Here is a 72,089-nt window from a genome sequence, read left to right on the forward strand (position 1 = left end):
ATGCTATGATGACGTCACACCTGACGTTCCAGGATGTCCTGAACTGGTGGTCACAAGACAGATAGTGGCGCCAGTTGGAGTGACGCTTTGCAACTAGGTATCGTCATCTGTCTCTGTATCCATCGATCCAACGATGCTCAGCGGCCGTTCCTGACCGCTTTCTTCAAGATGGCGTCATTGATCTTCAACTTGACTGCCTGTCTCCACTGTATTTCTACCTATTTTTTATGACGGGCAACATGAAGAGCACACTGGACACGTGTTAGATGTTCCCAATTAGTGTGATGACTCACTTGATGATCCTAATTACTGTGGGGGTCCTAATCAGTTCTAACTGCTAATTGCTGGCGTACAAAGTGCTCTGTTTGTTGCGCGCAAGTCGTGGTCAATGCGTACTACTGTCACCTTTTTTCGCTTACGTAGTTGTCACCACGAACCGTTCGCAAGAACCACTTGGCCGAATATGTCGACCCAGCTTTGCAGCCCGGCTTATACGCGCGTACAAGGCTTGAGAACGTACCATATGCCAGCTGACATTATCACGGAGAAATGTTAACGCATGTAAAAAAATTTCTTCAATAGTAAGATTCGTGATATGTCTTCCATAATGTGTGATAACAAGAATGATGATTTAAACATGTATATGTTAGTATGGTGTGCTGCTGTTGAACGATGTTGTTCACTTCGAAGAAACTGTTTCACCTCGAATGTGTATTGAGTGTTGTCAATGTACGGTATTATATATATATATACAAGCAATATTCCAAGTATCTTAAATGCAAATAAACTATCCCTGTTTTTCTTACTTGCCGTACCTTCGTAGAGTGTGTTTCATTTTTAATTTCAGCTACATACATTCGCGGTCGTCCGAGCCCCTTTCACCTATACTATATATATGTTTGTAAGTCAAACGTCGCCATGCCAGTACTGGACAGCTGTTTCGTATTGCCAACTGTAGGACGGGACAAGCGTAAGCTTGCCCACATCACGGTTCAAAAATAGTACTGCCCTCGCCCTAAAAACGAAGAGCAGGCATGCACTACAAGCCAGTTAAGTGTATAAGGGAAAAAAATAGCAGGAGCTCTTTGGCTGCACGTATAGCATATGTTTGTAAGTCAAACGCCGCCATGCCAGTACTGGACAGCTGTTTCGGCCTTCTTGGGCCTCATCAGCAGTACGCAGGCAGGCAACGTTTGAGCGGATAGCGTCAGAAGGTCACGTGGTACGTGATGCCTCCCGTCAGGGTGTCATAAGACACCTCTGAAAGCCCTGTGCAAAGCCAGTTAAGTGTATAAGGGGAAAAAAAATTAGTAGGAGCTATTTGGCTGCACATATAGCATATGTTTGTGAGTCAAACGTCGCCATGCAAGTACTGAATAGCTGTTTCGACCTTCTTGGGCCTCATCAGCAGTACGCAGGCAGGCAACGTTTGAGCGGATAGCGTCAGAAGGTCACGTGGCACGTGATGCCTCCCGTCAGGGTGTCATAAGACACCTCTGAAAGCCCTGTGCAAAGCCAGTTAAGTGTATAAGGGGAAAAAAAATTAGTAGGAGCTCTTTGGCTGCACATATAGCATATGTTTGTGAGTCAAACGTCGCCATGCAAGTACTGGACAGCTGTTTCGACCTTCTTGGGCCTCATCAGCAGTACGCAGGCAGGCAACGTTTGAGCGGATGGCGTCAGAAGGTCACGTGGAACGTGATGCCTCCCGTCAGGGTGTCATAAGACACACCTGAAAGCCCAGTGCAATCTGCAAAGCCAGTTAAGTGTATAAGGGGGAATAATTAGCAGGAGCTCTTCGGCTGCACGTATAGCATATGTTTGTAAGTCAAACGTCGCCAGAGTGTGTGTCTCCCTCTTGTCCGTGTGTGTTGCGCCTTAAGATGCGTCGCCATGCCAGTACTGGACAGCTGTTTTGGCCTTCTTGGGCCTCATCAGCAGTACACAGGCAGGCAGCCTTTGAGCGGCTCCGGGTCACTGGGGATTCTCCACTGAACTAGCGTCTACGCCCAACGAAAGGTCTGGTGTAATGTGAAGTATTCTGTGAAAACCAAACAGTGTTTAAAAATATAGTACTGAAGTTTCCAGGTAATAATCAGCGCAATTATGAGACGGAAATCGTGCTCCGAGATCTCGTCGCGCGTCAAGTTCCTTTCATTTTATCTTGTTCATTTATACATGAAGATGGAGTTCAAGGAGTTATTCCGAAATCTTAAGCTGTCTGGAGAAGGCGTTTGATCGAAGACCGCTTGGTCGCTCGCAAGCCGTTCGATCGAAAGCCGGATGATCGACGCTGTTTGTTCGAAAGACGTTTTTTCGAAGGGAGTTCGAAGCTAGCAGCGTGTCCTTAGCACCTCTCTTTCTGTAACTTTTGCCTCGAACATATGGAGCATGAGGCAATCAGTGTCCTCTCCTTTTTTGTTTGTTTGTTTCTTGCTTTTTTTTCAGCTAAAGAGGGGAGGCCACTGGTTATTTGCAGACCTTTGTCATTCACGAACAGCACAGCCTTCTGGCATTTTACTCTCTTCCATCCGAAAGGAAATAAAATTGAATAAAACTAAATTGAATTGAATAGAACAATGCGGAAGTATCCCGCGTAGCAGTAGGAGGACACTTACCGAAGAAAATGTCCTCCAGTTGGGAACAGCCAATAGCCTGTGCTTCTTCTGTGCACCCTTCTCATTGCTGGGATCCGAAATGGTATAGTGATACGTGCACGAAAGGCACTCGAAGTCTGAATGCTAAGAAAGAAATTACGCCATAGTATAAAATACAGATATTGCATTAACAGCCATATAAAACTTTAGTTCAATCTTGTTTAGAGTATGGATGTGCTCCAAACGAAGCAATAAAGAAGTCAATTAAACGACCACTGCCGTTTCGATCAAACGGTGTTCGATCAAATGGCTTTCGACCAAATGTCTCGCGTTCGATCAAACGGCTTTCGTTCTCGCGGAGACGATTTCTCCGGGGGACTTTTTTTCCTGGGGACGGTTCTTCCTGGGGAAATTTTTTTTCGGGGAGGAAAATCCGGCATCTCGGGCGAGCTTTGATTATATGAAACGACTTCTCCGTGATCATTCCTTCAGTTGGCAACTAGCGCTCATATTCATCTCTGGAAACCCCAATTTTGTAATTGCATCTGTGTTGCCCTTCAAGAATAGTGATTTTCCTAAAATACGCATAAATTTGGCTCACATGGTGTCCAGTTCTTCAGCTTTTCCACGACCGAATTTCACGTTTTCAAGTTTGGATTGAATTAACTGAGACCTCAGCATCCAACGCAACGAAATCTGGAGTAAAAATTTACGCTTCAGAAGTTCTTCTAAAAAAAGAAAAGAAGGTCCTGTCCCACATAATAAGGAGGCCGAACTGCACTTTTTTGCAACACTCAAACAAGAACCCGTTATGTTGTCTGGTGACCATAGTTATTATTTTTCTGCAATGTGTCCTTTTATTTTTTGTCGAATCGTTCCTCTTGGCGTTTAGGAAAAAAAAAAAAAAGACTGTGTAGGGAATATCGCGACTCCTGCTGCGAGGCCTTGCCGCTCGACCTTCCCATATCTTTTTTGGTTGGTTTCCGTGTGTCGACCCGAAGCCTTTACCGCCCTTCACCTCCTTTGTACGGTTTTGCAACCTGGTACACCAGAAGAAAAGGAGTCCCCTGTCCCTGGGGTTGTCGACTGACATAATTTTTCTGAGCGGGTGTAATGTGAAAGAAAAAGAAGGGAGAACATGGGGGGAAATGGGCCTTTCAAATATGTTACTGAAGTTTCCGGGTAATAAAAAGTCTGTTCTACGACGGAAATTTTGAAAAGTCTGTTGCACCAACGCCTTGTAAATGAATTCAGATATTTGATAATGCTTACTTACCAGAAATATACACATCAAAATGTCATTTTTGCATGAATAATAGAGTTATTGTCAAGGTAAACTACATGTAAGCGAGTGCAGAAAAAAAAGGAATACCGTTTCGAGCACTAGATTTTCCAGACTGGCATTGTAAGCGCTTTGTGTAGGGAATGTTTATAGCCTAATTTACAGCCGCTGGTAGATCCAGTTGAGAGCCTCCGAGATACCGGCATCCGTACTATCCGATCACACTTGTACGTCGGCATACAGTAAGTATGCACTAGTAAAACAATACGAAGAGCAACTAAAAATTCCATAATCAGTGAGTACAGGCGCCAGTAACTTGTGAAAACAATAATTGTAGAATAAATACATGACAACAAAATAAAAATAAAGGACTCATATAGCAATAGGAGACAAGCAAAAAGACGTGAATGTCTCGAATCGAACTGCGGACCTTTCGTGGCAAAGTCCGACACTTTACCTCTCGACAAACAGCGCTGAGGGCGCGGGCCGGCTTAAACTCGCGAGGTCAACCATGCACAATGGGGATTATTTCGGTAGTCGGAGGCGAACGGCGTGATAAGGACAGCGAGTGTGGCGCCATCTAGAATCTGGAAAATCGTGAATCGGAGTTCTCTTGTAGGTTGAATATGTGCTAGATTGAAGGGCTAACGAGCTTGCAACTTCACAGCGGATTTCTGTTGCGTTCAGAATAACTCTCGTATCTGGATACTGTTCCTCGAAGGCTCCAGGCATAGTGCTATCAACTACAGTGCGAGGCTGCCACAGTGGCAGCTTCGCTAACTTCACATACATGAAGTTAAACCAGGATATGCAAATACGGGACACTGTCGACTGAGAGACACCAAAGCGGTCTGCAAGGTCTTGCTCGAACAACCCCAAGCGCAGCCTGACCAGAACAAGGAATAACTCACTCCTTGTTGAAAGCTTTCGCATCCTGCCACACGCTGCATGAGTCTTTCCTTGCTTCTTCTGCGTTGCAATATTACAGCCATTCTCACCTGGGTCGAGGTAGTCATGAAGGGCATCAAATGTTTCTAGGTTCGGCAAGCCAGTGTAAAAATGTACATAGGGAATCCACATCCATGGCTTTGATGCCAGCTGCTGTGTTCTTTTTCAACCTCCATAAGTTGACGCTCAACCTCCTGCTTCTCTCGAAGTACCTGCTTAACTCTTTCATTTGCTTGGAGCAGTTGGCACTGCAAATTTTGTATTTCGAGGTCCTTCTTTGGCAGCTGCCTCGATAGAGCGTCTAGAGAGTCTTCGTTGGAGTTGCAGTTTTCACTTTGGTGTTCCAGCGTCTCCATGGCCTCTGGTCCTCTGCACACGTGTGTGGAAGCCTCATCGAAATCTGGTGCACTGTTGCCGCTGACTTGTGCTGCAACTGCTTGTTGGGCAGGCATGGCTTGGGCGGTAAGGCACGGCACGGCACCTTCTTTGAGGCAACAATATCCATTTGCGACGCTCGAAATAAAGTCTGATGGCAAGAAGTGCTTGGAGCAGACGAATGTTGATTTCTTAACTTGAGATGGCACATCTGCGTAGCATAGTTTCACTGCCTTGAGCCACACATTTCTACGGTTTTCGTCGTGTGGGAGCCGATAGTACGAGACCTATGAAGCAACAGACGTACGATGTCACATTTACCGCAACACTCCCCTCGCGTTTGAAACCTACCTTCTTCCCTGTCGCATCTCGGTAACCTCGTTGTCTGCAGCCAGCGACGCAACACTGCGAAGGCATTTCAGCAGGAGGGACTCCACGTACAAACAATGCGGTTCTCCGGACCGTACGTATAATGGCGGATAGAAGGAGCTCCGCACCAGGTGGCGCTTTCATTTTGCATAGGGTCTATTGCTGACCAATGTCATGGTATAGGCAGGGGAAGTAAAATGACTCAAACCTGGAATGTAGCGCGGTGCCACAAAAATGTAGTTACACTGATGTTTCGCGGGGGGGAGGGGGGGGGGGGGAGGGGGTCCAGCGTGACGATCGCAACAGCTCTTGCACTTACCGATGTCTATCTGAGCAGCCAGCATGCATGAATATTGTGAGACGTTATAAATCGCGTGAGGCGGCCTCACCGCTCCAGACACCGCATACGATACTTCATCTCGCTTTATGCACAAGTATGAGTGTGTGAGCGTCCCGAGGATACCAGCTGCGTGGAGGGGGGGGGGGGGGGGGGGGGGTAACGAGCCCCCCTCCCGCCCCCAACCTTGAAGTTTTGGCTACGCCACTGGCAGGAACGTACTGGAACCGCGGGGCAAGAAATGGTATTTGAGGTGCAGCACAATGGCTTCTTTATTTTCATACGAGACATATTTGCAAGAATTAATTTGGATACACATTTGCATACAGGTCCTCAGCTTCTTGCTCAATCGTCTGTTTTATATTGACTGTGGAAACCACACCATCCAGGCAAAGCTCTTCATCTTCCTCGAGAACTACGTCTACGCGTCGTCTGCAGCGCAGCCGTCATCTCAGCGGAGACCGGAACACGTCTACTAAACCAGCAAGTGCTGCCCCTAACAGCGCCCTCTGCACCTGCTGCCAGCTCTGTTTCATTAGACGCATAAGTGGGGAAGTTACTTCTATTTTGTAGTGCACTACCGTTACTCACTACTTTTTCGAAAAGTAACGCGTTACGTTACTGTTGCGGTAGTAGGTAACGCGTTACTAACGCCGTTACTTCTGATAAGTAATGCCGTTACTTTTGCATTACTTCACCAGTTGTCCTTATAATATGTACACTCTAAATATTTTCACACCTTTAAAGGTGTAAAATTGGTGTATTCTCATGTATTACACCTATTTTACACCCTAGTACCTCGGCTTGAAAATTTTCGAGGGTGTAACTATGGTGAATTACACCCTTTTATGAGACATTGTCAGGAGGGTGTGATGAGGGCGCAACAGAGGGTGTATTTGGAGGTGGGACAGGCTCCATTACACAGGCTAAATGTATTCCTGTTCCTGTGCAGTGTTGGAGTGCTTGTGGTACTCAGAACTTAAGCTTGTGATACAAGTTGTGATATAAAGACCAAATGCACAGTTACTCAACATTTGGTACACTGTCATCTAACCCCTCAAGGTTAGATGACTGGAGAATATAAAATTACTACTATGTGATAAAGCCGTATTAAGTGATACGTTTGAATACCTTCATGCCTACGTAATGTAGGATATGTATGCTGCATGGCATAATGTCAACCTAATAAAAGCATAACTACTCAGTTCCTGTGATTGTGTCATATATGTATGATGCCCGCATATACCCACATCAATCACCTATAACATGTGTGTGCTGTGCAACATATGTCTGCAATGTCCTATTTTTGACTTCACACAGGGTACAGCTGAGTAGTATACCTGGGAAGTATTACAAGTTCAGTGTGAGAAAAGTGTATTCTTGGCGTTTTAAATAATATTTTGCATGGCTGTGATCGAAGAGTGATGCCAAGATAGCCACAATGACACTCCAAAGTATGCGCCTTTTGTAAAAACTAGAAACAGTATACTTTCGCAATGAAGCTGTAATTTCAACTTTCCTTTCTTTTTTTCTTAATAAACATATTCCCCCCTGTGGTAATTTCCAGCTGCCTCTTCTATGGTTTGCAGGTTAGCCCCCCCCCCCCCATTACACCCTTCCACACAATTACACCCTTGATATCTTGAGGGTGTTCCGTTACACCTTAAAAGGTGCGCGCCATGCACATGTTCTTTTACACCCTTTAAGGTGTAAAATTATTTAGAGTGTACCATTTTTGGTTGAGTCACATAAGTGCATTCCGCAAATGAATGCAAGCAATGTTGGGCACAAACAAGGGTCACGCATGAACACAACTTATATGTACGGTTTATTGCAACGCAGAAGTAGTTGATGTTCAAAATGAGCTTCGCCCGTTGGGCTGAGAGGACGCCTAATGACCAGTGAGTGCTCCTTGTCAAGGTTGATAGAGACGGTGACCTTTTATCTCATACAGTACAAATCCAAACAGCCAATTCCTTGGTACTTTGTTACTTGTTCAGAGGGTAGAGGCTATTTTTCTGCCGCTTTTGCCCCATTCGTCCGAAAAATACCAGAGGGAGTGAAAAACAGAGGTGGTAAACAAAGGTGACACCTCAACCAGGGTAGGTCAACAACCCTTCTTTTGTGTTCTTCGTGGGTGTCGATGTGACCTTCTTGTCATTGTTGAAGATGAATAGAAAAAATCGGGGATTTTCCCGGATTCTGCAGGCACGGTCCTCGCTCAAGCTTTCAAGTTCCCAAACACGCAGTAACGCATAACGCCGTTACGCGTTAGTTGTTAAAAATGTAATGACGTTACGTTACTCATTACTTTTCTCCCAAATGTAATGCGTTACCATATTTCACTACCCGAATGTAACGCGTTACCGGTAACGCACTACTTTGTAACGCGTTACTCCCCACCTATGATTAGACGCAACCTAGATCCAGTCTGGAAGTTCCCCCGCGCGCCATATCGCGCACTGGGCAGCCCATATAGCGATGTGGGCGGACCCGTCGCTTAAAAGAACGCCCGCCGGATGTACGCTAGGGACTGTGGACATTCGGATCTATCATGTACATCCGATGCACGTTCGGTGTTGTTGGGTCTGACCTTTATCGTAAGCCCACAGATTCCCGGCATTCTGTCATTCAACAGTTGCCACCCAAGATACACAAACTTGGCTATCGCCTACAGCCAGGTTCTACGATACAGGAAAATCTGCTCAAGCGACGATGACCGGGAGAGGAATCTTAACCAATTAAAACGAACATTTGTAGACCGTAAATTTCCAGCCAACCTAGTCCAAGGCGCCCGAACGAGGCTCGGAAAGTCAATCACGAAAGCTTATTCTGCAAACAAAAAGACAACTCAAAATGATACAATAAACTTAACCGTAACATTCGCTGACAACATCCCAAATGTTAACCATATACTGATCATAGCATCCTACTCCAGTCCGCACGCACTAAGGAAATTTTCCTTTACCCACCAGGTGTCACCTACAGACGTACACGCAACTTACAAGATAGTTTAGTTCGCTCTAAAGTAACCGAACCAGAGAATTCACCAACTGGTTGCCATTCATGCAACAGCCGTATATGTCAGATCTGCAAACTAATGCAAACGGCTCAATTAGTTAAGAGCACAAACTCCAACTTTTTTGTCAAAATCAACGCAGATCTAGATTGCAACGCCTCCAACGTTGTATACTTAAAGGTTGTGGGCTTCCCCCCCTCGATCCCACTTGGGGTAGAACCCAACCGGTCTCCTACCGAAACCACCGCACCGAGAGACACAGACACAAATTAATCAATACTTCGTTTATTGTCCCACAGGACGTTCACTTACGCCATAGTGGTGCAATCTTCCTTCTCGGTCGTTCGCTCACACTCCGTCTGTCTTCCGGCCGCTGAGCATTGCCTTATCAAGGCTCTCCTCCAACATGCGCGCCCTCTCTGGGCGTGTAACTTAGTCCCGACAACATGTGCGCCCTCTCTGGGCCCCGGCCGTGGAGCGCGACTCCACAAGGTACTGTAAAGCAGTAGACAAGCATGATATGCCGGTGATGTGACTAGCGACTTTGTTGCTTCTAAGTACCATATGCGGAACCATACGACCGACAACGCGCTATAAATATTTTTAATTTGCCACGAAAAATGTGGCGTTGTGGAGCGGTGCCACGCCTGGTGTCAAACAACCCCCTGTACAGCGGGCAACACTGAAAATTGGTATTACACACTATTACATCGGAACTTCGTTATTCTAGTAACCATATTATTAGTTTTCCTGTTTACCTATGCATTCTGAAACCCCTGTTAACAGTGTTTTTTGCGAAGTAACCCAGCGCTGGCTGCTATTCGATGGAGGCTCTCCCTACTTCTCTACTGCGCCTGCGCGCTCCTTCTGTTCGCGGCCTCTTTCGAACGCGCTGACGCTGCCTTGCTATCGTTCTTTTGGTACTGCGAACTACACACTTTCGGTTCTTTTGCCTGTTCGATAAAAAGGCACTCGTTGCATCAAGATGCCTGGTACGCAATGTTGTGTTTGGCTCTGCTCAAGCAACCACATGAGGACAATCAGTATGGTGTTTCATCCAGTTTCTCTCTTTTTCTGCTTTCGGTTTGTTACTGCATTACTGAATGCTCCGCAAAATAAACTTCTTGCGCTTCTTTATTACCCTGAATTTTGTGTACACATGTTCAAGCCCCAAACTGCTATATTTGCTACATACTGCACCCTCTCCACCTAGCTGTCGCTAAAAGGAAGTAACGCACCACCTCCATAAGATAAACCACAACGTGGTTGAACTGAAGCGATTTGAGTACGAGGAAGGCAGCGATTTTCAACACGTACACATTCACGTTCGGGACTATGATGTGAACGTCACGTATGCAGTTTAGTCGCTATTTATAGTCAAGTAGTTCACGCTGCTCACACACAGTTCTGCATGACTTCGCCATACAGTTCAGACAGAATGCCGGCAATGCGAGCTTACGGGCTGCTTCACGACGATTTCTGGAAACGCTCACCAGCACGGACACTTGAAATTTGTTTCTATTCCTTGTTATTTACTTTACCGCGCCCAAGTCATATCCTGTTGCAAAGCAGATCTAGTTTCCCAAAAAAGAACCTCCGTCAGGACACGTAGCCCATAACAACAAGCATTCCAGTGTTCCAAGTTGCGGGAAATCATACTGAATGACATGACGCAAAATAATGGTTGTGGGCATGAAACACACAGTGAACAAACAAGTCCCGACGCTGTCTGGCTTCTTGAACGTCTGACACTTTTTTTTTTTTTCAACGGTTCAGCATTTCATTTCAGTTCGCTTATCCGTTATCCTCAGATGTGGATCGTTGTGTGGATTGCAGGGGCGGATTTTATGGTGGATTGTGGTGGATTGTTTTGTCGTGCCCAGTGTTATACGCATGCAATGTGGTTGCCGCTGTATATGGCAGGAGTACGGATACATTGGATGGACTGTAGTGGCACCCCTGGTGGGCCTCTTTGCAACCAGGGTCCAGCACTGAAGTGTGCGGACATGCTGGTGAGGTAAAATTGCTACGTTGTGTCTACTAATGTCCAACTATTTCCTTCAGGTTTCAGATTTCTTAATCGTCCAGGTTCAGGTTCAGGTTCAGTCTCGCCGAATCCTTTTGCTCCAGTCCAGTGTTTTCCAGATTGTGGTGGCGCTGCTATCACCGCGCTAAATCCAAGCCAAGCGAAGACGCCTGTATCGGCTCGGCTCTTGTCTGCTGTTCGCTCTCTTCGTGCGAGCTCCCCGATCTCGTCGTTTGTTCCACGCATGCTGGTTTCGAGTTTTCTTCCCTTTGTTTTGGTGTCCGCAGCAGTTGTCTTTCTGCTGCAGTCATTTCGAATACCTAGTACAGTGTTGCCCGTAACCTGTAATTGGAATTTTCTAATTAATTACACACCGTCGATTGGAATGAAGCTTGCGCAGTTTTTGTCCTGGTGGCTTGAAGTATCGAATAGCCACACTAAATGACATTTGATCGGTCCTGCTTTACAGTACCTTTAATTCAGTGTAACGCCTGCCAAGCACAGTACGTAGGCCAGACGAAAACGACTTTTAGAATTAGGTTCAATAACCACCGATCAGATGCGGCGAAGAAACCAAACCTTCCAGTTTTGCGCAATTTCAGCCAAACGGGGCCATTCAATTAACGAAGTTTCAATTTTATCGATCGATCACGAGAACAACGGGAATCTTACCTTATCTACAAATTCCAGTCCACCATTAACGAAGACCATGCGATATTGTTACATGAAGACGAGTGGGTGCTTTTGCTCAGCGCACCCTAACATTTGTTCGGCTCGCTCTCCGGCTGCGCAGTCGAGACAATATTGTCAACAATAAGAACCTTAACTGCTTATATAGTGTACTGCCTCCTTTCCTTTTTCTTTTCAGCCGGACTCGTGACACCTTTCCGACCCAAAGGACGATGACTTCACGCCTGGTCTTGACATAAACAACATTCCCGAATCTGACCCACTGACGACCACCAGGGGCCACCAAGCCCGACTATGACGTCATGCTACACAGGTACAAAAGCTTCAAGACACCCTTTTAATCTCTTAGTCCTGGCGAAGGCGGAGCTTCCGCCGCAAACGCTGACCATACCCCTAGATACATTTCTAATAGTTTAAATTGTAATAAATCACCCTTTTTTTGCTTCCCCTACCCTTCGTTGTCTGCCTTTCCTTCATAACTGTATATTTATATATATAGATATGCGTCCGAATTCTTTGATATGACTTCCGCACCTCGTTCGATTGTCCATTATACTCTTCCATTTCTGACACGCACTTTGTCGAAACACTCGTTACTTAAAGTAACCATATGTTTGGAGACTTCCTACTTAGTGAATAATTTAACTGCCTCGAAAACAAGTTGTTCAAAAACTCGTAAAAACACGCTCGCCACACACTCTCTCTATATTTAAAAAATAGGCCAAAGCTTTCATGCAATTTACGACGCCAGCTTGCGCTTTTTACTACTCAGCATATTTAATGGCTTAAAATGAGCACGACCTATTCTGAACAAGGAGACAACCGTTCCGCAAATAGCATTCAAGACTAGACGTCCCAAACACAAGTCCACTATAGGGGCGAGTACATTGTGCAATTTAAATTACGTGCAGCCATGGAGTCCCGCGTGCTACGACTGTTTTTCCTTTTGATTTGCAACCTGAACCTTGAACTCAACGGAGCTTCTGCTACCGGTAAGTGACTGTTTTGTGAGGATGGAACTGCTTGCCGTAGTCCGCAACGCTTAGGCGGACACTATCACGACTATCGCATATGAGGGGGAAGGGGCGTGTCCGACCTGTGCCGACTTCACGGGGAACTATGCCGACATTTGCCTTAAAGGGGCGCTAAACAGCTCAAAGAATATTCTCCAGTTATTATGCTCTATGAAAGAACGTGGCTAACGATATCCAATTATGAAATTCATTTACTTCTAGCGAGCGCCTTTACCACGAAACAATGCCATTCAAAGAGCATAATCCGCGTGAGTCTCTCCTTCCTACTCGGAGAGCACCTACGTCACACGTCTTGCACGTGTAGCAAAACTGCATTCCAGTCACTGGAGATGGGGGAGATTTCGGACTCCTAGCCAATGACGGGCTTGTGAGAACACCGCTGTGACCTCGCGGAGCAATACAGCGCTGAAAACATAGTGCGCACATGAAATGGAATATTGTGGGCTTTTGGTACCTTTTGACCTGGCTACCTTGGGTTTGACAAGTGTAAATATGTTTAGAATTGACCTCACTACCCGATATTAAAACAAAATCAGTGTACAGGCGCACCGCATGTTGAATGGTTGATGGTGCGCGACGTCAAAATGACGTGTGGCTATTGTCGCCAGGGCATCGCAGGGCGGGGCATGAGCGCGAGAGAGTGCAGTGAATATTTGGTTGTTTTGGAGCCATTATTTACTTTTTTGCGACAAAAATTTTTGCTAAACGTCACTGTAGGAAACGAATCACACTGCATTACAAAAAAGTGCACATTGCATACCTGTTTATTGCTCCCTTTAAAGTGGAACTCCGCAACAAAGTCACCACAACGATTGTGACATAGCAGTAACCCTTAAAGGGACTATCGCATCCGTCCCGGTCGATTCCGAAACTGTAATGCCGTTTTACTCCGCGTTCATCACTGATAATAACGCCGAAACCCCGACGCGAATTGATGGCATTGTTCCTGTGCAGTTTGATATAACATTTGGCAAGAGCAGACGACGCATTCCGTGTTTCCCTCTCTGGAAACATCACACGGACGAGGCGAAATCACTGCGCGCCCTTTGACGCGGAGGAGACCAATTATGGAGCGGCCGGAGGGATCTTGGTAGCCTTGGCGACCGACAGACAAGCGGGCGAGCGAGACGGAATGCTATGGGATGACGTCTTCTCTGTGATCGGCTCGCGGAATGTTGTTCCTGGTTAGCCTCGAACGTGTTCGTACTTCCAGTACCGTAACACCGTGTTTCACGCAACATGGTTACGTCAGTACTCACACTGGTAAGCGACATATTTATCGATGACTTTTCACTTAGCACAATGCTATGAGAACGCCAAGCAGACGACCTCGGAGACAATCGCCTCCGCTGCGCTCCCATTCGTGTGCCTGCCTTACGTCATCATCGCGATGTAAGCTGTTTCCGGAAGAGAAATTTGGCCAAATTAACTCGGAAGCGGTGACGAACATTACCCTATCGGTATCATAGGTGCGTTCCCGGATGCGATAGTTCCTTTAAGTGTCAGGAACATGCATACGAAATATCGCGTTCCCAAAGTGCGCACATTTTATTCGAGACGAATTGTTACGAAGTGAACGCTTCGCCCCTGCGAAGCAAGAGGGCCCTGAAATCAACACTGCCGACGTCATCCTGCATGGAAGAATGCGAGCAGACGAGAATGCCGGGTGACGTCACAGTATCTTCCTCCGGGCGAACCGCCTTACACGTTGGTTTCGGTTTGGTATTGTCATCACTTACGAATTAATTACTCGCACAAAATGAATGCGAATGTTGTATTCGGTATCAAGGGAGCAGTCCGTGTTCGGTATGATGCTCACCTAATTTTTTCGAATCCTTCCCAAGTCTCCCTTTAAAGGAGCAGTGAACGAATATAAAAGGTGCACATTTAAAGTACATTGTGATACGTTGGTGACGATGAACACTCTTCAAAAATACTTGTCGCAAAATGGTAAATTATGGCTGCAAACCGACCGAATATTCGCTCATAACTAGGGTTCCGAGTTTTCGGAGTTTTCATTTTGGAAAATTCAGAGGCTGTTTATCGGAGTTTTCAACTTTTCCGAAATTCGGAATTTCTCGGAGGATTAAAAAGTCTGAAAAATGAACGGCGCCGATTTCGGAGTATTGCGGAGCAATCGTCGCAGAGACAATGCAAGGAAAGATCGATGTGCAAAAGTGACTGGGACCACACGATGTAACGCACGTACGTTTTTATACCCGTAACTATTGAAGTACAAACAAGCGTATTTGCACAAGTTGTGAATGGTACCCAGACTCATAATGAGAAGCAGCTGTGACGAACACATAACTGTTCTGTGCCAAACTAGCCTAGTACCCGTGGTCAAGTAGAGTCACTAGGGTCGAGGTACATACAACAGATGGGACAAGTGTGTGTTAGTATCCTCCTTTTGGGCTATTCATGCGCCCAGTGACCCTGATGAAGGCTACCACTTCTCACCTTTTCTTTTTAGTTGTGACTCAGTTTGAAGTCGAAAACTAGGTGTGGAAGAAGGAGGTCAAAGGAAGAAGGAAACGGGAAAAAACTTTAAGGCCGCCCCGTACGCGTTGGAAAAACCGGAGTTTATCGGATAAATCCGGTGTTTTGCAACAAACATCGGAGTGAGTTTATCGACGTCTATCGGATAAATCCGAAAAGTCGGAAGCCTACTCATAACGTTGAGATACCTGCCAAAGGACACGAACAGAGATTATCTGTCTCGTACACTCCTTTCAGAATGCGATAGTCCCTTTAAATACGAAATATAAAACGAGAGAAGGCTAGTTTCATCTCAAATCGAACAAGCCGGTGCATTTGATGTCTCAAAGGAACGGGGTAAAAATAGATGTTGAAGCCATCGGTGAGTTAGGATAAATAAACACTTTAGAGGAGATGATGAAATATGAAAAATGAGATGAGATAAAATAGGAGAGGATGAAAAAACTGCCTCTCGGAAGACGATGTTGTCGCGCGCAGATTTGAACGTCCCCTGCTAGACCATTCCGTGTCGCATTGCTGTGATTTCTCGCTCTGCCTTTCGACCACTTAGGGCTCAAGATGTTCCCGCGTTGGCAGTGCTGTGTCGGTTTTTGCTTGTCTGAGAAAGAGGAAAGGAGATCAAAGTTAACTCAAAGCGCCAAAAAGCACCATATTCACTCCAACTTATATGTTACAAATTTAATTACCTTAAAAATTAGTTTGGGTGCAGCTTTACATAAACATGACAAACCAGCCATACCTAAACACGGTACATAAACGTCGGCTGCTAAACTGAGCATACAAGAAACGGGAAAAAAATCCGTTGATGCGTTTGGTGAGAGCGAAACCAAAACCAAAATCAAGGTGGCTTTCGCCACCTAAAACTAAAACCTAAACATGGCTAAAACACACGATAATTTGAAGATCTGTTGTTCAGCAACAACACTGATGGACTTCTCAACTTGCAGTTCTTTGCAAAGCATTTATTACAAGGTCAAGGAAGTACAAAAACGTCAGAAAAGACTCAAACAGCCGGTAGAATAGATAATGTAAAAAACTGCGTGCACTCCGGCTTCACGCAATAACTAAAAAAATAAAACGTAGACGCTTCACCACCAATGCAGGCGGCAATGATGATATATTGTTTTAAGTTATTGCGTAAAGCCGGAGTAAACCAAGTTTTTTTATACAAAAACATTAGTGCACCTTCTGCTTTTTAGTCGCCATTTGAGTGGTACTGGTTTTCCAAGAAAAGAAGAAAAAGGGGGGTATATAAAAACTTTCCAGTGCTCGTTATCTGTATAGGGAATACTAGAAGGAAGAATAACACTTCACAAACACAAGGCTGGGCCGCTCCCTGAGATATGACGACCGAAAAGACCTTTTCGATGTTCACCTACCCAGGCAATTGCAATTCCTTGAAGGTTTACAGTATGGAGGCATCCGACAGAATATACTGATAACTTTCCCAGCGTCTCATCATATTCGAGCTGTTGAAGGCTGTCGAGCTGTTGTGTCATTTCATCAAAATTTTGATGAAATGACACAGGGCTTACATGCGCGCACACTGAATTTCGCGAAGTCAGGGTTAAAATCTGGGGGTGGATTAGTCTACTTATCACTAGAGAGCGAATTCTCAGGCATATGCCTTTTCGTCGGGAAACGTACACATGTTGCCTTCCAGTGTTCTAAGCACGTATCAGGTAGAATGGGCCCCATTAGTGGCCTAATGTTAGTGCCTTTTCAGCCTTTTTTATGATTAGTGTCTTTTTTTGGAAATAGGCGATGATAAGTGCCTAAACGGGTACTTTACTTGCCACTTTTCATTTATTGCATAGATTTTGCAGCGAAAAAAAAAAAGACAGAAAGAAAGTGTTTATAATAGCCGAGGACACGTTTCGACGCGCTACATCGCAAAGTGCAAGTGTCTCCCCCTTTTTCGCCTGCATTCCTCGCACCCGGTGCAACCAACAACCTGACTTGACAGAGTGCACACCGCGAAGTGCAACACCGTATCTGCCCTTCCAGCTATGCTTAGTGGTGACCGCCTCCATTTTTTTCTTTTAAAATCAATCAATCAATCAATCAATCAGTGGTGACCGCAATTGTATACAAGTTACTTACAGAGTCTAAGTTACAGTTCCGTGACTTTAAAGGTGACAAAGTTACAGGAAAAGTCACTTAAACTCAAAAGTTATGGTTACTGGTGGGATCCTATTCAGTTACTTTTCAAGTACTTCCGGTTACTCGTGTTCAATGCGACCCCATGTAAGTAGTATACAGCCTTAGTCATTTGTTTCCCTTCGCCACCAGGGCTGCGACACCATGGGGCCTGGGCCGACTTCTTGGCGAATTTTTTCCCGCGCCCGGTGCGCGTCGCGTCGATGGAGAGCTGTCCGTGCGCTTACCGGTGGGCGGAAGGCTACGCGTGCGCTTATCGTTACGCATTTTTCAGCATGGGTCGACTTCTTTCGCGATTTTTACGCCCGGGCCTACTTCAATCGCGATTTTTTTCAGGCGCACGATGAGCCGCGCGTGTGCGGTGGGCTGTCCATGCGCTTACAGGTGGGTGGAGGGCTACGTGTGCGCTTATCATTGCACATAGTTCAGCCTGGGTCGACTTCTTTCGTGATTTTTTCGCCTGGGCCAACTTTGCTCGCAAATATTTTCCCGCTACGACAGATGTGCTGTGGGCAGTTTACATGCAAGTGTAGACACGCCAAGGATAGCTATACACAAAAGTCCAAGTGAAAATATATTTATTAAAGCCAATACTGCCAATAATTATGTTGTGACTCTGTGTGAAGGAGAAAAATCCAGCCGAGAAACCTGAAACAGAAGAAACACAATACAATACACATAATAAATAATATACTTACTCATTACAGGTAAGATGCGATAGCATTGAAGAGGTATCACACAGAAAGAATCAAACACAATATGTTTTATATGATAATAACACAAACAAATTTTCAGTGAACCAGAATTAAAATGGAATGCATATTTAATCAAAGAATATATTCTTAATCAATATGATTACAATCAAAATTACAAGTTTTATTATACAAAGTCTAATATTCCTATACATCAGCACCCTCATTGCAATAGTGGAGTTTTAATTTCAATTACAATTCTGATAAGTAATAAGTTATATAAATAGTTATAATGATACAGAATAAGCTAAGTAATTTCGAGCACAATAGGGCACCTAAGTTGAATATGACTTATTCCAACATGACACAACTTTTAATTAATCAGTTTCTTATTAAGTGAATAGCATAGACGTAAGGAAATAATTCGAATCAACACAACAGAAGCAATAGCTAGCGCTACATGAGAAACAAAACCAGCGCATCCTCCAGCATGCAAGCAACAGTCACATGTAGGGAAATAGCGAAACATTGCTATATCAGAATGAGAAATGTATGTGACTTTTAATCAAAGAAAACATTCTTAATCAATATGACAACAATCAAAATTATAAGTTTTATTATAAAAAGTCTGAGACGCGACCACCATCATTGTGAAACTAACAATAGTGGGCTTTAATTTTAATTACAAGTTGTGATAGATATAAGCAATTATTTGTGCACAACAGAGACCGTGAAAGACCACAGGAACACAGAGGGACGACAAGAACACAAGATGAATTAAAATCTAGGACACCACATCTAGTAGAGGAAGACAAACTTAATCAATACAATATAGTTTTAATTTCAGTTAAACTACAAGTTCAGATAGATTAAGTAATTTTGAGCACAATAGGGAATCTAAATTGCATATGTTAGGTTCCAACATGGCATAACTTTTAATTATTCAATGTCTTATTAAGTGAATAGCACAGACGTAAGAAAATAATGAGAAACAACATAGTATGATCAACAGCTAGCACTAATAGAGAGACAAATCTACGCATCATAAAACGCGTAAACAATAGATACGTGCACGAACATAATAGTGAAACAATCTATCAAAACGAGAAACATTACAAATTTAATACCTTCCAACTGTGACAAGCACAGACTTAACACTGGCGAACAGAGGAGCACTCTAAACGGCGCATTCTCCAACACGTCCAACACGAAAAGACAGATGTTGTACTCGTTACCATATGTCATGGTAAGGTGTGATAAAAAACTGCTTTGAAAAAGAAGAGCCACGAAATGATTCCATTATCACTGCATTTCAATATGTCTTTGACATGGTCGTATTCAAAGATATGGTACAAATTACAGAATTGAAGGTGCAAGAATTTATCCACAATAGTTATAAAAATATCTGCACACCAACATCAGAAGGGCCGCTGGGATTGATGGAGGAGTTCTTGAGGTCTGTTAATGAAGAACTGAAGTACTCAGCACCAGATGTAATCGTAATTGCTGCAAGGGGCATTGCATTCATCAAGAAAGCAGTGAGATCAAATTATCACATACAAGCAGTCTATGTTGCACGATTCATTATGAATTTGTTGACATTACATCTAACTATTGACATGGAAAGTACATTAAAAATCTTATCACGTGATATGTTCCACTACCACGGCTACACAATTATTTTCTTCTACCAGTTCTTGCAACGATGTCAAATGAGCAGAACTTCAATATTGTTGTACAAGGTCTGATATATCATCACTTATTGAAACTTAATGGCTACATCAACTGCGGTGGACCACTGGACGATTTTCATCTAATACTCTCTTGTACGTCATTTAAGAATCTTGATACAAAGAAAGGAAACGTTGGTAAGAGATTGTGCAAGTTCGTGGCAACTAAGTGCAAGTTACTGAAGCGATACAAACACGGCGACAAAGTATCGATATGTATTAATCAACGCTCGATTCAAGCGACCGATAATAAGACATCACTATATAAGCATTCTGAATTCATCAATGAAAACAATAAACAAGAACTTCAGAGTTTGGGATAGGACATAGAATTTGTCGCAATAAACAAGTGTATAACTGAAATACTAAATCTTTGTCATCACTATAATGAATTCTATGCATCGCATCGAAAACAGATTGAACGAAAATAGAATCGGTCATTGAAATCTAGAGGTATGATACATCCATCTTTGTTTCTTCAAAAGAGGATCACTAATCTTTTACGGAAGCTTATCTCATTTCGTGAATTAAATTGCAGAGCGTGTATATTTCTCAAACAGCTGGACAGCCCATCGCTCAAGCACGGCACACAGTGCGCGGGAAAAAATTCGCGAGTGAAGTCGGCCCAGGCAGAGAAATCGCGAAAGAAGTCGACCCAGGCTGAAAAATGCGCAAGGATAAGCACACACTCTTAAAAATGAACTTCACTACATAGCACTCTCCTAGCCAACCATCATCTCGAATGACAACGTTCTCGCCCCTGATTTGTTGAAAACGGGAGGAGGAGCCTATTTTGTGCCGTGCATAATAGGCGCAAAATAGGCTCCTCCTCCCGTTTTCAGCAAATCAGGGGCGAGAACGTTGTCATTCGGGATGATGGTTGGCTAGGAGCGTGCTATGTGGTGAAGTTCATTTCTAAGAGTGCGCGCGCAGCCCTCCACCCACCGGTAAGTGCACGGACAGCTCTCCGCCCACGCGACGCTCACCACGCGCGGGAAAAAATTCGCGAGTGATGTCGGCCCAGACGTTGGTGTCGCAGCCCTGGTGGCGAAAGGAATCAAATGACCAAGGCTCTATACTACTCATGTAAACCTTTGGAACACAGTGCGTTAAACGTAGCACTTGTTGCAAACAAGCTTCTCAAACAACCCACATACTCGCTCCATAAATTTGTTCTTGACAGTGGGACACTTTTTAAGTTCCCATTGGAATCACTCAGTAACGTTCCGTCTCAGGCCTTAAGACTCGCATCGAAATTTGATCGAAATAATTAACTTTCCCCACATGTCCAGGTACTCGTAATAAGCAATGCGATTGCAGACACATATACACGTTTTACAAAGTAGTAGTGGTTATAGTAATTAGTTAGACAAAAATATTTGCTTCCAATAAGTCAACTAGCAATTCGTTGCTTTAATCTCTAACAGTCCTTTTGTTCCCGATGACATCCCTCGCGAGTACCCTTGTTCGTATACACTCCTTCCCACTTAAGGTCATAACGTTTGCGTCTATCGGTGCACCGCGCAGTGGCGTCAGGGAGCGTTAAGAACGGGAGGACCTCGATATATCGACCTCGATATATCGAGGTCCTCCCGTTCTTACTAATTTTTTCGACTATTTATGTTGCGATACTGTGTATAGTTTCGGCTGGGTGTGTGGTTATCCGTGGAGGACATCATATTTCTGTAAAAAAGTGAGGTTCGCTTGGCAATTTTCAAAGTTCAATTGGAAAAATAAATTTACCACAATTAAAAATTCTCCAAAGCCTTCCTCAATTATGGCAAAAGTTTCCAGAGGGTAAATGCCGAATGTCCGCCAGTCCTCCGGCGGGTACCGTCGCCAGTTATAATTTTTATCACCTTAGGTGAAACATCCTTAGATCGAGACGTTACCCGTCAGAAGGAACTCGTTACGAGTTAAGTTACCGCGTGAAAAATGTAACTGAGTTAATAACGAAGTTCTTCAACCCGAAATGTAACTCGCAGTTACGTAGTTACCTAAAAAAAGAGAGCGAGTTACTTGTATGTTAGTTGGTGTTACTTTAGCGCGCGTGAACAGTTGAGTTCGACGTTGAGTTGCCTGCGGAGGAGCGCAACATGCTTAGATCGTGTTCGTTTGTCCCACAATTCGAACGCTTTGCATCTTAGTCCCTGTGGACGCACAGTGGTTAAGCCTCATTTCAATGGCACTTACTTCCTGAATAGAATACTGTTTGCGAGAGAACATCTGCAGAAAGCATTCACACGTATGAAGACTCGCTACGATCGGGCGGCGTCCGGAGGGAGGTTCGAGGAAGGCCAATCGGGTGTGGCTCTACAACCGTGTTCGGAAGCGGGGCCTATCTCCCAAGTTGCAGCGGCCGTGGCAGGGACCATATGTCGTCGCTAAGCGCCTCAAAGACGTCGTCTACCGGATCAGGCGGACAGGCCGTGCCCGGCCCCTTGTCGTTCACGTCGACCGTCTGGCACCGTACCGTGGACTCTCAACCGGCAACGAGGCTCCCCAGGAAGATCAACGCAACAGTGCCAGAGGGGAAGAGAGGGTGTGATGTTGCGAAGCCGAAAAAGACGGGCGTGAAAATGGGCGGGCGGTTTCGAACCGTCGCGTGGGCATTGTCCGAACGAACTTGGGGCAAGGAGAACGCATCTGGACACAGACTGCGATCTTGTAACAATACTGTCATTAATTGAATATCACGTTATCCGTATTATTTTTAGTCCGTCCAATTCTAACTCCAACGTTTTATGGCCTAAAATGCCACGAAAGAACCGGAGAGAAAGCAAGAAAATAAGTGGACGTGAGTGAAAAGCGAATTAAAAGTACTTGGAACTTAGTTAAGTTACTATGGCAAGGTTACCATAAAAAGAAACGAGCTCCTCAGAAAGATACCACGGCGCAAAAGTACCGAGTTAAGTTACAAGTTACAAAAAAATTAACTTAGTTACAATAACGAGTTACCTGGAACTCTGTTCCTTTGGGTCTGGGAGCGGCGAAGTTTCGGAACCACTGCTAAGGGATCAAAATGTTAACATGGAGAAGTCGACGTCTAGTTGGCGAGACGAAATGTCTATAAGCGACAAAGAAGACACGAAAAGGAGCGAGCTCAATGTGAGCTCGTCCTGTGCTGTCTGTGCCTTGTTAGTCCCTTATGAACAGGATGAAAGTGGTACCAGGAAACCAAACAAAACTTGGTACGCATGTTGCACATGCAGTGCACAGGTCAACTTCTAATGAACGACGTTTATGCTGTTTCAGATTATGTTCCCGTTGAAGACGACGATCCCCGTAGCACAATGTACCTTTGGAGGCCGATTAATGTCTTCTTCATCGGAGACCATTATTTCCGTTCGCTTCAACAAGCTGTTGTAATGCCTACCAACGTTACCGAGTTCTACCTTTTCTCGCAAAGCATACTGAATGCCGTATGTACTTGGGGCTCCTTGAGTACTTTCAGTTGATAAGATATGAAGCACATGCGATGTTCTATGCTTGAATCTCCAGCTTTACTCCCAAAGTGCGTAAAAATTACGTTTACGGCGCACGTTTATGTGGGTTTACGGGAGCACATTTATGTGGGGAACTCAAGGCCACTGGGGCCGACGGATCCCCGGCATCGATCCCCGGACCGCGTAAACGTCACAGCCTACGTCATAGAAATGTGAACAACCCTGTCTGTGATGGACCAGATCATAGGGCGCGGATAGTTCGCGTCCGCCATGGAAGCCGTCCGCGCGGAACCTGTCGGTCCCCGTGAGGTCACTCGCATCCCGAGTGTTTCTCCCCACTCCTATCCGTCGTGTGAACTTGCATTATGTGGAACGACGTATGTGATGCATGAAAGTGTGAGTCACGAAACTCTTGTGTCATCTAGAATAGCAGAGCCAGCATCATCAGCTCGAGAGATCATGAAGGGGTGTCGCAGTGCTGAAAATCTCATCTCAAAATCCGCACTATCGAAATACCAAATTAGTAATAATAAAGCTTATATGTACGAGCTCTGAAATGGGCGTATTTCAAAGCAGGACGTCACTGACAAACGTGCCGACTTCGAGCGTTCACGATGTTAATCGAAGCCGGCTTAGGGAATTGCACACTGGCTTAGGGAAAGGCACATTGGATTAGGGAATGACACATTGGATTAGGGAATGGCACATTGGCTTAGGGAATGGCGCACTGGCTTATTGAATGGCACATTGGCTTAGGGAATAGCCAGCTTTGTTGACTAAAGATTCTCACACATGTTCTAGGCGCGGGCGGAATTATCGACTGGGGGTTTTGAACGTCTGGAATTTCGATCATGTGGATTCTTGACTGTGGAATTTCGGGATGTCTCCCGCGCGGAAGCTAGTAGCACAAGCGTTTTCTTCGCCTTGTCGGGAGCATCATTACGAGTGCATGGGCGAGCATATACGCAGAGGTAACCACAAAATAACCTGAGGTTCACTTGGAGGGTAGAGCATGAAGTCGCGCCCCGTGGCTGGCTCGACCAACAGCTGTATGCGGTGAACAAAAGAGAGAGAAGAAGGAAGAGAGGCAACTTCTTGTTCAACACAGAGGAGTAAAGAAACTCACAGAACTGGCCTTTGAGACAGTCATCCTTACACATTTTCGGGATGAACACTTTATTTGTATTCATTGCAGATGCACGTCGCGTGGTAACCATGTTCATACAAAAAGAGAGAACCGTTCAGGAAATGTGGGTTGCAGGATTACACTTAAAGCGCGCGAAATTCTCATGATTTCAGGTGGCCTTTATGATCCGGGAAGACTATCCAAGCTGTGACATCAAACTGAAGGCCAGTGGCACATACGTGGTACGTAAACTTTGAATGTTTTATTTCTACTTTAGGACACAGTAAATATCACTTTACCCCTTATAGGTGACGAAGGACGAAGATTACCATTTTATGCCAAGCACTGGTTCCGTTCATCAGCTGAGTGACCTGCATCGCATTCAGGACTTCGTGGAACAAAACACCGCGGCGAGTTTGGCAGATATAGTGATCGTATTGCTTGGGTGAGCTTTTCTAGCGAGCGCTATTTTGGAATTGTTGCTTTTCCTACGGGGTAGAAGGAAGCGCAGCTATTGTGGATTTCCATGGATTTCATTGTTGTGTGGTCTCTCTAGCAGCTGACAGAGGCCGATATGACAATTACGTTAGTGTCAGGCCCACACATACCGCGGAGTCCAATGACCAAGGAATCCTATCAGAAGTTAACAATGCCACAGTATATGTGAGCGTGGCTCAGTGCTACACTGCTTAACCGTGGAATCCAGAGCGCATTGTCAAAGACTTGACATCTGTTCGTTGACCTCAACTCTTTTGTTGAACACAGCGTGGTTATTTCCTCGTTTCAAAGAAAAACAGTGAACATGTGTTTGGTATAATTCCATAATTCCGGTTACCGAGCACGTAGGCGCGTCCACAGGTTTCTTGTCGAGGGTTAGGCGGACCATTGACAATGAATAAGAGTGAGAAATATGGTCGGTGAAGAAAGGCTGGGGCACTAAAAAGTATCGGTATTGGTAACGATAGAGAGATCGTTTACCCGACAGTTATCAGCGAATAGAAATCACGACGGAATTTCCGCGCGACGCTCATTTAACATGGCGTTGTTCGCTACGGTGGTGTTTTACGGCTAACGAAAAAAGTAAACTGACATGTTTCACAAGCATCGTATTTCTGTATGGTTTTCTGATCTGCATCAACAACTGGCTGGGCATGTGCAGCAATTTATCTCTGTCACGTCCTGGAACGTTCCTCTGTATTCGATGTTTTTCGATTAAAACCGAACGAGGAAAAATTTACCCGGCGTATGTTTTTCAGTGTTTGTCGATTAAAACCGAACGAGGGAAATTTACCCAGTGTATGTTTTCAGTGTTTTTCGATTAAAACCGAACGAGAAAAAATTTCGATGTATGTATTCCCGGCGTATGTTTTTCAGTGTTTTTCGATTAAAACCGAACGAGGGAAAATTTACCCGGCGTATGTTTTTCAGTGTTTTTCGATTAAAACCGAATAAAGGAAAATTTACCCGGCGTATGTTTTTCAGTGTTTTTTCGATTAAAACCGAACGAGGGAAAATTTACCCGGCGTATGTTTTTCAGTGTTTTTCGATTAAAACCGAACGAGGGAAAATTTACCCGGCGTATGTTTTTCAGTGTTTTTCGATTAAAACCGAACGAGGGAAAATTTACCCGGCGTATGTTTTTCAGTGTTTTTCGTTTAAAACCGAATGAAGGAAAATTTACCCGGCGTATGTTTTTCGGTGTTTTTCGATTAAAACCGAACGAGGGAAAATTTACCCGGCGTATGTTTTTCAGTGTTTTTCGATTAAAACCGAACGAGGGAAAATTTACCCGACGTATGTTTTTCAGTGTTTTTCGATTAAAACCGAATGAAGGAAAATCTACCCGGCGTATGTTTTTCGGCGTTTTTCGATTAAAACCGAACGAGGGAAAATTTACCCGGCGTATGTTTTTCAGTGTTTTTCGATTAAAACCGAACGAGGGAAAATTTACCCGGCGTATGTTTTTCAGTGTTTTTCGATTAAAACCGAATGAAGGAAAATTTACCCGGCGTATGTTTTTCAGTGTTTTTCGATTAAAACCGAACGAGGAAAAATTTACCCGGCGTATATTTCTCAGTGTTTTCGATTAAAGCCGAATGAGGGAAAATTTACCCGGCGTATGTTTTTCAGTGTCTTTCGATTAAAACCGAAGGAGGAAAATTTACCCGGCGTATGTTTCTCAGTGCTTTTCCATTAAAACCAAACGAGGAAAAATTTACCCGGCGTATATTTCTCAGTGTTTTTGATTAAAACCGAATGAGGGAAAATTTACCCGGCGTATGTTTCTCAGTATTTTTCCATTAAAACCAAACGAGGAAAAATTTACCCGGCGTATATTTCTCAGTGTTTTCGATTAAAACCGAATGAGGGAAAGTTTACCCGGCGTATGTTTCTCAGTGTTTTTCCATTAAAACCAAATGAGGGAAATTTACCCGGCGTATGCTTTTCGATTAAAACCGGAAAAGGCGGAACCGTAGATAGACCAAGCGGGACCGTACACATCAGACCTTATCAACGTTTTAGTAAAACTCACCTTGTTACAGGTCGGACCCACCGTCACACAAGTATTGGTGGAGTGGTTTCCATCATAACACATGTAAGAACCACGTACTTCCATTCGAATCCTGCTTCAGTTGTATGGTTACTCTTTTGTGTATTTCCCTATCTTTCCACCCATCTTTTGTTCTATGACACTGATAGCTTTGCGCAATCATGTTATGTAGAACGACGTAAAAGCAATTAAGAAACTCGACTCCACCCAATAAGGCCATGTCGCAACGTGAGCCTGCTTAAACACACACACATGGGGTGCTACGCGATGTGCTAGTCACCGCCACGGATCACGGTCCTTGCATTAAAGAAACTCACAAAGCACATCAATTACTACCATTTCTTCAAATCAATCTATTAACCTCCCTATTAGAGCGCTGGACCGCTGTCATCCGTCACTTCGCTGGAATGAGGTGGGGACGCGATGAGAAGGACCTCCTGATGCTGCATAACGCCTTGATTCGTGCCACAGTCGCCTACAGTCTGCCTGTGCTTCACGGTCTCCCCAGCACCTTAGCACAGAGGATCCGCGCTATGCTGGCACGGAGCCTACGGGTGTGCCTCGGTGTCCCCCGCGGGGCCGAGACAAGGCTAGTGGTTGCGGAAGCCCGCGACATCCCTTTTGAAGTTCTCCGAAACACAGAAACTGTGCGCCAGTATCTCCACCTGATTGCACACCATCGCCACCACCCGCTCATCCGGAAACTTCGGGCAAGGCGCAGCACGCCGATCCACGGATGTATAATGTCATTCAAATCCCCCGTTCCGAAATTCGTGATCAGCCCCGCCGCTGAAAGCACGGCCCCGTGGACACTTCCGTCGCCAAGCGTCACCGCCTCTGTCCCATGGATCACGGACAACAAAAGGAGCTACCCCGACCTCGTACTACAGCAACTGACTATGGATTTCATCGGCACCGCATATGACGGGTTCTGCACGGTCTTCACGGATGGCTCCTCAACGAAAACTTCGTCATCCTCATCTTTTGTGGTACCCTCGATACCGCTCACCCGGGATTGCCGGTTGTCCCATCGCACCTCTTCGACCTCAGCCGAGCTGTACGGAATCCTGCTGTTCTTACAGTATGCGGCCACCTGCGATCCACGGCGATGGGTAGTCTGTACGGACTCCAAGTCAGCTCTCCGATGCCTGAAAACTTCAGGTCTCCGCGGCTCACTGGCCACACTTGTGATAAACATTCTGCGCCTATTGAAGTCCATAACTGCCCACGGCCACACCATCGCTTTTCAATGGATTCCGGGTCATTGCGGAATCTCTGGCAATCACGTTGCCGACGCTGCCGCAGCGGCCGCTCACCACCAGGGCAAGTGTGTCCCGATTGTTCTCCCAAGGGGGGACAGACGGTCCCTTCTTCGTGACTGGGCTGCCTCCTCATCCGTCGAACAATGGCGTCGGGTTGTCCCGGCTGGGAATTGTAGACCCAACATTCTCGTGTCGCTTACCGACATCTCTACCGCGCGTCATTAAGTCCCTCCTACATCGCTTACGGCTGAATGTTGCCTTTTCGCCGTACTACCGTTACCAGATACGGTGTGCCAGTAGTCCCTTGTGCCCGGAGAGTGGTGTGCCAGCGACAGCGGACCATGTGATCATCGCATGTGCCACTTATAGGAGGGAGCGTCACTTGTTGGCAAACGACCTTGCGCGGATTGACAGCCGACCCCTTGACCTCAGACTCATTTTGGGACCATGGGACACACGAAAGCAGATGTCCGTTTTACGACCCTTCATCAAATTCCTGCAAACTACTGGCCTGATCGACTCTCTCTAAAACCCTGTCAGCGTCGTCAGCATCATCCTCATCACCATCCTCTCATTTCCCCCCAATAGCAATGGGGTAGCATTCTGCTCAATGAGCGGAAGTCATCCCCATATCATCGTCATCATGTATTTCTCTCTCTCTCTCCCTATTAGAGTGCACCATGCGAAGTGATTAATTTAACAGATGTATCAATATCGCAGAATTTGATTTTAAAAATCCCGATCGTGGGCAATGGTGACAATGCTCGGAACGAGCCGACCTGCCGCTCACGTCATTTTGATGTCACTATGGATCATTCCATAGGTTGGTTTAGAAAAACTTGGTCTGCTATTTTTCACTCGCAATGACGCCGAAAGCCGCAGCAGTGGAAGCAGTGTGTTTATTTTCACTTTTTCGTTGATTTATCACATTCAGTAAGGTTCAAGGTTTACATATAGTCACAAAAGTTTGAGTTATTTATTTTTCTTGCACAAGTCACTGCGGGCTAAATATAATTCTGTTGTTGTTGTTTGCATGTTGTATTCCGGAAATTGGTATTGTTGAGCAATTCTTTTTTCCCCATTTAGTGCTGTAGTAGATTGGTAGTAGGTAGTTGACTTTCTCAGTGGTATGATTTCCGTACCCTCCAGAAACTATCTTTCACGTGGTCTCATTTATTTTCTTTGAGACCATATTGCATGGACTGAGATAGAACTTCTTTACGATAATTGTTGATCGCTTGAAAAGCATAAAAACTGCAAAATAGTTCCGCAAATATTACAGGGCACAATTCCACTAGCAAAATGTGCTCCGCGCAGAAGTTAATTGTCCACTGGGACATACCGTGGAGTTACTCTTGCCTGGACTTCCTGATGGAGGCGCTCCTTAAAGTGTGAGTCCCCTTCACAGCATTCTCTTCCAACAGCACAGCCGCCTTCAGAATATGCAGCTCAATATAATAGTTTCGCTTCGAGCATTCGAAAAAAAAAAACTAAACGAAGGTTAGGTGATTTGCAGCAGTTACATGTACAGAGAAAAGAGCAGATGCGTACATTCACACCAGCCAGTTTTCTGCCGGCAGCAAGTCAGAAAGGAGTGGAAAGATATCCGTGATCAACGAGGTCAATGCAACTCACGTCGCCCTCTGCCTGTGACTGCGGAGACCACGTAGTGACGCCAGTCGGGTGGCACCAGAAATAAGTCACGTTCCCTGCCGCCCAGAGACGTTTACATTGGCTACTATTTGATGTTTTGCGGCGATGAGGGGGGGGGGGGTGGCTCGCCGTGACGTCAGACAAGTCATAGCTGTGTTACCGGTCTGGTGTGAAAGGCGAGTCGCGTCGGCAGGGAACGTCTCCGCTCGAAAATGGCAGACTAAAAGGGACGGGGAGGTTGCAAAGCATGCAGCAGCAGCTGCCGGCTCTAAAGCGAATCGCACCGCTTCCAAAATATCGCCCACACTGGCACAGCTGATCTGAGCATCCCTAATTGGCTGCATTATATGTGTGTAAATATTTGGATGCTCATTGGTCTCGGAGAACGGGCGCCAGTCTTCCTTCGCCCTGATTGGGCGAGAGTCATTTGATTCAGGCGCGAGGATCTGAACAGTAGGTCGAACTGAGGGAAAAAAAAAAACACGGAGGAGGCATCGTGTCTGTGCGGCCACGCCTTTTCTCTCGGAGGCTCCTAGAGAACAGGCGTGGCCGCACAGTGATGGGCAACTCAAGTTCAATTTGTTCAACTAATTCAGTTCAGCTAACTTCAGTGAAGTTAAAAAAGTCGTTATATTCCTTCACCTCTTCGTGACGTAATACCACCACGTGACCGATACCCATGCATGATATTTGAGACACTGGAGGTGCTGGAGGCATGGTTGGATCCATGGTTGGAGCTAAGCAGCCTTAGCAAGTCTGGGTGTGCGAACTGCAATTGGATTTTGAAATGCTCTTCGATCTTGAAGCATCTAAAGGGGGGCTCCAGTGAAGCCCTTTACAAAACGTGAAAAGATATGTACTGTAACTTTTTCGAAGCAGTTCGCGAGGACAAATAACCTTGCTTTATCATACACCATCGCGTTTTGATTGTCTGCTTTGGGACAACATGATATTTGCTCTACAGCAAGCGCGGAAGGAAAACAGACGAACCTGGTGCTGGGGGTAGGGTGTATACGAGAAGAGAGGCGAAAAACCTGAGGAGAAAGGAGGAGGAGGTTGGGAAAGGAGGTCGGTTGACCAGGGATTTTTTTTTCCTGTGCTGCTGATCTGGGACGCTGTAAATGGCTCCTGCGGATCACGTGGTTTGAGCGCCCGCCATTTTTCCTGCACCATTGCATCAATGGGAGCTTCCAGCGGATGGCAGCAGCTACGCTCTAGAAGGGGATGATGGCCTATGCTTTGTCCATCGTGTGAAGTCACGTGACGCGCGTTCAAAAACATTCCTGACAATGGCCAAACATTGGGGGCGAAAGAAAGATGGGTCACCGAAGATACGCCATGAACAAAATAAAGATAAAAAGGTGTTCCTTCACTAATTTTTTTGCGGATGATCACGCGAACAGATTTTTGTTCTGAGAACGTCTGCGATATCGGGTCACCGAAAAGAACAGACGTTCTCATTGGGACAACTTCGTAGCTTTTATAATTAAAAAGTTAAGTTTTAGGTAATTAATTAGTCATTTGACGGTCGAGCAACATATGGCCAAGAACGTTCGCCGGCCCAGAGATGACAGAAGTGGAAACAGCATGCCTATAGCTCTTATAGTTTTTAATGAAAAATCTGTATCGCCTAGAAAAAGACACCCTGTATATACACTCTTAAAAATGAACTTCACCGCATAGCACCCTCCTAGCCAACCATTACCTCGAATGATATCGTTACCTGCCCTGATTTGCTGAAAACGGGAGGCGTACGCCTTTTTGTGACACTTATGCTGTTCATAATTGTCACAAAAAAGGCGTACGCCTCCCGTTTTCAGCAAATCAGGGAAGATAACGATATCATCCGAGACTATGGTTGGCTAGGAGCGTGCTATGCGGTGAAGTTCATTTTTAAGAGTGTAGGAGCAAATTCTCCCCCTGCTTTTAGCTAGATCTACTTGCATCGTGATACCGTCGGTGCGCAAAAAATGATTTCGTTTCAGAAGTACGTTTTCATGTTCATTGGATTTGTCTTTTCTATTCATTGATGGAAATATATACTGAGTACAACAACGTGTCGCTTAATACAGCGAAACATGATGGAGCTTTGTATTGCATGAATGCAGATTTGCTTTTCAGGATGCATCCCACTGGACAGTTGAACGATGGGAGATCTGTATGCAAGGAGGTTCGAGAGTTCTATCGGTAAGTACGGTCGGGCGAAGATTCTATCGATGCCTCAACACATTCTTACCTTTATGCAACAAAGACATATAAAGACATATAAGTAACTGGGGTAGACCAGGCTTCGACGCCGCATCACGAATAATTCTACCTCAGCGTCAATGCCTAGCAATCTCGTATATGTATGAGTTATGCCACTGTTGACATGTTTATTTTTCTTTCTCGTCACTTCATCGTCAGCCACCCGCTATAGTAGTCACTGCGGTGTCAACTGTAACCGTTCTGGAGCAGCGACATTCCTGGAATCGCAACCTACCTTCATGCGTGTCTTTTCAATCGAGTTCAACTAATAACAGAGGCTGCTGGTGGTTCTCACCCTAAAACAGATATGAATATATATCGTCGTAATGTCGATATAACCTACCGTCGTAATGTGGTGTGTATTTATTTATAAATTTACTGTCTGAAGCTATAATGTAATACGGGGCTTAGTACAGCGCCGGACAAAAGTTTATGGAACACGCTCCGGCGCATTCCTTCCTGAGAATGACATGCTAGCATTCACGGACTGGAAGAACTTTTGGATATGTGCCTAGGTTACACGGTCACCCGTTCGCAAGTCCTAACGGTACCATTTGTGACTCTAAGGGAGGAATGCATCGGATCGTATTCCGCGGGCTTTTGTCCAGCACTGTATAACATAGGCACAATACAATTGCACATATAGGAAGGGATGCCTAAAAGCTGGACAAGCAGGAAGGCAGTCTTTAGGGGCAAACATTATTACAACTTGACAGAGTTAGCTCAAAGTTTTGAGTTTCCTCCCCAGGAATCCAACATGGGTAAAACTATACTGACCCGCCAAATACCACACCAGGGAACACAGAGACAGCCGCCGAATTGTGAAAAGTGAAGAACCCGTTAATTGTTTCATAAAAAGTGTTTACAAGAGAACTTACATAGTCCAAGACGACGGTCTCGCCTTCGCAGTCCTGTTAACAGAACAAACTGCTCCTCTCCCTAGAACTCCACGCTTTATTTAGGCTCTCCAATATGCGTGCTGAGCGTCCCCTTTATGTTAGTCTTCTTTTTTTACACCCCTTCCTATAAACTAGATGTCCGGTGTGTCCAGGATGGTATCTTCCGGGGCCAATAAGTCTGGCTGCTGCAGGGCGACGGCTGCCGCAACGTCCTCGGGTCCCAGAACCGCAGCTGTAGTGTGACGTTCTTGAACCAGCCGGTCTCTGGTGCAGAGCACCAGCTCGATGTGTTGCGGGGTGGATCTGTGGAACCCAGCAGATAGAAAAGAGCTCTGCCGGAGTGTGGGCATCAAGTGGCTCGGTGGGATGCATCTCTTGCAGAAAGTGTCTTCGATTTAGAAAAAAGTGCAGGGCGCGAGTGTAAGGCGAGCGAGCAGAAGTGTACATCAGTAGTATACTGAGATGTCCTTAGCCAGAAGTTTTCTCTAATCCAAGAGCAGTCTATTCTAATCCGAATTCTAATCCAATTCTGAGCCAAAATCCAGTTCTAATCCAACACAAGCCAGTTCTAAGCCATCTGATTGATCGCCCTTAGCTCCGCCAACTTCACGTTGATTGACCCATGTTAAGCCTACTGATTGGTGATTGGTTGACCATAGCTCCACCCCTTTATGCTAATTAGTTGGCTTGGCCCCACTCGCCTCACGTTGATTGGCCCATGCCAAGCCTACTGACCATTGATTGGTTGATCATAGCTCCACCCCTTTATATTAATCACTTAGCTCCGCCCAAGAGATGTCTTCTAAGGTCGGTATTTCGCAGGCGTAAACAGGACCTGCCGCTCGTGCGATAAAATACCGTTTGCAGGCTTCGGGACGGGGGCGTTTGCGAGTGAAGATCTACAACTAAATAACCGTGCGTCTTCTCCGTCGCCTGATTATATGTATCAAGGAAATAGGAGAGCCCCTGTTTTCAGAATACTTGACGTCCGAAGGTTTCGATCTGTTGTACGGAACGAGCGTTCCGGAAAAATACGGTATAACTGGCGTTCAGGGATATCGTTCGAAAAGCAGCATTGTGATAGAACAAGGCTTGTGTGATCAGGATCACAGACACATTCTTATGGTGGCTACCACGCACAAACAGTGACTCTACCTCCGATAGAACCCTCTTTTCTGTAATGTGATCGTCAATAACTGTGAGGGTGGGATATTGTTCATCCCAATCTGTTGGTACCCTGTCCATAAAGTCTACGCTGTCAAAATTCTTTTCCCATTCAGCTGCATACTTTCGTACGTAGAGTATCTTCTGCGGTGGAATGCTAAATAACTCGTGGTGTCTCATTATATTCTGTGTGAGCACGGAGATGAAAATTCGAGTGGGGTGCTGGAACTGCATGTGCATCATGGAATAACTTGAATAGACTGTGTAGCGAGGTGTGATGCATCTTTATTTTCATCCCGCGGCATCATGGCTCTTAGCGCGCTTAATGATGGTCTCCAGGACTCTTATTTCTTTCCGACATATTTCCTGAAGCTCGCGCTGTGATTTTTCTTTCCTTCATTATTTGGTAAACCATTTAGTAGAATACAGAGTCAGATATGGGACTGTTAGAGTGGACGGCGTTATACAGTTCCTGAAAAAATGAAAAGAAAAACATGGCAGCATACAGTCCCGAGAGGACAAAGATATTAGATATACCACATCTTGCATAAATAGGCACTTTTGGACACTGTGAAAAAATTACATCATAGACATTAATTACAGACACTGATTATGATACATACATTAATTGCATAATAAACATGATGTGATTGCTCCCTGCAAGCTGATAGGTACTCGTCCAAGACTTCACGTATAATGCCCCACAACTTGTCTGTGGTGTAACAGGAGCGCAATATGTGGCAACACATCTCGACGAACTTCTTTCGACGAACCACGTGGAGTTGATGCACCTGAGTTGTGCCATCTGGTGGCACTCTAGTGAGGTAAATTTGGACATCTGAGGTAGAGCTGCCCAATTGGGTTAGAACCATCTGTATTTTTTCCTGTCTATCTGAGATAGAGCCACCCAATTGGGTTAGAACCATCTGAAGCCACTGCCGAGCGACCCGCGCACCCTCTGGCGGGCCGGAACACTAGTGAAAGCTATGTTCAGTAGGCATAGAATGGAGTCGGCAAATCAGCGGGCTTGGAATCAGGAGTGCGAGCCAATCAGTGGGCTTAGAACGGCCCAATCAACGTGAAGCGCCAATCGGTAGGCTTAGCTGGGTTCGACCAGTCAGAGGGCTCAGAAGTCTGGAAAATGTGGACAGTGATCAGTAGACTTGGAATGGATCAATCAGTGGGAGCGGAGCTGGCTAATTAGCATGAAGGGGCGGAGCTATGCTCACACATCAGTGATCAACAGGCTTAGCATGCACCAATCGACAATTCTCTAGAGAGCTGGCCTGAGATTTTCCCTCTCCCTTGCGCGCCCCGCCCACCCGGAGCGCGCCAATGGGAGGACGCGTGAGTGGCGTCGCCTGAGTGCCATCTGGGGGCAGAGGTTCGAACATAGACGGGGACGTGCTTTTGGCGATGCTACATCTACTGGGTCGTTCCATCCACCACGGCCCTGAGTTGGCCCGTGAGATGGCGCTGCTTGATCTATGATGTGTGAACCTACACTCTTAAAAATAAACTTCAACACATAGCACGCTCCTAGCCAACCATCACCCCGAATGACAACGTTCTCGCTCTAGATTTGTTGAAAACGGGAGGAGGAGCCTATTTTGTGCCATTATGCATGGCACAAAATAGGCTCCTCCTCCCGTTTTCAACAAATCAGGGGCGAGAACGTTGTCATTCGGGATGATGGTTGGTTAGGAGCGTGCTATGTGGTGAAGTTCATTCCTAAGAGTGTAGGGACGCACGTTCCTTGGGACCGCGAAAATGGTCGGCGATAAGTACTGAGTCATGGTCCCATTTCTGTCTCTCTCTTTTTTTTCTGTTTTCGTGGAATGAATTGACGGATTTTGACGGTTCCTGTGTTTGTTTTTGCTTTTAATGAACGTTTTATGATGGCTTGATTCATTGCCTGTTAGGCGCGGACTTCGAATGGTGCGTTTGCGGCGTCCTTGATGATGCCCGCGTTTGTTTGTTTTATTAAATATATGAAACACACGTTGTTAGAGTGATCTTGATAAGACGTCCGCGGAATCGTTGCGCCCGTGTTTGGGTGATAGTAGGGCGTTCTTTGGCGTGTGCCTTCCCTTTTATTGAGCATGTCATGCGATTCGTGTGCGATGCGCTGTGGACCGGGACACGGCCGGTGAGAGGTATACCCCGTTTTTGTTTCTTTGTCGTTTCGCGGGACAATGCGTCATTATAGACTGTTTCCCTCTGTGTTTTTTTTCCTCTCTCTGTTTCATACCCCCTTTTTGTCTTCACTGCGTCATGTGACACGTGTTGTTACGAAAGGAATTTGATGATATGCCATGCCCGTGCCGTTTTTGTGCGAATGTTTAGATAATGCCGACAGAAGACTCTGGTTCTTTTCCCCCTTTTACTGAACATGAGGCCACACATGTTGTTACAGAAGGACTTTGACGAGACGCCAAGGCCGTTTTTGTGCGTATGTTTGGTAATGCTGGCTAATGACAAAAGAAGACTACTTTTTTATGGTTCCTTTCATTATACTTTTGGTGGCACCCTACCACTGTCAATCGACTGGCCGCGCATCATCTTTATATGTGAAACAAGGAGAAGCATTCAACTGACCACAGCAGGCTGCAAAATTAATGCACATGGCATTTATTGCAAGGAACTGCATGGACAGGCTTTTCTTAGCGATGACAACAGTACATGTGGTCGAAGGCGGTCCTCTGAAACCCGTGCCATAATGCCTCGGTAGTGGAGTACACTGTTGTTTTTATATGCTGTAGCATATCATGATGCGTGCTCATGCAAAATGACATCCGACTGTCATTTTATAGGATTAATGGTTCCGGGACATTTCATCGAACGTCGTTTGGTCGAAAGTCGTTTGATCGAACGCGGGACATTTGGTCGAAAGCCATTTGATCGAACGCCGTTTGATCAAAACGGCAGCGGTCGTTTGATCGATTTTTTTATTGGTTCGCTTGTAGCGTTGATGTAACAAAAAACATGAAGAAAAACAAAAGAAAGCGTCAGTCCTAGATGCTGTTATCCTAAGGAATATTTAACTCTGTGTAATATGCTTGCACATATACACATTCCTCATCCTAACACACTTCTTCGCATTCAGAAAGCGGTCCAAGGGCCTGGGTTGTTCACCCTCTCCTGTTCGACAACTTGATAGGTTTTTCCTCTCTGACAGATAGTGACTAAAAATGGCATACATGCCTTTCACCCCTAGTCCCCCAACACTTTGTCAAATAATAAACAACTTTGACAAATAAATAAATAAATGACATTCTTGAATGGTTTATTCGCGTCGAACGTGGACAAATTTTAACAATGTATTTTTAATGTTTGTAGTCAATAACTGACATTGTATACGAGAAAGAAGTTTTAGTTTATTTACTTTGCGCCTATATGTGCAAGTGAATCTAAATTTGGTTCTTGCAACATACATGGAACCGAAGAAGTCCCTCGAAACCCAGACAATATAAGCCGGGGAGGTGATCTTTGTAGTTTGTATACTTTCTCCTTCTTCTTCTTTTTCTTTTTTTTATTGCATGCATGTGTAGGGATCCCAGACTGCAGATGCATAATCTAACCAAGGTTGAACTCAGGTTTTATATGGCTGTTAATTTAGTATCATTATTTTGTACCATGACGAAACTTCCGTCCTAGCATCCACAGACTTCGAGTGGCTTTCGCGCACATATGGCTATCCCATTTCAGATGGTTCCCTTTAAATTTGTCGCCAGCAATGAAAAGGGTGCCCAGAAGAGGCACAGACTATCGGCTGCTCGCAACCTGAGGCCATTTGCTTCTATATGTGTCCTACGGTTCGCCGGTTCTTCCGCATTGTTCTATTCAGATGTGCTGTTCGTGAATGACAAAGGTCTGCAAATAACCAGAGGTCTCCCCTGTTTAGTTAAAAAAAAGCAAGAAAAGAAAAAAAGAAGAAGCAGATGACACTGATTGCCTGCTTCCGTATGCTCGAGTCAAAAGTTACAGAAAAGAGGTGCTATAAGGACACGCTGCGAGCTTTGAACTCCCTTCGAACAAATGTCTTTCGATCAAACGGCTTTCGACCAAGCGGCTTCGATCAAACGGCGTTCGAACAAATGGGCGGACACCGGAGTGGTTATAGGAATGGTTATAGGAATAGGAATAATTGAGTCGATAACGAGATCGCGTTCGTGTATGGATAGGACCGGAAACTTTACAGCGACACTTCGTAACTATTGCTGTACGATTTATGGCACTTGTCCAACCTTGAGTACTATCTACATCCTTTCTAGTCAAATCATGGTCTTTATATTCAGAGGTGCTGTACTCCTTACTTTTAATTTTTTGTAGAAGCGCACTGGCACAGGAAAGGGGACTGATGTGCTTCAACACGGCAGAGACCTGTTGTGTACCCTTATTCTTCGGCATGTTCAACATCAGAAGAGAGTCATTTTGTACACAAGCACTCAGGATGCGAGATCTATATGGCGTGAGTATTTCAACTACACTGCTGAAATAGACGATACATACAAAACGATAAACCTTATGTTGGAAATCATATAATGAACCATTTACGATAGAAACTATAAGTTTTTTCTAACATGTCCAACGTCGAGGCCTCACATACGTAATAGCTCCACCGTATATAGAATCGAAATCACCGTTGCAAAATAAAATGCGGGAACTAAATGCTTCGCAGTCCCCCGATTGCCCCAAAATGTGTAGTCAAGCTCGGGAAAATGCTAACAGCGAACTTAGATTAACCTGGACAAGAAATAGAAACGCCGAACTTGAACCACACTGGTAATAAGCTGACCAATATGCTGTTCGTGTATGTCCGCTCTGTTAGAGGGACTGTCGCATCCGGAACCGTGGTTACGAATCCAATACCAATGTGTTCGGTACACTACCACGAGCTATTTGGCAAATTTTCTCCTTCCAAAACGGACCAGGTGATGAGGAATCGAATTTAAAAGATCCGGTTTCGTTTTGATCCTCGAAAGCGCCAGCGCAAACAACATGGCGTGACGCAAGGTGGAATCTGGCTAATCCACTGTGAAGGACGCTGTCGTCTGCCGCCAAGTCTGGGGCTGATTTGTATTTTTCCGGCACGTCGCCCGTATTCACATGTGACACTTTCTAGTGACGCGGATACTGTCTCTACGCTTGCATCCTTCGCGTGAGAAGTCGTTTGGAAACCGACGCAGCGTTCCTGACTCCAGGAAAATTTCCTTCGAAAACCTCGATGTTTGATTTCGCACGCCAAGGATACAGCTACAGCAAGACACCAGACGAAGCGAAAGTTGGAAGCAGCTACATCACTAGCGGGTATCCAGATGAAGCAAGGAGTGTTCATGCTGTCCGTGTATGCTCCTCGCATTTCACCGATAATGTGTACCTGGATGAGAACATCACGCAAGTGCAACTTGGATTGACACAAAAAAGGAACGAATTGAAACTTGACGCCGTTCCGACAGTGTTCCACGAACAAAGCGAGCCAGCAACTTCGACAGTAAGTCACAATGTCTATGTAGTTTCCCAATCGGGTCTGTCACTCTTGCGCGTGAGTAACTTAGCAGCAAAAGACGAAATCAGTATAACGTAAGGTATCCCCTAACCTATGATCCCCTAACCTACATAAATAAAATACAATAAACAAGTAAAAGAACATGATGTCATTCATATGAACGTGATTGGCTTTTCTCGTTGTCGGACGCGTTATCATGAAACTTTCCCTGTTACTGAACTTGTGACTTTTGTGGAATGTGGTAGACATGATTGGTTTTCATGTGTATTACAGCTGCAGGCAGCTCGACAGGGTCAAGCGCAAGTGGTACGTATATTACTTAAATACATATAATGTGTTTACAATTTTTGGACACAGAACAATTCGCAAACTATGAACCCCGATCACTAAAAGGAAGAACTGACGCTGTTTGTGTGCTGGTGTTAGAAACAGGCACTATATACAAACAGTACCTCTGTCCGTAACATAAGCGCCATAAACCACTTCCCAGTTTCCTTTTACCTCTCTGTTTGTGAACTGTTTGTGTGCTGTAGGGCGGCGGTTTTTGCGGTTGTCGTAGCCAACTTGAGGTGCACTTTTGACGTTCTGCGTTATAGAAGGACCAGGTGCTGCTGATCCAAGTCATCCATCCATCCATGAAACGGCATCAAACAATGTACGTGTGTGCACGGCAATTTTGCTGAGAGAACACTAATGTTTTACACTAATGCCTTTACGACGCCTCTGACAAATTAGGAACTTCCAGAACAGTGCTTTCTTCATCCAAGTTCAAGAAGTGAAGAGAATGACTTCATGGCTTCTACTGACATCTCACACCTACATGCCAAGACAAAATAACTTGACAACAGGAAATGAAAAGAAAAGAAAAGGTCCGTTTCAGGTCCACCCAAATCTTTGTGCAGAGGCTGACAACAACAACGGTATTGTGAGATGATGAATGATGTTGGTGCAGCGTTGAGATTAAGCCCTTGTTTCCTTTTTTACAGTGCTATACATTACTGCTGGTTAAATGTAAAATGATGCGGCTACCTCCAGACATTAAAGGGGCTACCAGAGATGTAGTGTCAATTCAACAGAAAAGCTGCATGTTCTACGAGGCACTGTCACATAAGCATTGGCCAAATTTGCTGTCTTGTGAGCTTTGATAGGATATGCTGTAGATAGTAAGAGTCCTCTTACTGTAAAAGGGAGGTGCATTATTCGAGTAGTGGGGTCTGAGGCATGACGGTCATTTCAGGATGTACTAACCCTTCCAAAATTTTACACTTGGTTGTACCCAGAGATCGATCCAGATCCCCCCCCCCCCAACACCCAGAGTTTTTTTTCTGTGTACCACTGTTATCATGAAACCGTCCAATTTACTGTCCAACCATCCCGTTTTCATTGCAATTGAAGTACTTACAAAACTGTTTATTTTATTTTTTATTTTTGTGAGTCCCCGCTTCAGATCCCAAGGGACATTGCCAGTGTGGTGCACGCTGATAACTGTCTGTGCATAGCAAATAATAAATATCTGTGCGTGAAGAGTTGGATGTGGACTTATGCAATGGCTCTTGACTGGACAACACTCAGTCAACACAAAGATTTATTCACATTTGCGTAACTTATTGCCTGTCATTATAATAATTACCATAATACGTAGACGAGGTAATGCTCTGCCGAGGATCTCCGAAGTTACAGTCTTGAAAGCTGTTTTCAAAACAGTGGTGCTAAAAAAATTGGATCAATGGCAGGTATCAAAATTTGTTTTGCTGTATCAAGGCAGAACAATCTTCCGTGGGAATGACAAATTTTGGACATTCCCAGACAGATGTATCACTTACTATGATAATGAAGTGTAACTGTACCATTAGTGAGTTATGAAACGTTACCTGAGATTATTTGACGTGTTATATCCCTCGCATGCTATAATACTGCCAACGATAAGAACCATTACACTACCATTAAAAGTATAACTGTCACTTATGGCCAGGTAGTTTATTGCTCCTGCCTATTCCTTTGCACTTCTCGGGATTACTGTGGTAACACAGATTCCGTTTCACACTTCTCAATTGGAAACACGCAAGTCTATTATGGTGTAGGTGTGAACAGGAAATGAGGCACACTAAAGATGATAGTCCTGATTGGACCAGGATGGAAAAACGTTGGCGAATCATGCGGACGACACACTCAGGTATCTGTCGTCTGTTTCTCGGTCCAAGGAATCTCCAAACTCAGCTTGTAAACACACAATAAGCAGTGAACCTGACGTAGCTGTAAAAAGAAAGGACACTTTCCAAAACACGTAGCACAGTAATTCCCTGACAATCATTCTAATTCTAACCCGGCCCTTGAGTTGCACAGTTGGTTAGAGCCTTCGTAACTTTCATGGGGCATTCGTCGTGTGTGCAAACAACGACGACAACTACGAAAATAAGGATTGCTCGACGTGCCTATCTATCGTGGGCACAGTAGGCGAAGACTGTGATCGTCGATGACAGAGAGCTGGGAACAAAGTGTGATGCGTGCGTGTGGTGCGTGCCGTCATTGCACAATTCTGCCACTTCACCAGCACTGCAGCATATATGTACTCATGCGGTTGCTGGGGAGCACAATCGCCGCACATACACCTGGATTGTTTCCTGCGTCGTAGTGTGAATGTCACGGGATTAAGTATTGAGCACTCCGATCATGAACGTACCTAAAGCAGTGGTCCTGAGGCTCGTTCTGTTGCGCTAACGCAGCTGCGGCACGTACATCACCAGCGACTCGCAGAAGAAGTGGATCCGTCGAATATGGGCCGTCATCAAACATGTATATTCGTCACGGGGGCTATTACTAAAGGCATTTGAACAGCACGATTCGCCACTTCCGCGTTCCGAGTCGGCCATCTCCGTATGTGCCTTCGCTGCCTTCGCCTTCGTCTCCCTGACCTTGCTCATGCAAGCTGCAAGCCGCGGGGACTCCTCTGGCTCGCCACGTTCTTATTGGTCAGATTCCTTGTCACGTTGCTAAAGATTCTCAGCAGGGAGTTACGCTTGACGACCGCATCCGTCGTCTCCTGTAGCGCCGCTTACACACAGATTATGCAAAAAGTATTCCGTCGATCGGAATGGGAATTTCGGATTCATGGTCAGTGAAGGACGGGGAATCTCATTTCACTGTGGTTTCGGTATCGATCTGTGGTCGATGCGACTGTCCCTTTAAGCCTAAAGGCCCCAAAAATGTGGCTCTCATTCACTAAAACGACTTGATTTCGACAGTCATCAAAAACTCGTGAAGCTGACCAGCCCAGCACGGAAAATCATCTTACGAAGCTATAGTTGCTGAAGCCCTACTGAGAAAGACACTCAAAGACCGGTAGTCAGGTTAGGCCGGTTTAATCTGCGCGGCACAGAACTGAACAGCTAGTATGCATGCGCGCTGTGCACAAGAACAAGACGGGCGGAGTCTTCGTCGTCGAAGGCTACGGGCATGCATGAGCGACGCTACGGCTGCCCCCCTCCCAGAAGATCGGAGGGGCCTCGGCCAGGTCGTATGGTGGGTCGACGGATGTAGCTGGAAGAGGTAGTGGGGACAGGTGCGTCTGGTGGGGGGTCGTCTTCGAGGTAGGCGGGCTTGAGCCTATCGATCCCAACTGTTTGCTCTTTGCCGTTGACGAGGATACGGAAAGTCTTGTCACCAGGGGCGATGACGCGGCAGGGGCCGGTGTAGGGGGCCTCCAAGGATCGGTGTACGGGAGCGTGCGTAAAAAACCGTGGGCAGCGGAGGCGAGATCTCGGGGTACATAGAACAGGCCTCCGACGGACTTTCGTACCAGGAGAGGTCGAAGTTGGGAGAGGGTGGACTGAAGTTGGGCGAGGAAGTCCATGGGCGAGTCTAAGTGATCTCGAGGGGGAAGAAGCAGCTGCCTTGAATTCGGAGGCTCGATCCGTAGACCATATCCGCGGGGGAGCAGTGTAAGTCCGCCCTGACGACACAGCGGATACCGAGGAGTATCAAGGGGAGGTGATTATGCCAGTGAATGCGATGCTCATATGCCATGATGGCGGATTTCAGGTGACGATGGAATCTCTCGCCGTGCCCGTTTGCGGCGGGATGATAGGCTGTTGTGTGATACCTGGTTGTTCCCAACATCTTGAGCATGCAGCGAAAGAGGGAGGATTCAAATTGTGCTCCTCTGTCAGTTATAAGTTCGGCTGGGGTCCCGAAACGTGCGACCCAGGTGTGCAGAAAGGTCGAGCATACAGTTTCGGCGATGGCGTCCACCATAGGAGCTGCCTCGTGCCACCGAGTGTACTTGTCTATGCAGATGAGGAGGTAGCGGTAACCATGTTTTCTTTTTCCTTTTTTTTTGGGAATAGCAAGCCGACACCCTGTCTGGCTGACCTTTCCCTCATTCCTCTTCTTTCTTATCATTAAACATATCTCCCCCCCCCCCGTTGGATGAGGGGAATGGGCCGACAATGTCCACGTGAATGTTGCGAAACCTGTGGTCCGGCAGAAGGAAGGTGGCAAGGGGGAGGCCGTGTGACGCTGCACTTTCGGACGCTGGCATGGGACGCAGGACTGGGTCCATTTGCGGATGTGATTCCGCATGCCGGGCCAGACGCATCGTGACGAGATGAGATGGTGGGCCGCACGGACACCACCATGAGCAAGCGAGTGAAGAGTGTAGAGACCCTGCGCTGAAGTGTGGCCGGTACGAAGGGGCGCGGCGTACCGGTGTAAACGTCACAGGCGACAGGGAGATCAGAACCGGGAAGGACAATGTCTTGGAGATGCAGGCTTGTGGAGTGCGCGGCGCGTATCTTGAGAAGCTCTGCGTCCGTTTGCTGGTGCCTTGCCAGAGTGTTAGCGTCGAGAGGAAGCTCGCGGGAGGTGGCGAAAATGCGACTGAGAGCATCAGCGGGTTGGTTGGAGCGACCGGCAACGTGCGTGACATCCGTAGTAAATTCGGCCAAGTAGGAGAGATGGCCAATCTCGCGGGGAGAGTACTTCGCACTGGCCGACGTGATGGCGGTCAAAAGGGGTTTCTGATCAGTGAGGAGCGTGAAGCGACGGCCTTCGAGGTAGTATCGGAAATGCCGCACGGCTTTGAATGCGGCAAGCAGTTTCTTGCCGAAGGTACTATACGCTGATTCTGTAGGCGAGAGCTTCGGCGAGAAGAACGCGAGTGGTACGACGACTCCATCCTGGATCTAGTGCAAGGCGGCTCCAACAGCACCACCCGAAGCATCAACCATTAGAGGAGTGGGTGCGTCAGAGCGGAGAAGTTAATTAAACCAAGGAATATTCGGAGCTGGTGGATTGTGGAGGGAATTGGGAAGTTGGTGATGGCTTCTAGTTTGGATGGGAGCAGTGATATGCCAGCACTTGAGACATGGTGTCCGAGAAACTCGAGGGACGGCACGCCGAATTGACATTTCTCGAGATTGATGATGACGCCGCACTGCCGAAGACGCGAGAAAACTTGCTCATGCACATCAGGTGAAGAACTCGCAATAAGCAAGTCGTCTATGTATGCCATGACGAAGGGTAGCACAGTATCTATAAACTGTGAAACGTTTGTGCTGCGTTGCGGAGGCCGCAGGGCGTGGTGATAGACGTCTTGGGAACACCGTCTTGCGCGACTGGTCCCCCGTGCATGGAGCGTCGTGGTAGAAACGTAAAATTTCCCCTATCGTGGACCTCAGCACGACAAAGCGACCACGTGTTCCGCCCTTGCCGTCCGTCCTGCGCAAGATGACTCTTTGGTCAAGGTGAAAGCTTCCAGATATCCCGTTGGCCGACTTTTCCCATTGTTCAATTATAGTGCGCGAAGCGTTATCACGTCTCCTCTGCTGAGGGAACGAAAATATCAATATGACGTCCGACTTAATGCATCGGCCCCGTTCTGATTTTTCGCCCTAGCCTTATGAACAATCTCGAAATCATATTCCTGTAATAGCAGGTTCCAACGCGCCAGCCGAGAGTTGGGGTCTTGTGCATTCATTAGCCATTTCAGTGGCTGGCGATCGGTGATGATTGTCAAGTGGCGCTCACACAAGTAGGAGCGGAAGTGACTTATGGCAAAAACAACACATAAACATTCCTGCTCTGTAGCGCCGTAATTTTGTTCGGCCCCGCGACTAGCATATGCAACGGTATGTTCCGTGCCATCAAAAATCTGCGACTGAATTCCCCGGCCGCGTATATGGAAGCATCGGTCGTCGATATAAAAGGCTTTAAAAAATCAGAGAACCGTAGCACTGGGGTTTCCAGCAACCTTTGCTCTAACATGTTATGCGCTTCTTCTGCTGCTTTTCCCCAAAAGAAGGGCTTCTTCATGGTCAATTGTGTAAGCGGACGAGCGAGTTCCGCAAATTTTTCAATGTGTTGCCAATATTAAGTCAGTAGTCCAAGAAAATGCCTGATCGTAGTTTTGTCCGTGAGCCTCCGAAATTCCCTGTCACCTTTAACCTTATCTGGGTCTGGCTTAACACCTTCTGTCGACACAATGTGTCCTAATACTTAGCCCACGACTTCGAAAACTGACATTTGGATGGTTTCAATTTGCAGCCTTCAGTCTGTTCAGGATTTCCTCAATATCCCTTATATGACGCTCAAACAATGCACTGTAAATGATAATGTCATCGAGATAAACATAACACGATTTCCCGAGAAGACCAGTGAGCACTACCAGCGTGGTTCTCTGCCATACCGACACGTTATTCACTAATCTCATGGGCATCCTTCTCCATTGATAGTGACCGGAAGGGGTGTTGAAGGACATTTTTTCTTTGTTCCCTCATTCATTACCAGCTGCGAGTAATCGGAAGTCATGTCTACCACTGTGAAAAACTTGGCCTTTCCCACCTGTGACAGTGTTTCTTAGATATTAGGAAGGGGATAAGGGTCTACTCTAGTGGCTTTGTTTAGATCTCTAAAGCCAACGACAAAACAATAGGACCCGTCCGGTTTTTGTACAGGTAATGCGGGGGCTCCCCACGGTGAAGTAGAATACTCTATCACCTCGTTCTGGAGCTGTTCATTTACTTGCCTGTTCATTTCATCACGTTTTGCATAGGGTATACGATATGCTTTACGGTGTACGGGACGGTCATAGGTGGTCGAAATTGGGTGTTTTACCGTGCTGGAATGTCCGATATACGATGCACTCAACGAGAAAGGCTCCCCGTAAGCTTTGATATGGTCCGTGAGCATCTGAGCGCTTAAGCTCGGGAATGTGTGCCAGATGGAACTTGCTAGCACTATCTACCTTACTGACCGCGTTGCAATCAGAATCAGCAATCTCCACGTCAGCCAGAGTACCCATTATCTTTCCTTTTGAGAGTTTGATTTCCTGCAACGTGGCATTCACTACTCGTATAGGGGCAACTCCGCCCTTCTGCAGTTTAACAAGACCCACAACAACGCCGGAGGTTAGTGGCACGTCGGAAGTACCTACAAGCGCGAGCTGACTCTTCCTGGTCGGCGCTACGACTCTTCCCGTCGCAACCGAGCCAGTCATATAGGCGGAAGGTGAAAACGTTCTAATCAGGAGCACCTTAGTAGTAAGGTATCTGCTCAAGTATCCAGAAAGTCACACAGTGGCCTGGACGCCATTAATTAGAAATTAATTAACAATTAGGACCCCCACAGTAATTAGGATCATGCAGTGAGTCATTACAGTAATTGGGGAGCATCTAACTCGTGTCCAGGCCACTGTGTGAGTTTCCGGATGCTTGAGCTGATACCTTACTACTCACCATAGCTGTAGTTTCCGAGATAGGCCTGATTTGCAGCGCATGTGGTTCCCTGTATCGTGGCAGCACACTGCTTTGCCCTTGGTGTCACGCATATACACTATACAAGTAATTTTATGTCGTCGGGATGTGTCGCATGCCTTCAGTCAGTCTTCTGTCTGCGGTCACTGTGAGTCCAGCAACCCAAGGTGGCCATAACCTTCATCCAATGTCGGAGTCATAGGCGGATGATCTCAGAAGTAAACAATACTGCCATAGCCACGATGAAATGAAGAAAGCAAAAAATAAAATTAAAAAATCTTAGGCTGTCATTCTCGTGCTATTGTGAAGTAGAGTGCGTGGAGTCTACGTTGTGTAAGTCTCATGTCTTGATGTCACGTAGGTAGGTAATGCCACGAGTACGTAAGCGAGTGATGCATCCTTAATATTGCTCTTTGTTTCCATGCTCTTCTGTAGTATATAGAGCATTACAGGGAATGAAGTCATCCAAATAAAATAAAATAAAAAAGTCACTGAGATGTCATTGCACAACAATAATAGCCATTACCCGAATTCAATACTGGATACCAATTTTTGTTTCCACTTCCGGTAATGGAGGTCAGTGGCATGCGTTTCCGTTTCCGTTATCTTTACCATCTCCAATTTCGGTAATATTCCATTTCTTTTTCCATTACCATTACCGTTACCCTTCCCTGGACCGGATAGCAGCCGACAGTCCTGAGCTTATCTCCTGTTATGCCAATCAAAGTACAGTCACTGTTCACCGCATGGAACTTTTCCTTCCACCTCTTGTCTACGCTTTTGAAGCGCTTTCTTTTATAAGGCTGGCTTTCGAATTCGTGTTGGTAAGACATCTCATCTTAACGCCTCATATATGACATTCCACAATTGGCTCCTCTCTCTGCAGAAAGTAACGACAACTGTCTCGGAATCCCCTCCATTGCGGATATCCGGAAGGGACGCGACTAGTTTCCCGATTGGGCGCCTTGTGTATTCGTACCTCCGTGTTGCTCTTCCTCCGGTGACCCCATCTCACGAGCCTCGGCCACCCGTACCCTATACCGCTGCGGTTAGTTGCGAGCGAAATGTCCCCTATGGCCGCAAGTGTAACATTCTCCACGGCTTCTCCCAAGAGTGGAGTGTGGCGGCGTATCGTGGTTCTGGAGCGCAAGCGAAGCGTCAAGCATTCTTTCCAGCCGATCGAGTCGCGACTTAACGCCTTCCGTTTTGCTGTTTTCAGTGTGGCGTGCTACAGCCCGCTACGGTCAAAGCTTTCCAGGTCACGGGAGAGTGTAAAGCGTCACCCAGGATCCCTTAATCCTTTCAAAAAATGCGTTAGCAAATGCTCTGCGAACAGTTCCCGGGCCATTTTCGTTTTCTGTTCATCGCCCCCTCCCACGTATTCCTTCAAAGTTGCCTGGACGCAAAAGACCGCACATCCTCCTCAGCACTCTGTTTTGCTGCCATGAATTTTTGTAATTTCAAATGTACAGGCTCCGTATCGAAGCACTTCTTAGCAAGGGATTTGAACTCTGCGAAAGATTTTGCCTGACTGGCCTCTTGTTCTCGCCATGCAAACCCATATGCAGCTCCTAACATTTTACTGACCGGCTCTAGAATACGTGTGAAATCTGCCAAGCTTGGTCCCAAACTATCACCCGTAAATGCAGGAACCGTGCCACCTAGTGCCAGTACACTGGCGCCAGCACTGGTCTGGTTAACCACTGGCAGTGCCATTATGAGTTGTTTCTCCTCTCGTGTGAGGGTGTCCCACATTTTCACTCAGCGATTTGAACACGGGATCCCACCGTTGCCACTACTTATGTGACGCATGCCGGCTTGTGGCTCATCACAAGACCCATCAATACGCTCCAGTGGATCCACGCGGACTTTGAGGAACGGCTCAAACGGAATTGCAACAAGCTATTTATTTTACATGGACGCTAGATTGGACATCGCAGTATGCCTTGGCTCACTAGTTTCATCACAAGTGCACACTGCAAGTTCGCTGCTTCGGTCGGTGGCTACTGCATTGGCCGATCGGAAGCCCGGGCCCCTTTTCGCTGGATGCCGGCGGAGGATGGGTCACTTTCCAAGAGTTGTCTCCCTCTCTTCACTCTGCGTACGGAATCGTCCCAGAAGGCGCTCTCTGGGCCTCTTGGTCTCTTCCTTTTTATTATCATTGGGAGAGGAGAAAGTGCCATCGTTGAGTCCGCGTCGCTGTCGTCTGGGAACACACCGTCTCTTCCCTCTCTGTCCTTAGCTGAGCACTGGTAACGTCTGTCTCCGTTGTCGTAACCCGAAACCCTTCCCTTACAGCTATAAGCTGTTAGAGTTGTTGCTAGATACACACAAACATGGCCACATCGCCAAGCCATAAAGCTTGTGTGGCGTTCCTCCTGACATTAAAAGGAGGAGGCACTCACTTTCACACTCAATACAAGGCGATGTTGTCCCGGTGGTAGATGGGAAGGGTTCGCTCTGCGCGCCTACAGACCAATTTTCCTCTGCCGCTAATCTTCTTCGGTGCTCCCGTAGCTCTCTCCATCGCCCAGTGCTGGACCTTGGGGGCTTTTTGGGTTCCTCTGGGGCCACCCTCTCTTCTGAATGCCGTCTGTGCCCATGCCGATTGCCCTCTTTTCGACTGACCATGATGTCCGTCTAGCGTTACTCAGTGGCGTGGTAGTCTGTCATGCACTCAGCTGACTCGGTAGTTGTATGGCACGCTGCAGAAACCCTTTCCATTGCGAGTACGTGATAATTGCAGGCGCCATATCGGCCTTCGGATGACTGAACTCTTTTGCGCCACAGATTATTGTGAGTTATCTCGGGCCAAAATGCCGAGCGCTGGATGCTGGTTATCGAATTGCTTGCCGTAGCTGGTCACGCTGCGGTGGGCGACGTCACGATTATCACTGGGGGGGATCTTAAGTTCCAACTTCTCAGGGAACTGGACTGACGTTTCTCTCAAAGCATATGAGGGAAACCCAGGAAAAATACCCAGACAGAACACCCGTGCCTGACATCGAACCCGGGTTACCTCTGCGGCATGCCACCATCGTAGCCACTAGGCTACTACATTTTATGCCCAAAGGAGGCCCGGAGCCATAGATGCAGCTATGGCTCTGCCCAACTATGTCCCATCTACCAGCGGGACAACCTCGCCTTGTATTGAGTGTGAAAGTGACCTACAAAGACGATGGAGTGCATACAGAGGGGATGGGATCAACACCGTGGAGGAGCCGGTGTGACTCTCAACCGGACGTCTCCAGAGCAGCTCGGCCAGACGTCGCTGCTCAGTGCTCACTTCTTGTCACAGCTATCTGGTATAAACTAATGAAACAGGCCCAGAGCGACAACTCTCAAACTCACCGCAATTCTACCTGATCCCTCTTCTTCTCGTTCCGCATCTTTCTTTTTTGGCGACAGTCCTCGAACCCTTTCGTTTCGTAGCCTCTTCACTAAGCTAATCGCTTTTGATCCCGGGTACCTTGCACTATATGCTCTCTCCATCTCTCTGTGAAATCGTGCGTCACTATTAGTACATGCACTCTTAGTAATCATTATTAGTAAATGCAAATTCATTTTAGTGGTTGCAGTGTTGCACTCCCTGGTCACCGTCGTGGCCCATACATTAAACATCCGATTACCCATGTTGACACCACGGCATACCATCGTGCCACACTCCGCCTGTTACCTACGGTGCCTTGTTATATAAACTGTCGAGCCCGGAACAACAATAAAAATAAAACATGTCAACAATTAAGGACATTTCTCTTTCAGAATATGGAAGAACTTCACTGCACGACCTATTGCGAGGATGAGGCGAGTATTGCGTCTCAAAGTCCGAATCAATGGTACTGGACACCTCCCGGGTGGGTGTGGGATCAGTCCGCTGATTATTGGGTAAGTCCGTGTATGTGCGGTTCTGGGTGGTGGTGCCAGTGGAATATCTCGCCGTTGTTCCCATATGGGCAGAATACCAACAACGCAGAAAATATCCAATAAGATAACGGAGAGTGAAAACAATTTCCCAATTTCTTTTATCACGAGACGGAAATTAACTGAGGCATGTTTAGCTTGTGCTTTCTGTGTTGTTCTTGCGCATTCAGTCCTGCCCTTAAGCACCTACAGGGTCGAACCGAAAGTATTATCGTTTCGGTTCGTGTTCGACTATCAGGGTTAGGTTCCGTTTCAGCTGTAGAAAGCAACTATAGCGGTCCGAACCAGGTTAATTCTAAACTGTCTGGTTCACGAATCGGATCAATAATATAAGCTTGCCTCGTTCTGGATGTCGCCGTAGGCCAAATTAGCCGCGATACGTGTATTGCCCTGCAACGTTTCTCTTCTTATACTTCTGATTTTCTATGGCAGACAGGAACAAGAGACTGCAATGCTCACGGCGGATTTTTGGAAGGGTTTAACACGGAGGACGGGGAATGTCACTATTATGTCATATAGTCTCCTCCTGTCACTATCAGAATTAACTGCCAATTGGAATTTAATATGAGATGTTGAGAACAGGAGCCGTACCATTATTTGACACTTTGCATATATTTGACAATTTGCATGCATTGTAATTAAAAATCGCATGCCCTGCTTTCGTAGCAAAATAGTAAACGCAACGTTAATCGCACAACTTTCAATTTGCGTTATAGCACCCCTATAACATGTAACTTTCACATACGTAGTGATTGGTCCTCAGCGTACTATACAATGATGCTCTGCTCATGAACCAATGACGAATACCGCAGCCATCTGCTCAAAATAAGCCCCACCATAATAAGCCTGTGAATTAAGAGAGTGAGAAAGACAGAACTAAGAAAAAGATGAGTATACTGGAGAGCAATTGCAGCTTCTAGATCCCTTGATTGCAATAACTCCTCATTTTAGCTACCGGTACTGAAAGTTACTTCTCAGGGCCTCAAGTAGTTACTGAAGTTCGCCTTTCGAAATGCAACGATCTATCTAGGCTATATAACTACACGTTTTGAAACTCTCCATTCATCACCTCAAAACTGAGTTGTTGTTGTTTGTGGTGATGCTGTGTCTTATGCGTGTCACAAGATTTATCTTACTGCAGTCCGGGGAAACTCTTGGTCGCGACAGGTTCAGCGCGGGAAGGAGGAGGGCGCTCCTTTGTGTTGCTACAGCTCATTTTACAGCGCTAGCTCTTGCCGGGAAGGTCTCGGGAAATCACTGTAGTTATATCGCAAAACCCTCGGTTTCGGTTTCGGTGACGCAAACAAAATTTTAAAGAAATCGAAAGGTAATAAAACTAGTTTTGACATACTCAGAGATGGGTAGGTTATCTCGGAAAGTGTCACTCGATCTTGAAGCGTTTCCTCTCCTGATTTTTTCCCGATTGTAGAAATATTGTAAGGCAGCGCAACGTCACGATCCGTATAATGAGCAGAATGAGAAAGGTACAGGTTGGGAAAAAGTCTACGAAACACGCGAGCGGCATACGTTTTCTTCGGTGCGACACCCTAGCGGCCGTCGCAAACGGGTGAGTTCACCGTTTCGGAGGGGTGGAAGCGTGCGCTGTTAGCGACAGGCAGCTGTAGCTTCCCTCCGAGGCACACCCAAGCGACCCTTCCAACCCTCCGAAACGGTGGACTCACCCGCTTCCGGCGGATGCTAGGATGTCTCACCGAAGAAAAAGTTCGTCGCTCGCGTGTTCCATGAACTTTTGTCCCAACCTGTACAACGGGATGTGCTGCACGTGGTGACATGGGGCCCGCCGCCCTCGTCGTCGAAACACTGCCCCCCCCCCCCTCAGAAGGCGCGATCCCCGGGCGTGGCACGTCAGGGACAGCAGGGGGCAGCAGGGCAGGTGGAGAAGGTCAGACAACGCAGATGACGTTAAGATGAGTGGACCATGTGGGCGTTGAGACGGGCAACGTTAAAAGTTGACTCACGAGGTGACGATGGGAATGACTGGCCATAGGTTGAAAGGTACACTGCGCTGCCACACGAAACAGTTCGGTCCCGGTTCGTGTCCTCCGTGGCGCGCTGCCACCTCTAGCGTCGTTGTTCTTTAGGGCGGGGGTTCCGACGTCTTGCGTTTCGGCGTCGTGCGTATTGGTTCTGTGATTCCCGGTGTCGCAGCTGGAGCGTTGATGGCCACGGCGGCAGCGCTCGGGTTGGAGGACGGCCCACCGCAACCGCCACCAAATGTAAGGCAGCTCAGCGTCACGATGATGCATCCGTTTAATGAGCGGAATGAAAAAGGTACAATGGGAGTTGCCGCGCGTGGTGGCATAGGCCCGCCGTCGTCATTACAATATTTTTGTACCGCTAATCCTAGCTCTACACATAAACAGTTACTTTACAGACCACAAAGCAGTACTCGTCACTCTAAAGTTTTCTGCATACATCAGTAATAAAATTGTCAACATGCACACGCAACAGCAGGTACCACTGAAATTTGCGTTACATAATCGTAACCGTCTCGTATTGTTTTTTCTTAAGTGTGAGACATGAAGGTCGTTGTCGTACATCAGTCATACTCTTCGTAGCATAATCTAAATTTCTCCAACAGTCGCTAATTTGGCTAGATGTTACCAGTTACCGTATTTTTTAACGGTTCAGTTCACGTTCACACATCTAAGATGACGTCAATGGTATCAGTTCGGCTAGTTCCGGTTCCGCTAAAAATATCGGTTAATAACAGTTTTCGGTTTAAATCGGGTTCGGTTCTACTCTTTGATAACAATATACACACATCTACGCCTGGTTAAGTGATGACTGGAACTGCACTATAATGAGTCGTTGCCTCTGGGAATAAATATGAGGCAAATAAGGAAAGGTCTGCAAGGGCACGAAGACTTTGACACAGAAAGCGAAACAAAAGAGAAAAAGAATGCTTGCGCTTCAATCAAGAGACATGTTACTCGATGTTTCTCAAGATTCAGCGCAAACGTCTTGTCCACGCATAATGATAACACCCGGGACTAGAAACACAAAAAAAGCACCTATATGGTCCGTCGTTGGGCAGACTGGTAGGTTTCCCTTTCTTGACTCTTTCGTCCCTCCTTCCCCTAGTCTTCCTTCTTCGTGTATAAATTTGCTTGGCGCCAAATAAACCTTCAGCTGTATTATTTACGACGTTGCGTGTATCGTCCTTTTCGTGTTCCTATAGTCTCGGGGATATCATTATGCATCAGTATCACCCGCTGCCTTGATTCTTAACCGTCCTTTCATCGTCTTGTCAAAATTTCTCTCTGTGGCTTTATGGTTGTGTCACGACATAAACGCATGATTTACCATCGTCATCGCTGAGTATGAAACGTTATGTAAGCGAAAGTTATGTGACATTTGATATTTAATCACGCATCACATTGCCCTGTTGGAATGTTGCTAACATGTATTGCTATGTGCTTATTGTGCAGTTCACGCAGCATGATCTACGGACGCTATATACAGTGAATGCCACACAGTAGATACTTCTGATATATATCTCATCACATCATTTCGATAATTCTGGAAATGTTCTTTTCTTCACTCAGTACAAGTCTCTCCTTTGCCCTAAACCGGATGACAAGGTCAGCACCTTTTTCGTCAATATAAAATTATGTCTTCTCTCTACCCGGCGTTCGAAGTGTGTAGAATGAAGGCAATTATGAGACAAATAATGTTCATAGGTTGCAAGAAATGCTAAATGAACGGTGATTGCGATAAAGATTGGTCAGGGCCTACACGCCTATTGCCGCCCAAGTAATGTCATGTGCATAAAACCTTCCAATGTTTATTGATATCTTAAAGGAGGTAAGAACTCCTATCTGCGCCTACCTAGTTACCGCCGTATTAAATTTTCCTACCGCATTTGGTTACCGGTGTAATATTGTTCTTCTAGCCTTCGTATGTCTATTTACCAATTTGTTGTTCAAGACTTCTCCTTCATAATGTGTACAGCGATGTGATGTGATGTGATGTGAATAAAGAAAAAAATGGGGATGTAAGTTTCGACGAAGTCAAACTGGCTACCCCAGTACACTTAATACAGAAGGTTCAATCTGATGATGAGATGATGAAAACGCAAAAGGATGATGTCCAGAGACGAACAGAGATGATAATTGAGTTCAACATGTAGGTCAAAAGTTCAAGAGCTGCGCCCAAGTTAGAGTAAAGTGGCGGAATCTCCGGGGGCACACACAGGACACATCACACATTCACCGTGTCATAGGATGTCCATAAGCAGCATTAATACAAAAACGCGCTGTTTTTCGGATACGGGCCAGTAGACGTACCCCCATCCAGATACCTCTATCCATTGTTACGTCATATGAAGAACTGTAGCACCCAATCATACGCCAACGCGGAGGTACACATAACGTTCTGCTCTGCGCTTTTAAAAATGAACTTCCCCACATAGCACGCTCCTATAGCCAACCATTATCCCGAATGACAACGTTCTCGTCCCTCATTTGTTGAAAACGGGAGGCGGAGCCTATTTTGTAGCCGTGCATAATGCCAGATCTGCCTGTCGTTGTCAACAAATCATGGGGGAGAACGCTGTCATTCGCTATGATGGTTAGCTAGGAGCGTGCTATATGTGGTGAAGATACGGACCTATCAGATTCATCTATACAAATGGTGTCACAGCCAACAAGTTAAAATCCCCGTTTGGAGCCGACACAGTCGGCGAGCTAGCATGGTAGAGTTCATAGCTCCTATAATTTTAATACGGTACCTGACGGCTTCACGCCGCACAGAGTATATTCCCGCACTTTTCATTCATAATTCTATTTGGTATTTCTTCCGCAGATTTGCTCCGGCAGGTCTTCCGACTTTGGTGAAACACTGGGCTTAACTTACAAGCAATTCCAGAGGACTCTCACCTATATATGGGACCTGGATGACTATGAAGTACCTGACACAGACGCAGCTATCTGCCGTCTGTAGAGTAAATGACCTTCTGTTTCGGTGACGAAATAAACAGTTTGAGCGCGTCTCTTGTTTCAGAATGAATTGTGACACCATATGGTGCTCACGCGAAAGGATTAAACCTAGTAGAACCATAATTTTTTATTCGTTCGGTATATGATCTTAGGGGTGGGGGTGCGGGTTACGCACATGAGTAGGTTCCTACCCAGCTTGGCTGAAAACACCATGCCTTTAAGGCGCAAATACACCGCCTGGTCTTGGGGCCCAGACCAGCAAAGGGCTTTCAACAAAATCAAAGAACTAATAGCGTCAGCGAAGTGTACGGCGAGGTACGATCCTACCTTCCCAACAGTGCTATCGGCTGATTCGTCTTCATACGGCCCGTCTTGGCACAGATACAGCCAAATGAAGAAAAGCGTCCAGTAGCCTTTGCGTCCCGGCCGCTAACTCCGACGGAAGTCTGATATGCTGAGATTGAAAAGGAGACACTCGCACTGGCCTGGGCAGCAGAGGGGTTCCAACAATATCTTTCTGGACTGCATGCGACCTTCGAGACGGACAACCAGCCTTTGGTTACTTTGCTGGGAAAGTGCTGGCTAGATTGCTCCTCCACTACGTATACAGCGATACAGAATGCGCTTGATGCGTTTCAAGTTCGACGTTGTCTACGTGCCTGGAAGGGAGCTCATCATTCCGGATGTACTGTCTAGGGCGCCTTTCAAAAGTCGCAAGGTGGACCAGCCAACTCTGACTGCAGCAGAAACGGAAAAGTTTGTCGTCGCATCAATTAGCGGAATGCACTCAAGCGATCAACTATTTATTGTTGTTATTATACCTTATCAAAGCACGCAGTACATGTTTTCCCGCAAAGGGGACCAAACCCACCCCCGGAACGCAGGTCCACAGCCCGCAGCACCCCAACAGCGCCAACACATCAATAACAAGGGGAAGAAAAAGCAATGAAATAATACAAAAATAATTACACACTCGAAAGGAGAGCAAATAGCACGGGGAGAGGAAAAGGCTATCAAATAATAGTCACCAATGAGACTGCGGCCAATTAATCAGCACATAAGTACAACAGTCAACCGACGTTCTTCTTCTTTTTCTTTCCTTCTCTTTTTCGTTTGCCCCTTCCCCCTTTTTTTTCGGAATAGCAAGCCGGCTCTTTGCCTGGCTAACCTTTCCTTTCTTTTTTCTTAATAAACATATCCCCCCCTCAACCGACGTTTAAAATCTCCTGGAGATGCTGCACTCAACATAATGTCACGATAATTATTTATAAAAAAACCGGAATTAAAAAACTCAAACGTTGGCGCCCATAATCCGTCCGACATTTAGGAATAATAAATCGATGAGAATGACGGAGTGAGTAAGCGGGATGCTGTTCTACTAAACCAAAAGTACGTTGAAAATTGTCCACGTGGTACCTCGATTCCACAAATATTTTTAAAAGTAGTTTACGTTTATAAGTGGTAATAATGTTAAAAATACCATATGTAATCATAATTGGCAAAACAGATGCATCAACGGGAAGACAGCCTATAGCACGCAAGGCCTTATTCTGCATTCGCTGCAAAATGGCTAGATTTGTTTCAGTGGTCGATCCCCAGACAAGCATACAATAACAAAAACGTGAATAAATTATGGAATAATAAGACATAACTTTTGCCTTCGCTGGAAGAATGTTTCTAGCCCTACTTAAGACATCAACAGCCCTTGCGATCTTAGACCTTAAATGCAGCCTTGGGAGCAGCTGTCTGTGCTGCACATCCTAATCACGTGTCCTGCACATGAACCTCATCGTCACTATCACTTTAAAGAGCTTTACAGATATCAGTTGCCACTTCATCCAGCCTTGTTGTTGGGTGATGAGCCTCTTTTACCCTTCATGAGAGTTTTTAACTATTTTAAAGATATTGGCTATTTAAATACAATATAGTTTTACCCAGCTCTGCTCATGTATCTTGTTTTACTGTCTAAACCTTTCTAAAACTATGGTTTTAGTTTAATATTGCTGCTTTTACATAGTCACCAACCATCCCCATTGTCTTTTCACCATAGCTTTGGCGCACTATGACCTTAGTTGTCCGTGCGCCATAAAAACCTGAATAATCATCATCATCATCATCCTTAAATGACAAACATGAGGTGACCACGAGAGATGCTCCTCGAAAACAACGCCAAGAAATCTAGTTGACGCTACCCTTTCGACGAGAGCATCAGTGAACAGAACCACTGGATCGAAAGGCAGTTGCCTGCCACGAGGCCTAAAAATTATATGTTTATTTTAACGTTCAAATTCAAACGGTTGGCCTTAAGTCAGGCCGCAAGAGCATTGAAAAAAAAAAAAAACATTTATGTTTTGCTGCAAGACTAACAAGGAGGAACTTGCCAAAAACACATAAGTGTCGTCAGCATAAAGTGTGAAAAGGGCTTCATTGCGGATATTCACAATGTCATTAATAAACAAAAGAAAAATCACCGAGCGAGCCCAGCGGAACCCCAGATTTTACCTTCATTATTGCCGAATTAATTCCGTTTACGGACACATACTGGAAACGGTCACGCAAATAACTAGCAAAAAGGTTGAGAGCAACACCTCTGACACCATAGAAGGCCAGCTTACGCAAGAGTATATCATGGTCCAGCGAATCAAACGCCTTCTGGATGTCAAGAAAGTCCAGCAGTTAACAAGCGTTTCTCAAAATTATCCAAAATCCTTTCTTGCACCAGCAGAAGCGCCGACTCAGTGGACCTACCCTTCCGGAACCCAAACTGGTCATTAGTTAGTACGTCATTTGCATCCAAGAATTCGCTCAACAAGCTTCGAAAAAAGAGGTAGGACGGATATGGGCCTAAAACCAGCGAGTCTATAGTAGAGTTAGATCCTTTACTAATAGGAGTACCTCTGGCTATCTTCATCATTGTAGGGAATACACCAGTGGTTATAATAAGATTGCAAATATGCATAAGGGGAATGCTCACCAATGTCGAGACAGACTTTACAGGCTTAGCCTTCATATCATCAAACCCACCAGCAGTGGAGTCCTTAAACGATGCAAGTTTCGCTACAATTTCATTTTCCGTTACAGGAGCATTGAACAAGAGCTACAAAAATTGTCCTTTAAATAATCAGTAAAGGTGTCCTCACCAGGCGCCTGTGAAATACCAGAGGACAGAAAAAAACTGTTAAGCCTGTTAACTAATTCTTTACCTCTCAAAAGATTACTATGGTCTCACCCCCCGATTTTTTTCCCAGCGCCTGGTTAATCAGACGCCACAGTGACACGTAATATTCGCACTTTGCCTTATTTAGAGCGGTCTTGGTTGCTTTCCTCATCCTCTTAAAAAAGTAGCACAGAAGTCATTTTTAACACCCGATTTTCTTCCTATAAAACTGTTAAGTAGGCCAGTAAGATGCACCATGCGAAGTGATTTACACCACAGAGTCATAATTATCGCAGAAATTGAATTTAAAATACGCCGCAAACAGCGACCGTGCGCAACGGTGGTGAAGAGCAGTACCAGCCTGTGATCTGCCTGGAACCTCGCGCTGACGCTATAAGGAGAACGCTTGCTGATTGGCCTAGAGAAATGTTGTCTGCTACTCCGCTGTCGTCTGCTACTCGGCTGTTCGGGGCTCTGATGAAGCCTTTCTCCTTGCTCGGTAATGCTTCGGCCGCTCCTTCTATCCCCAATTCTCCGGGAGAACTGGCAAAACAGGTTTACGGCGGCAAAGGGACAAGGCGCTGACCCCCACTGACCGGCGAACCAGAACGAGTTCTCCTTATACCGTCATCGGTGCCGTGGCATTATACGTCCTCATCCTCGTTATAGCTGGAGTGGCGAGTTAAGGGTGAACGCGCGGAGCTATGTTTATGTGAGGTTTTTTTTTTTTTTCTGGGAAACAAATTGCACACATCAAAACCTTCCGCGCTGTTCGGTATAATGACACGCACACTTTCATCAGATGTCTTAATGTGAAATTTTTTTGGATGGCCCTCTGTACTCCTTTAAAGTCCGCAAAGATTGCCGGATCCTTTCGCTTTGTAAACTTGGAGAATAATCTATTTCTCTTTTTGATCATAGCAAGAATACTTTTAGTCACCCAAGGCTTTTTTGCTTGGTTTAAGCCACAATCGACAGTTTGTGTCAGAGGAAAACAATCATTGTACACTTCAAGAAACACGCTAAAAGCGATATCAGGATTAGTCGCTGAAAGAACATCAGACCAATCTATGCGCGTTATCTTATCATAAAACAACTGCAAGTTGTTTGTACTAAATCTTCGATAAAAAAGGGAGAACAATGTACGCACCAACAAGCTGTTATGAAGGGCACAGAAAATTGGCATATGATCACTGAATGTTTCACACACCACTCCACTCTTACTCACGTTAAGTTCGGAGCTTGTAATACATAGGTCCAGGAGGGACGAAGTGTCAAGTGTGACTGTGGTTGGTAAGTTAATTACATTGACACAATCATTACAAGTGAACAAATCAATCAAATCAGAAGAAGGAGAACAACCTTTCAGCAGATCGATGTTGAAATCTCCTGTCATAAGAATTGGAATTCCAACTGACATAGCATAATAATAAATAATTTAAAACTCGATGAATATGCAAAAGAAAGGGTTGGACGAGGCCCGCGGGAGGACGGTAAACTACGCACAGCAGCAGGTTGCTACACTTTAATAATAGCAACTCGACGTTATCATCGCATGCGCAGAAAGAGTCTATCTTCTCACAGAAAATATTATTTTTTTAAATAGATGGCCACTCCGCCACCTCTACGACCATCACGAGATAACGCAGTACAGGTATAATTATTTAAAGGAATGTGCGGAATAACAGAACTAAACCAAGTCTCTGACACTGCAATTGCATCAAGCAAATTTCCCGTTTCATTACATAAAGTCTCAAATTCTTCTAATTTGTTACAAAGACTCTGGACAACATGGTATACAAGAGTGAAAAAACAGCACAATTACATAAAAAAGAACGAATATCACACAATTTCAAATATTCACCCTCCTTCACACTAGGAGCCATTGACGGAATTGACGATGTCGACTACTGCAGCAGCGTTACAGGTTTGTGCGGATTCATGACGTACTTTAGAAGGATCAAGCCTGACAGGAAGGCTAGCTAAGAAGAAGAACTACTCAAGATCAGGCAGGCACAAGAGTCCGACGACGTATGCCAGCTTCTGAAACTGTACTGCGAAACCCAGTGGCCACCAAAACACTTCGTTCCCTTGATGATGGTGATGGTGAAAGGGCTTGCCGTTGTCGGCCTCACGTAAGTGGGCAACGTCGCGACTGACGCCCTGGGGAAATGTGCGTCCTGGGCCGACTTCTAGGGGAACTGTGCCGACATATGTCTGAAAGCGACTGAGGAAAACCCAGGAAAAACCCCAGACAGCACAGCCGGCACCGGGATTCGAACCCGGGTACCTCCCAGTCTCGACGTGACATGGCCAGCACGCTAACCACTGAGCCACGGGAGCTGGTTCGTTCCCTTGAAGATTACGCCCTACTGGCAGGAGCGCGGTTCAATCACGTGCTGTGATGGCTTGCTTCTAAATGGAACGCGTCTAATCGTACCCGAGAGGTTGAAGGTCAGCGTCCTCAATTTTCTGCACGACGGACATCAAGGCATTGGGAGGACACGAGCAAAGGCAAGAGACTCTGTATGATGGCCAGGACTGAGCAATCAAATATCAACGATGATAAGTAAGTGCTATACTTGTGCACAATTCCGTTCACAAGTAGCTGAGCCACTCATTCCTTCGGAAATTCCTGAGTACCCCTGGCAAAAAGTCGGCGCAGATCTCTTCGATCTTCGAGGAAGACCTTATCTGCTGGTTGTGGATTACTTATCGTGCTACCCGGAGACTGCGTACCTGGAGAAAACAACGTCAGCTTGTGTGATTCAGAAGATGAAAAGTATTTTTGCCCGGCACGGCATAGCGGCGTGCCTTATCACTGATAACGGACCACGGTTTGTGAACAGAGCTTTTTCAGATTTTGCGCAGCACTACGGCTTCGCCCATACAACGTCAAGTCCCCGGTACCCACAGGCAAATGGGGAGGCAGAACGGATGGTCCAGACCATCAAGCGACTCCTGGAAAAAGCCGATGATCCCTACCTCGCTCTCCTCGCCTACAGAAGCACGCCAGGACCCGTCGGGAGAAGCCCAGCGGAGATTTTGATGGGCAGGAGGCTTCGCACGCGAGTCCCGTTACATCAAAAACTACCTTTTCTAACTACACGAGGTCTGTCAAGCCATCGCCAGAGAGACAAGAAGTTTCGCCAAAAGCAGTCGCTGCAGTTCAACAGAAGGCATGCAGCGAAGGAGCTACCACCCTTAAATCCTGGAGAGGCTGCGTGGGTAAAGGACTTGCAGCGAAGGGCCACAGTTCAGCAGAAAGCCGGAACTCCTCGGTCCTATTTCATCCGAACTTCGGACAACTATACCTTAAGGAGAAACAGACGGTCCTTGGTTCCACTACACCACACCACAGGACATCGAACTCCGTGAGTGTTGCTTCACAGACAAGAGGCATCTCAGATACTGGTAAGCATCCTACACCCGACGTGGTCCTTATGGACTACCCTACACGTGCCCGGCAAGAGAACAACCGGACAGTCGACCTGACTCTCCGCGGAGGGCGCAACTTTGCCCGACTCTTAGTGGCAGCGGACCTGTAGCAACGACAACAACAAGATACGGACGGAAAGTGTACCGACCCGTAAGGTTTGGAGTCGACGATTGAATGTCTGTTGTGACCATGGAACGTTTTTGGACAGCTTTTGTAAGACTTCGTCACTTTGTATACCCTAGGTCATGGAGAGATCATAGGTCATAGGGATCACCATGATGTTGTTAGCATGAATTTTCTGAGCTTTGCTTTCTAGAATAACGGGGATGTGGTGTTATCAACGACTAATACCGAGCGCTGTATCAGTAGGCCGATCACGTGTGTGTCCTTGACTCCTGATCGTGCGTTGGATCATTCTTGGCCTGGCCTGGCACTCGAGCATGTCGTTACTCTGCCGCTTCGGCAGCGCGTTACCATGACACGACAGTGTTATCCGACCATTTATTGCCTGAGTGCTCTCCTGAGTAGTCTTGGGTAGCGTCGCCAGTACAGCGCTGGATCCGGGACGAGATGTCATAAGGAACCGAATGCGGATTACCAGCAAATTTTCTCGCGGTAATCGAGAGCGGTGCAGATTTCTTGCTTGTAGGCGTCGTCGTTGGCTAGATCGTCGACTTTATCCTTCACAGCGGTAAGGGCCCTCTCCCTGCAGAGACGTCCGTCAAGGGCTACCTTCAAGTCAGACGGGCGCGGTGACGGCTGTTGCAGGAGTTCGGTAGCAGATGACAGGCACAGCGTCACGACACCACGAAGGGTAGCCCGATTACGCCGAAGGTTCTCCACGGTTGAACATGTGAGAATGTTAAGGATAGAGGAAGCTGATGCAGGCCGTATTCTTCCTCATTTTCTAGCTGGTGTGGCACACAGCCAAAGGCAATAGGCGCAGGGCCAATGTGTCTGTGCTTGGGAGGACAAGGGGATGAGATCAAAGAGTAAAAGTGATGCGATGACGAGATGAACGATAGTTCAGCATGGAAAACAGCTGGTGGAGCAGGTCTGTCCGCGGTACGACCAAATGACAGGATGAAGGACAAGCATGAGGGAACAGAGAATGTCTGACATGGTGAGAAAGAGAGAAGTGTTCCATTGTCTTGCCAGACGGACAGAACCAGAGCGCGGTTTATTACTTTGCGCGTGTCCAGCAGCTCACTAGCTTACTTTCCTCCAGTGCAGCCCCCTTCTGGCATTCTCAACATCTGGGTCAGCATCCTGAATGAAGCAGTTCTCTCGTGGTTACAACGGATATGGTGAGGACATTCTATATGGGTTCCCTGGGAACTACGTCGTTGACACGTGATGTGCCCACTTGCGGGCAAGACAAACGCACATAGTGCTGCACGTCAGAACGCGCCAATAGTTCCAAGGGTTGCCCAGACCCACCACTGTAACACTTCAGTCGCTGCAATGTTTTCATGAAGCGAAGAGGTGTATTACATCTCCTAGTGTTACGTAAACATTTCAGCGACTGAAGCGTCACAGTGTCATTGATGAAGAGGGCGAAGAAACTGAGGCTGTAGAATAGCCACCAGCAGACAGACTTTGGTCATCCGCGGGGTCGCAAGCGGGGCTACAATGATAGTATTCCCCCGACTTACTGTGTATGACAATCGCATATGGGCAGGGCCGGAGAGAGAAACTACGGGCCCTGAGGCTGGATCATGCCTGGAACCACTGCTCACAACTCGCTAACACAATCCAAGTAATCTTGTCTGTATGATTACGATAGGGCTTTGGTCCCGCGGGGCTCTGAAGTGTCTCGGGCCCCGAGGCGCCATCCCTGCCTGCCCCACCCGCATTTTGCTAGCAACGACACTCGCTCTTTCCCGCCAGTCACAAAGCTGCATCCGCGGGTAACCGCGGGTGTTCTTCAACCCGCGCTCACCTGCAATCAAAACATCGACAGGCACCAAGAAGCACGTGAACTATGTAAAAGTGTTTATTCCTTGGCACCCCGTCCATAAAATAGTAACAATTGCGAATTGTATGTTTCTTTTTTTGTTTCGTTCATTATTCAACGTCCGACCAAGCATCCATGTCACTCGATGCACCTCCCCACGACGTTCCCTAGCCACCGGAAGAGCTGTCTTCTCCCCTTCTACTTTAGCGTCGACCTTTGAAAGCAACAAATTCTTCCTCCTAGAAATCTCCCCTAGCACTCTAGTGTAGGGAAGTGCGTCCAGAACAACTAGTAGGTGACACGTCGAAGAGCAGTACTAACTGTTTCATCACAGCCGGAGGCTCCGAAAGGGGTGCAATGTTCCCCGACCCAAGGATAACGCGTGCAATGCGCGCCAGGCCGCTTTCTATGCGTTTTATCTCGCTATGCCGATCCGGATAGCTGGGTTTCTCAATATATTTGCTTCCATCACTGATGCTTAAATACGGAAAGAGCGCTTGAAAAGCCGCGTGATAAGTGTCTTTTTTCTTTGCGTCGTGCACTACTCTGCGCACCTTTTCCGGCGAATAATAGAAGCTGGCATATATGTCACTAAAATGTCTGCCATAGCGCGATAACATCAACACCTCCTCGTAGATCCACCAATGGTGCCGAGGCGGAGGCGTATCTGCGCCAATTTCGAGGTTGTGCAGGCACGAATGGGGAAGCAGCATTCTGAGGGCCTCAGGCTCACCGTATTCGAGCGCTAGTTCCAGTGGCGTACGACCAGCTCTATCGTTAATATTCGTCCGTGATCTGAGAAGTAGCAGCCTTACTAGGTCGATTTTCGGTTGTCTGCATATACACAAGAACAGGGGTGTCCTCCCCACATCGTCATAGACGTCCACTGGCAGGTGAAGAAAAGGAAGCTCGACTGCCTCGAAGGCAGACGTCCCCCTCTCGCACGCTATTGTACTTTCTGCAAAAAGTGCGTCTGAAAGTACGTGATGCAGTGCTGTTTTGCCGAACACATCAAAAACTTTTGGGTCGCAATAAGAGAGGAGAAGCTGCAGGGTGCCGGACGAGTTTGCATGGAATAGGAGGGTCCCGCCGGAGTTATCTCTGATAGTATCCACGTCTACGAGACCTGTTCTGTCACCACGTTCACCGCGATTCCTGCAAAAGTTCCGGAGGAGCACGCCCATCAGGGAGCAAAGGTTACCCTGCAGCGCTTTAAACAGTGCAGACTTACGAAGGACCGTTTCTCCCGTAAGATTTTTCACTGCAGTGGGAATTTCTGCAGCCCATACGACGTTGTCATCTGGGTACCGACAGCAGAATACATCCAGTCTGTCCCACGCTTGGAGCTTATCCGCGTACATCAAGGGTGTCATACCAAAAATGTCTTTGGCTCTCACCGCACAATTCACTGGTAGGGCCTTCAGCACATCTGGCTCTACGTGTAACGCAGCCAAGTGCAGTGGTGTTCGACTAAATTCGTCCAAGTGGTGCATGTCCTGTTCTGTGAAGTGTGTGGGGTTTGAGGATATACTTGCACCGATAAGGGAAGCATGGGAGGGTGAGGAGGATGCTGCGAAACTGTCGAGAAAAAACATAACTCCTTGAAGCTCGGTCGCTAAATACATCTCTAAAACTGTGGCTCTTAGGGCAAGACTCTTAGCTCGCTTTACCTTGTTGAACAGAAACTGTGCTGCGAAAAATTCGGCGAAGGTCGTGTGGGTGAAAACAGGAACACCGTTTCGAACTCCATCTAACAGACCGTCTCCGAGGAGGCTCTCAGCCGCTTCTTTCATGAGCTCCCCATCTGGCTCCATGTCCTCTTGCTCATCCGGTGTTACAATCTTATCTTGCCACTTAGTTCTAAAAATGGCACCTGCCGCTAGGAGGCTCAACTTCCGCTGGGATTCTTTCTTTGCCTGCTTTAGTCTATGTACTAAATCTCGCGTACTGGCTCCAGGGTCCAAGTTCATTTTCTCCTTGACCTGTATATCTTGCTTGTAGTCCACGAACTTCTTGTAAATATCGAATTTGGTTCTGTTCTCTTCAGAACTCTGCATGCCTCCTATCGGCTCCCGACCGAGGAGGTGATCTGTCTCTAGTTCACCGACCATCCGAATTAGAAGTGGATTGTCCAAAGGCTTCATACTCTTCCCCATCATCGCCCCATATTTATTGATCGTCTGCGTAGCGATCGTGTCTAGTCTTTCGTCGTCAATGTTATTTGCGCCGTTTTCCTTCCAGAATCGTTTTAAAAACTCCGGAAGCTCCTTGAGCGAAAATGGAAGCAGCTCTAACGACACTGTCCGAACGGAGTCTTCAATCGAGGTCCTAAACACATTGCGGCTCAGAAGAAATATTTTTGCGATTCGCATAGAACGTAGGTGCTGTACAAGCTGGAGTATGTACTGGCGATCGTCTTCGTCGATCTCGTCGAAACCGTCGAAAATGACGACTACCTCAAAGGGTCTTCCATGGTGCAGACTGTGCTGAAAAAAAGCCAACTCCAGTCCTTGGGCTCTTACGCCGAACAGGAGGGCCAACTGCTGGACGTCTTCTACATTGCTTTTTGATTCAACGCATAGGATGTTTTGAGCAAGGTCGATATAGAACACCCAGCTGTTCTCTTTCTCTTTCTCTATGGCTCTCAGAATGTGGCAGGCCAATGCACTCTTTCCGATTCCGGGTTCACCACGAATGACGACTACCTTCTCTTGTGACTCCACCAGGTAATCCTCACGGTAGCTCTCTGCTCCAACCCACGGAAGGTGACTTAAAGAGCCATTTGAACAGATCCACACGAAAGAATTTCGAAGCCTGTCATATTTTAACAGGTGAACAGTTTTCGCACGAAAATGCATTCTGTTTGTGAGGAGTTCGTAAGCGTCCCTGTTTTCAAGAATCACGAACTTTTCAAAGCCATTCAAATCCTTCATGTCGTACACTTTTACACCCCTTGCAACAAAAGTGGAAACCGTAGCTCGAGAACATTCATAAAAGGCGAAGGCCTCGTCTTCAGAATCTAAACTAATCCTGGCGACGTCGACTTCAACCTTCCTCTCCAGTCTTCGGTCCATATAGTAAGCACTTGCGTACCGTTCCAGTTTAGGAACCGACGACCCAATTTCGATCAGCTTCGATTCGCATAGTTTTAGGAATGTTGCTGTGCTCAGCAAATCTGCAAAGGTACCTAAATCTATAATGGCTTCCAAGGGTACTCTATTATCTCGGCCTTGAAACTGTATGCAGGTTCCTTTTCGTACTTGGTCAATGCACACTCGTGAGATGTTGCTGAAACTAGCTTCGGGGACATCGGCAACGTGATGTTTCTTCTCAAAGAAGGCGTCCCGTTGTGCTTCTGTCACGTAGAAGTCTCTGTCTACGTCAGAGACAATTAGGAGGACTCTTGTGCCCGTCACGTCACAAACCTGGCTGAGAAGACTGAGTGCCTTGGAAGTTTCTCTTCTATCGTCGCAAGTTAGAATCACAAAGCTGCATTTGTTTTCTATCAACACGCATTGAAGCTCGAAGTCCCACTGAGAGGCTTCAAAGAATAGATATGGCTTTCCCGTAGACTTGACGGCGTCGTTTGTGAGTATCTCGAGCAGCGACAGTTCTGGACCCGTGAGAATGAGAAGTGGGACATCCTTGAAGTCCTGGTGTCTCTTTGGTTTATCGAAGTTTACTCCGAGCTTATCTACCTTATCTGCTTTTTGGAGTTTCGTATTTTGGTTCTTAATGTTTTCTGCGTCTTTAGCCGACCCGGGACAGGCGTTCTTAATGTATTTGTTCATATCTGGTAGGACAAGTTCTTTGTAGAATTTGAGGAGCTCCGGTGCCTGACCTTCCAGGATGGCGTGTCCTTCTCCGGGACTGCCATGCTGAGCAAGGATGTGCGGCACCCGTACGATGAGCTCCTGCTCAGTGGCGTAATCGAACGCGAGCCTAATTTTTTCGTCTAAGTTTCCTTTTCTTTCAATGCGTTCAAGGACATTTTCGTAGCACTGTTTCCTGTCGAGGTCAGGGGAACAGTAGGGCTTTCCCGTGTTCCTGTACACCAGGTGAAGTGCAATGTGACAAAGCTCGTGCGCTAGTGTTCCCAGCGCTTCGGAGCTTTCTTCGAGAGTCGCGTCGGTTGATTCTTCCATCTTGGCTGCGACGAAAATTTCTTCTTTGTCATAGTCTGTTATTCCAAGAACGCTCGTTCCACTACATCCCACCATGGGCTGGACGTCGTCCCTGTCTAAGTCGAGGCGGATCCTTAAATTATGCGCTGTCGCGGCCACTTGCAGAATAGGTCGGATCAACTCAATGTTGTCGAGTGCGTCATACATGAGGTCCACACTTGTTTCGAAGTCGACATGCTTCGTTTGACAATCTGTTCTGTTTTTCAGGTATTCTACGTAAGAGCCCTCGTATTTCGTAACGAAGAACCGTTGTCGTTGAAGCTCTGATCGCTGAAGCGGATTCAGATCATCAAAGCATCTCTTCTCTCGTTTACTTCCGAACATGCACGCGTGCGAAAGAAGCAATCCATAAATGTAGAAAGCGTTATTCTTCACTGCTCTGTGCATGGCCGATTCGTTGCTATCGGGATGCAGCCATTTCTTCAGGTGTGGTGCCGTCTCAAGGCAGCGTCGCACTTGAAGGTCGTTTCTTTCATCTATTGCCTGGTGCATTTCTCTTCGTATGAGCTCCCATCGTGGTGACTTCTCTCCCTGCATACTCGTTTGAAAGGACGCATCCATGCTTGCGACGAAGTGCCTCCTGCAACGAAGTGAGAGTCAAATGAAGCAGGCACGGTGTAACGTTACGCGGGAGATCTCAAAATGCAACCATGCCCATGATTCCGGGACACACCTTCTGAAAAAACTGCATAGGCTGACAGAGGAAGACGACGCGAGGAACTCAACTTTACAGAGCGATGCATAACCCACGTGACGAGCGGAAAAATTTGGGCTGAGAGAGGAGGACATACCTGAAGGCGAAGAGACTCCCTTCTCACGGTGCGCCGTGATAGCAACACTGCGTACACTCTTAAAAATGAACTTCACCGCATAGCACGCTCGTAGCCAACCCTCTATCTCGAATGATATTGTTATCTGCCCTGATTTGTTGAAAACGGGAGGCGTACGCCTTTTTTGTGACACTTATGCGGTTCATAATTGTCACAGAAAAGGCGTACGCCTCCCGTTTTCAACAAATCAGGGCAGATAACGATATCATTTGAGATTATGGTTGGCTGGGAGCCTGCTATGCGGTGAAGTTCATTTTTAAGAGTGTAGTAACGGGCACGAGAAGTTGGAGAAAAGTGAAAGAACACACTCACACACACATACATTGGATGATGATGAGGTGGGCGTTTCAAAGAACAAAAAAAAAACATATCTAACCGCGAAACTGAGCACCAACTACAAAGCTTCTCCAGGGTATACAGGGTGTCCCAGAAAACGTGTCATTGAATTATAATAAAAAAAAAACTACACCACCAAGAGTCATGCGGTCAACGGCATTTGCTCTTACTCTGGTTTTGCCACCTCCTGATGTGAATGTCACGTAACCTAAGTTTAATTATGTAAATTTTTGCGAGCTTAAGTCTGAAATTTGCCAAGTAAAGGTGACTTTTTTACCCCACCAATGTGAAGAGCGTGTCTAATTTAGTCAAATTAATGATAATGGGCAGGGATATTCAGGAGCTATTTCATCGAAAAAAAATAGCCGAATAGCATGCTCTACACTCTTAAAAATGAACTTCACCTCATAGCACGCTCCTAGCCAAACATCATCTCGAATGATATCGTTATCTGCCCTGATTTGTTGAAAACGGGAGGCGTACGCCTTTTCTGTGACAATTATGAGCAGCATAAGTGTCACAAAAAAGGCGTACGCCTCCCGTTTTCAACAAATCAGGGCAGATAACGATATCATTCGAGATGATGTTTGGCTAGGAGCGTGCTATGAGGTGAAGTTCATTTTTAAGAGTGTACGCATCTCCCACAGGATAGCGCAAAGTGAATTTTTCAGCGCAATCTTCGTCGGTCCGACGAAAGGAGGTTGGAAACCCAGCCCACCGCGGCATCGCAGAAAGAGATAACACAGGCATGGCTTATCACGTCCGACTTTCGTTGGGATAATGCTTGCCCTCTCCCAATTTTAGGAACTGCTTCTTTTTCTACTATCACTCTGTGGGCTGGCTTTGGAACCTCCTTTCGTTGGACTGCGAGTGATTGCGCTCAAAAACTCATCGCGCGTTATGGTCTGGTGCTCGGAAAAGCATGATGTTCCGCTATTTTTTTCGATGGGATAGCTCATGGGTATCACTGTCAATTGCCATGAATTTGAGTGAATTCTGCTCGCTCTTCATATTGGTGAGGTAAAAAAGTGACCTTCACTTGGCAAATTTCCGAGTTGAGTTTGCAAATATTTACATAATTAAACTTACAATACATGACAATCACATGAGGAGGTGGCAAAATCCTAATAAGAACAAATGCCGTTAACCGCATGATTCCAGGTGGCCTAGTTTTTTTATTATAATTCAAAGACACGTTTTCTGGGACACCCTGTATATAGACAGGTAGCGAAACTCCCATAGGTCCCCGCGCCTTCAGATGACGCCGTGATAGAGACCGTCAGCGCCATCCATCCTTTGCGCGGACTACCACTTTTGTAAATAAATGACGTCAGATATTGACGTCAGCAGCGGGAATAATAAGCAGTGCATAATTAGATATGGCGCGTTCGCATTTGCGTTGTATTCCCTTCTTTTCCTGACCGAACCATACATAGGGTGTTCGAAATTAAGCTTTCACTCGCACTTTATAAATAGGCGAACAAAAGTAAAACTGGTGCTATTTTTCTGTTCTTTGAGAAAGAAACAGGTGCTACATAATTAGCAGCACCTGCTTCTTACACAAGTAGCGTAAAGTTATCATCCGGTTTCCTGTCATCGCTGTGTTTGCGTAGCACTCGTGAAAGCTTAATTTTGAACACCCTGTATACTAATCACCCAGAGTAGCACTACCAGACGAGAACAGATAAAGATTAATCATATCAGGTTTAATGACACATATCAGTTTGAAAGACAGAGTTATCATTGTGATAACTTCGTCAAAATCTGCAGGTTTTGACGACAGGTGCGTGTTAACCACAAATAAACAGGAAGTTTCACTTAATGTGCATTCCTAAACTATACTTCAACGTACACGTAGTGATTAGCTGCTTGTGTTTCTTCAATGAGTGGCCATAGTGGGTCCGTTGTAGAAAACATGGTATAGTTGGTGCACAGCAGATT

The 72,089-nt window shown here is 46.2% G+C and overlaps 2 protein-coding genes across 3 annotated transcripts in view; one reads left to right on the forward strand and one right to left on the reverse strand.

Moving 5' to 3' along the window:
* The first annotated feature begins 12,461 nt into the window (after positions 1-12,461).
* Positions 12,462-56,296, forward strand: LOC135376419 (uncharacterized). 2 transcript variants are annotated; one of them, XM_064608921.1, is made up of 12 exons: positions 12,558-12,635; positions 13,632-13,940; positions 23,014-23,180; positions 24,504-24,572; positions 24,639-24,775; positions 26,874-26,926; positions 29,426-29,534; positions 31,918-31,983; positions 38,439-38,577; positions 51,126-51,248; positions 54,854-54,889; positions 56,112-56,296. In XM_064608921.1, the coding sequence occupies exons 2-12, from the start codon at positions 13,850-13,852 to the stop codon at positions 56,247-56,249; spliced, it is 1,128 nt and encodes a 375-aa protein (XP_064464991.1). In that variant the 5' UTR covers positions 12,558-12,635; positions 13,632-13,849; the 3' UTR covers positions 56,250-56,296. The 2 variants fall into 2 exon arrangements, with proteins under 2 accessions (XP_064464992.1, XP_064464991.1); XM_064608922.1 differs by lacking the exon at positions 13,632-13,940 and having other exon boundaries at positions 12,462-12,635.
* Positions 56,297-64,821: 8,525 nt separating this feature from the next.
* Positions 64,822-72,089, reverse strand: part of LOC135376422 (uncharacterized) — a 14,163-nt gene continuing 6,895 nt past the window's right edge. Inside the window, exon 3 of the mRNA XM_064608925.1 lies at positions 64,822-69,562. Coding sequence (XP_064464995.1) covers positions 65,059-69,543 — 4,485 coding nt within the window. The 5' untranslated portion in view covers positions 69,544-69,562 and the 3' untranslated portion in view covers positions 64,822-65,058. The remainder of the gene's footprint in view (positions 69,563-72,089) is intronic.

This window comes from Ornithodoros turicata, unplaced genomic scaffold (assembly GCF_037126465.1).
Source record: "Ornithodoros turicata isolate Travis unplaced genomic scaffold, ASM3712646v1 ctg00001087.1, whole genome shotgun sequence".
Lineage (NCBI taxonomy): Eukaryota > Metazoa > Arthropoda > Arachnida > Ixodida > Argasidae > Ornithodoros > Ornithodoros turicata.

What these genes read in the sequence shown, in the direction of transcription:
- LOC135376419 (XM_064608921.1), top strand. Translation starts at nt 13,850, where the DNA reads ATGTTGTTCCTGGTTAGCCTCGAACGTGTTCGTACTTCCAGTACCGTA. An exon ending in GGATGCGAGATCTATATGGC is followed by an intron (nt 38,578 to 51,125) that starts GTGAGTATTTCA and finishes TTTCTCTTTCAG; the next exon opens with AATATGGAAGAACTTCACTG. An exon ending in ATCAGTCCGCTGATTATTGG is followed by an intron (nt 51,249 to 54,853) that starts GTAAGTCCGTGT and finishes TTCTTCACTCAG; the next exon opens with TACAAGTCTCTCCTTTGCCC.